This window comes from Lactuca saligna, chromosome 5 (assembly GCF_052625555.1).
Source record: "Lactuca saligna cultivar CGN05327 chromosome 5, ASM5262555v1, whole genome shotgun sequence".
NCBI lineage: Eukaryota > Viridiplantae > Streptophyta > Magnoliopsida > Asterales > Asteraceae > Lactuca > Lactuca saligna.
In genome coordinates this window covers 65,030,335-65,102,423 of record NC_136421.1, presented here as the reverse complement: position 1 = coordinate 65,102,423, position 72,089 = coordinate 65,030,335, and the positions used below count along the sequence as shown (strand labels likewise).

The window sequence follows — 72,089 nt, the reverse complement described above, 5'->3', positions numbered from 1 at the left end:
TTTTCGGCAATTTCTGAGCCTTCATCATTGAATGATACTTTTAATCCGATACCAACCACCAGTTGTGATTCCCTGATGAGATTGTGTTGGAGCCCTTCAACATACACAACCTTCCTTATGGAGAACTCGCCATTGGTGATCATTCTGTAGCCTTTGATAGTTCCAAAAGAGTTGTTACCATATTTTACAATACCACCATCTTTGAGAGAACAAAACTCTCTTAGTTCCTCCTTCCTTCTTGTCATGTGACGCGAGCAGCCACTATCAATATACCATTCTTCGTCAAACTGCTCGTCACGAATAACCTACAAAATATTAAGCAGATTTAGGAACCCAAAGTTTCTTGGGTCCTTGTGAGCCTTTTACAGGACAAGGAATAGTAAGAGAAATATCAACCATATAAGTACATTTAATCAAAGTTGTTTCATCTTTTCTTTTAATAGTAAAAACTTTAATTTTAGTTGATTTAGGAGGACTGGGGTTTTTGGCTGAGGAACTGGAATTTAGAGAATCGGATTTAGAAGAGACATTAGATTCCTGGTTTTGTTGATCAGACTTGCAAGCAGGAGGACCGAAATTGTAATTTCGTTTTCCATTGGATGAGGGACCGAAACTCTCCTTTCGGTTGTTGTAGGATGAGGGACCGAAACTCTCCTTTCGGTTGCAGGTGGATGATGGACCGAAACTGCCCTTTCGGTTGTTTTCAGTTGTTGGACCGAAACCACCCTTTCAGTTCTAGTTGGTCGAAGGACTGAAACCATCCTTTCGGTTCTTGTCGGTTGAAGGACCAAACCCATCCTTTCGGTTTGTTGGTTGAAGGACCGAACCCATCCTTTCGGTTCCTTGATTCTTCTTGTGGTTTTTGCTTCCTTTCAATCCTTACAAAATTAGGTTTTTGAGAATTCCAAAACTGTTTTCTTTCTGAGAGATTCTTCTTATATCTCAGATTTCTTTGATGCTTACGATCAGCCACCTATTTTGGATTTCTGTGAATGTTGTCCTTTCGTTTTGAAGCATGTGCACATCATGCGCTTTTTGCTGAAGAAGTATCACTAGTGGTTTGCATAGATTCGTCCAAAGGAGTTTTAGCTCCGCTTGTGCTCGGCACATCATACTTTGTAGGCTTATTTAGTGGTTCAGGTGTGTATCTACCTTTTACCCTCCATGAGGTTTTCTAAGAAAGACCCTTCGTCTCGTCTGCGTTGTCGATTGGGGCCGACCAGAAAAATTCATCACATCCACCAACATTATCTTCTTCTATCATAGCAGTTAACTCTGCAGTTTGTTGTGGAGTGATTCCCGGCACTATGTATACTTGGTTTGGAGTGGTTTGAACCTTTTGGTACACAACAGCTTTAGCTTTGAGAACCTTGGACTTCTCAGTAGAGGAACGAGCAAACTCAACAGAGTTTTCAGAAATTAGGTTCTTATGGGACTTGGGTTTGTTTTTGGCTAATTCAGAATAGTCTACAAAATCTTCTATAGAAATTTCACTCATGTCATCATCCTCAGTAAGTTCAGATGTATTTTCAACATCAATTTTGTTTTCTGAACTTAAATTGGCATTCAAGGAGTCAAATTTTTGTATAGTTTCGGCTCTCAATTTCAATCTATCATTTTCATCTAACAGATTTTTGAGCATGTCCTTGTGGTCCTTGGACTTTATGTAGGATTCATCCTCCTTTAATTCAAGTAAAGGCAAAATCATACGATGTATCTTCTTCCCTATTTCACAATCAAGATGCAACTGGGTGATGTTAAAATAGAGTCTCTTAGCAATTAAACAAAAAACATTTCTCTGTTTAAGAAGTTTAAGATTGTCTCTCTGTAAATAAATAGAATCATCTTTAGATCTAATTAACTCCTTTTCCTTCTGCTCGATCCACATTCTTCGTTCCTCACTCTTTGAAGAAATCCTGCTAATTTGATCAGTTAGGTTAGAGTTTGTGACACGGGTTTGGGTGAGACTGCTACTTATGCTAGAGAATTTGGACTTTAAATTATTTAATTCCTTTTCATAATTATTAGCAGGTATTTTTAGAGAAGCAAGAATATCTTGTACCTTTTTTATCAACTCATCACATTCATTGATCTGAGCATTAACAGGCTTGGTAGTAAAACATATGTCAGCTCGCTCTCTTTCTTCGTCAACTCCCCCATCAGTTGTGTATCCTCTCATTTGTGACACCCCTCGGTCACCACAAAACATCTTCCTGTTGCCAGTTCTGCTTTTTCCATCATAGCTTTTCTGTGAGTAGGCTTCCTTACTTCGTCATCCTTAGAATCTGTGGGCCAGACCTCCACACCGCCGAATTCATCACAGTTATTTGTACCCTACACAATCAAAGCATTCATGGTAGAGGTATTAACAGTAGACTTTCTTTTCTTTATTTCCTCCAATCTTCTTAGGAGGCTCGCTTCTTCATCTTCTTCGTTTGTCTTTTCTTCTTTCTTTCTCAGCATACAATCTTTAGCAAAATGATTTTTGCCTCCACAGTAATGACAGTCGAATCCTGAGTCTCCTCTAACTTTAGCTTCCTTCTTTGACTCTTTTGACTTTGATCCCATCTTCGGTTCCTCATTGATCCTTTCGGCGCTATAACTTCCCTTCCAGTTTCGGTTCTTGTTGGCTGGTAATTTCTTCTTAATGAATTTTCTGGGATTTGACACCATCATGGCGTATTCTTCGCCGCTTAGATCAAAATCAGCAAGATCTAATTCCTCTTCTTCTTCAACCAAACTCTTTCCTTATGATACAATAGCTAAAGAACCCAGACCCGAGACCACATTCGTTTCCTTTGATAAAGAATTCTCATGGGATTTTAAAATACCCAGCAGTTTTGCCAGAGAGTAAGACTTGAACTGTTCATGAGCCTTTAATGTTGACACAACAACCATCCATTCAGATACGAGGCCGTTCATGAAAGTGACCTTTTGTTCAATTACCTTTCTTTCAATTCCATGCTTTATCATCTTACTTAAAAGATGATTGAAGCGATCGAAAGTTTGAACAAGTTTTTCTTCAGGCTTCTGCTTAAAGTCCCCAAACTCAGATAATAAGAGAGTTTGGATACAGTGTTCCAGATCTTCATCTGTGGAATATAATTCCTTCAATCTATCCTAGATCTCCTTAGCTGTAGCACAAGAACTAACCAAACGAAATGTATTCGATTGTAAAGCAAACCTTATCATCCGTAGAGCTTTGATATTTCACTGAAACTTCTCTTTTTCATCCTGAGGAATGTCTTTAACGTCATTAACAATCTGATTGTATTCTTTCTATGTTTTAACAATCTTTGACGTGCTTGAGTGAGCGAATGGGCCTAAAGTGATTGCTTCCCAGATTAGATATCCATTGTCCTCCGATCCAATCACGTAGTTTTCAAAGTGATGCGTCCAAACTTCATAGTCTTGCGTATACAAGATTGGTATTCTTGTTGTAGAACCTATGCTGTTGGAAATATTGATCGGATTGGTTTGTGAATTGTCCATGGACATTGTAAATACTTTTGATCAATAACCTGTAAAAGATCAGACTTGTAATATTTCGTTAGGGTTGGATTAACAATTAATGAGATACGTCAATAAAGAGTGACGACTCAATAAATATCAATCAATGCGGAATTAAAACCCTATGAACTTCTTCGACAGAAGAGGTGTGTATGGATTACACAGTCTCCTGCTCTGATACCAATTGATGAGTTCAAAAACTCTTAGATCGATTAGATCTTTCACAAGTATGATAAAAGTAATCAAACAGTTTAAGATCAATATGAGAAAGAACACAAAACAGAATCAAACTTATGCTTATGATTCAAAACAAAGTCACGCCTCAACAGAGCTCGATGAAGAACTTCCGTTGTAGAGGCGAGCTAGGGTTTACAGTAGATATGAAATAAAAACAATGAAAGCAATAATCTCTAAGTCTGCATGCATGCAGCTTATATACTAAACCCTAATACAAAATTATGCACGGCTGGACAGGCCCAATACCGGCATTCAAACTAGGCTATGGACCGAGCCCATGACGCAACCCAATAGACTCAACACCTAGGGGATACGTTAACATTATCCAATATGTTCTTACATGTTCATTAATGAATACACATATTCAGTAATGAAAAAATATGTTGAACAATGAACATGTATGAATGTAATGAACACACATGTTCAACAATGAACATGTATCAAAATAAACAATCTTTACACCATCTAGTGTTGGTTTTAAAGTTAAACCGAAGATTTTGAAATGAATCATTGGAGTCTACCTAGAGTATGAATGCAGGTTCGAGTTTTCTTGGACACGAAATAATTGAAACAAAAAAAATAATTTAGGTACTCTTACGTTTGATTATCCAATAAGTTATGCTATAAGTTTTACACCAAAATTCTGTTAATCAATAGAAATCATTCATAAGTGTTTTACTTTTAAAGATTAAAGAATCTATGAGAAGGGATGAAAAGGGTAAAAAGTACCATATTGTTGTTGAATTTGGTGGCAAAAGGATTGAGAAGAAGGGAGGAATGGGATAGAAGGTTGCATCTTGAGTTTATGTTGGATTGTAGCAACACCACTCATCATGGAGAATCCGATGAAGATGAAGAAGCCAATCATCATTCCTGGAACCCCCTCTTCCTCTCGTGACATCCCTCCCCATCAGTTGTCAACCACTGATGGTATACAACCACTGTCGATCCTCTGTGTCGACACAATTGATCCTCTATGTGACTTCCTACTAGACCTAAGATCACCATTTTAACTCTATAAACCACTCCCAGCGTCCCCTTCATCGTGGATCTGTAGACCAAACTCATAAAATTGAAACCATAGGGCCAATTACTACAAGCCTTCACCAAATAAAAGTCAAAGTTTAACCCTGTTGCGATCCAACTCCATCAAGCAACTACCTCTGGAAACATTTCATTTAGAAAAATTATCAATATAAAATAAGGGCGACGGTGAAACTTAAGGTGTTCGATTGAAGATTTTTGGCAGGGATGATACTGAGGGATGCGATTAACAAAGGATGTTTGTAACATCCCAAAAGCACCTCATATAAAAATCATAAGCAGTGTATCTCAAAATATTATAACAACTGTAAAGTATATCAGAGTATAAACATCCCAAGATGAGAAAATGGTGTGTGCACTGCAATCTTCCCGAGCTCCTCTCTTGAAAACTGAGTACCTGAAACCAAAACTGAAACTGTAAGCACGAAGCTTAGTAAGCTCCCCCAAACTACCACATACCATACAATAACACATAAAGCCCATATTGGGCCTCACCCACTGCATCAGACCGAAATCCGGAAACTGCATCGGACTGAATTCTAGAAACTAACTGAGCATAACATAGCATAGCATAAACATATCAACTAGCATAAGCACATATACTGCATACTACATCGGACCGAAGTCCGGAACACATAACACAAAACATGCTTGAATCACAAAGACATCAAGCAATCTAACTACTGCATCGGACAGAGGTCCGGAACTACTGCTAACTAAACACGGGCCGACATTGTGGCTGTAGACCCGTTCCTACTGGAAGGAAAACTCACCTCACACTACTGAAGTCTCGCTGACCAATACCATAGCTGCTAGAAGACAGATTCCCGATCTATCAATATCAAAATAACACCCAATTAATAATTGGGCTCCACCACATAACTATAAATACATACTTTGGGTAATTACAACATTACCCCTAGCTTGGCTTACCTAAGCCCAAAGCCTAGTCCATAGGCCCAAAGTCAACTAGGGATCAAATCCCAACATATGCCCTAATTTTCCAAATTAGGCCCAAACCTCTACATGGACTTCCCTTAAGGTCCAATTCTTTAGTCCAGTCCATCATATCTCATTCTAAGAGCCCAATGTCATACAACCCTCTAGGCCCAAACTATGGCTCATCTATGGCCCAGTTTTCCAAACTGGGCCCAATCCTTCATTAGGGCCTTACCCTAAAGCCCAATAAATATTCTAGTCCATAATCATTCTTGGATGGCCTAATATAGGCCCAATTACCAATTACCCAATTGAAATGCCCAACTCAAGGCCCATTTGACATTAGCGTTTCACATAAAATGACAATTAGGGTTAAGTGTTTCTCACTTAACCCATTAAGGGCTTAACCCACTAAGGACTTAACTCATTAAGTCCATTATTGCTTAGATTAATTTCTGCCATTGATTATTATTTAATATTTTACTTATTAAATAATTCTCGTGTGTGTGTCCGATAATTTCTCAAATATTAGGATTTTTTCAATTAGCCCATCAAGGACTTAGTCCATTAAGTCCTTTACTCTACCAGATAAATGGCATGGAATAGTTTGGACTTAACTCACAATCCAATCCCAATGGCCCAAAAGTGGGTCCAATAAGTCCAAGGCCCAAATACTTACAATTAGGGTTTTCCACCGAAACATGGCCTAATAGGCCCAAAATTAATCTTTAAGCCCATTAGGGTTTTGGCTAGGTCCATTACGATTTTGCTTGTGGGGCACCACCACCACTACCACCTCGGGTAGTGGTGGTCAATGGCGGCTCATGGCGGCAGCCACCACCTTACGGTGGTGGTTACTATTATTTTTATTATTCATTGATAATTACAGTTACAAATCTTTAATCCAAAATTACACACACACACACACACACACTAATACACACACACACAACCACCCTAGTGGCGGTCGGCGGTGGCTGGTGGCGGCCTTGACTTTTTCCGGCCAAGAAACTACCCACACAACACGCACTTACACAAAAAAACACAGCCACACATAAGTCTTGCCCGGAACAAAAACACCTCCACCCTCTTGGTGCCGACAAGAGTTGTCTTATGACAACGGCCACCACCTCGCGGTGGTGGCGGCGGTTCCTTGTTTCCCAGCCGAGTAAACACCACACATACTTGCAAATACAATCTGGAGACCGAAGCATTCCCTAAGTCAGCCACTACAAATGATATGCGAGGAACGGAACCCAAAAACGATGGCCAAGACCCACCGTCGATCTCAGCCAACGTTCACGACATCAGGCCACCAAAAGAACGAAGAAGAAGGTGTAGATGGAAGGAGATGGTCCAACCGAGAGCTCCCTGTTTCTCATGAATCACGTTGTGACGACGTCGGCGGTATTCCTCAGTCTCAACAAACCTCCGATGCACACGACATCTCCGATAATGAGGATATTATGGCGTTTTGCGGCGAAGGAGCGGCGAAAACAGGCCCCTACTGGTCGGAACAGCGAACAGAGAGGGCGGTGGCAGCAGTCTTCACGCATGGCGGCTGGACTAGGCTTTTAACGACGGCGGCTGGGGAGAATGAGAAGGAGGTGCGTCGGATATGGGAGGCATAAGGTGAAGGTGGTGGTTGCATCAATGATCCATCAGGTTAGGGTTTCCAGCATAAAAGGATACATATATACCCGCCCATATGACAGCTTTACCATAATTACAAGTATGGTCCTTCCCCATGGGAGCTTGTCATTTTTAACCCATTATTTACCCTTTTACCCCTGATTCTATGATTTCCTTTCATAATAAATCCCTAACTTACCAATAAACCCTTAAGCCTTCAAATATTTTCAATTTAAGTCCCGAACGAACACTTTTAACCCTTGACTTTTAAAAATTCTTCACCAATTTGCCCAGGACTTACCTTTATTAATTTATTTAAATAAATGGGGCGTTACAACTCTCCCCCACTTGAATTATATTTCGTCCTCAAAATCACTCCTTACCATTTCTTACACTCTAACTACTCAAGTAGCATGACCACAATCCTAGGCACACCCTAGCCTTCCCAGGGCAACCAAAACTATCCCTCGCAGGGTTCTAGAACCCGAAGATGAGCAAATTTCTTGCATTACAGTCACATTACTCACTCTAAAATATGTAGTCTTGAGATGGACTGAATCCCTAACAGATCACTCTTACTGGGTCATTATTGCCAAATCCAGTTCTCTTATCTCTCAGCTGCCTACTCACCTCTTGATAACTCAAGGCTCCCAGTAGAAAATAGAATCACAAATCCATTATCCCTGTGATTCACTTATACTTGGCCAAAGTTCGGATAATCCTACTGTAAGTGACTTCGTATACCCCAATCTATCTATGACTCTAACAATACATGAAATTCCCAAATACCATTACCGCTTAAGACACTGACCGTCTGGAGCATTGAAATTTATGAAACACTTACTGCTTGAACACTAATCTTCCTGAAACACGAAACTGCCTGAAATACTAAATTGCCTGAAACATGAAACTGCCTGAAATACTGAACTATCTAAAACATGGAACTGCCTGAAACAGCATGTTGCTACATGGCTGCTTTCCAACATCTATCGAGACCTTCCTGGTCTCAATTCATTCGTCAGCCATCCGAAATACCAGTTTCCAGCCTGACCACGGAGCCAAATGACTCCCTACTTAGTCGCCTCACACAACTTGTGAATGAAATCCTTCTCTGAAACTACAACTACTAGTTATCTTTTCATTGTGTTCCTAGCAGTCTTTTGATCTAATTGATCGATTCCACCCATCGAATCCTGAGGTTACCATCCAACAGCTAACCACGATTGCTACATGACCAATTGTATCCCTATACAACAAGCAACCTTTAGCAATTCATTGCTTCCTCGATCTCGAAAATGCAGTGGCGTCCCTACAGTCCTATCACTGGCTCAACTAGATCTAATCCATCCAGATAATTCTGAAATCCAATCCTTGGATTTCCATATCCTTACTGCTACACTCGAACTGGTAGGTACTACTATTACTTCCGGGTCCTAACAATGCGCTCATGCTATCTACCACCCAAGTGAATGCTATGGCTACACCCACAGACTTACAACAATCTATCACTATCTGGCTGCTAGTGAATTCTACGGCTACACCAGCAGACGTACAACACTCTGATACTATCTCATTCGATGATTGTTAATCCGAACACATCCTACATCGAGCATACACACGACCTAACGTCCAAAACTGGACCCATGTCCTGGCTGGAATCCCCAAACTAATTCCCTAAGGCCTGTTGGCAAACATTCTGAGAACATGATCTCATCATTGGCAAGATTTTCCGATCTTCTATCTCACACTATCCTCAAATCATATAGCTGCTTGGGCTTTCTTCCTTCCTGACAAGGATGCGAAACTATTCCATCTTCATAACTGCTCTTGCTTCGGAATCCTTGGGTGATTCTCCCCCACTTTGATTCAGCTAATGCCCTACAACGCCCAAAACTAGAAAAATTCTGAATTCTTCCTACCCTCCCATGACCAATCTGCTAGAACTCACGCTTATCCTTGCTAGGGTTTCAACACCAGCTAATCCAAATGATCACACAACTTCTAAAAATCTGAATAAATCTCCGGGAATAACCCACTAGACCCAGGAAGCTCCAAATCTCAGTTGGAGATCTCGGAATCTCCCACTACATCACGACCTCTATCTTGGCCGGAACGACTAGAATACCCTTCTGATTGACAAGGTGCCCAAGAAATTGCACCTCGCGCAACCAGAACTCGCATTTGGAGTACCTTGCATAAAGTCTCTCCCTCCTTAAAGTCCCTAGCACCTCCCTCAGGTGCTTCTCGCACTGCTCCTCAGTCTTGGAATAAACCAAGATGACATTGTACTTTCCCAATCCCGTAATTTAGGAAATGCTCTATCACTATTCGCTAATGCTTCTCGGTATGCAATTGACATATGACATCTCTTGCAAATATAATTTAGACAAAAATGAAGGATAACCCAGAGTCACACTTACTCAACCACTGGAACGAAAGACTCTATCGTGCAGTTTCCCGCACGTGTTGTACTAAATCTAACCTTGCTGGTCTCTCAAAAGTTGATCCAAAATCTAGGGTCCCCTCCCGAGACCCCCTCAATATAAGCAACTGATTTGATTCCCTCTTACCAATGTGCTCTAGGTCCATATCTCATTATCAACCTCAAGAAGTCATATCATTCAGGGTCTTGCACCCCGATATACTCATGATCTCCCTGCTATCATTCTACAATATGTTCTGATAACTTACCTTCTTCGCTTCCTCATCTGCTGCATAATGGGGTACCATATAATCTCTTTCTCGAGACTTGGTAGTGATCTCTGCCACAGTCTCAGTCGTCTGGTGGAGATCTAACAACTCTTGCGCCAACTGCTGCGCCTCAAACTCCTGGGCACACTCTGCCCAGAATCTAGTCTAAAATTCATCCCACGACGTAGCATCAACCGCATCATTACTCAACTTACTACCAACCTTTTCCTATCAATCTCGTGCTCTATCCCTCAAGAGACAGGAAGTAAGTCATATCCTATCTCATTTTGAGACAACGTTTGGTATGAAAAGTGTTGGTGACATCTGCCAACCATCTGCTGCTAACACTAGGGTCCTTAACCCCCATGACAATCTGAAGCCTCACAAACTCTGAATTCCCGAAACATCAATGTACGGTTCTCTATCATGACTGCTATCTCAGTGCATAATGCACTCGGCCTCTTATCACAAATCTCTATAATGCCCCCCTTGATCACACTGAGGATCACAGGAGTCTGGTCAATGATATTATGCATAATTCTCAGAAGGAATGAACGACTGATCATCAATCTGCCCGGCTCCAGAGTTCGAGCCTGATCCTTCGTCGACACCAGAACTACCATCTGGTCTACCACGTAGCGTCACTATATTGGTAATATACCATCTCTAGCATCACAATACTTATCAAAAATCGAGGGATCTCACACACTACAAGTTCCCTAGTCTTATCTCAGCCCTCCTTGATTCGAGTATAGATCCTCTGCTTTCAGTAGTACGGGCCCATACTACCTTCCACATCTATCCATACTTTCCTCAAGTACTACCTTGACTCTACTGGGTCCCTTCCACCACTACTGCTGATCTCTGCTACTTCCACCCTAGGCTTGCCCTAGGGAAATCCCTGACTCAATCAAATCCAGTCCTCAACTGCTGAAGGCCTCTTTATAATGCCAATTATTCATCACCTGAATACCATCACATGTGATGAGGCTCAGATAATCCTTCGAGTACAAGACTCGTCCCTACAACGGTTGGACTCGGACAAGAGCTGTGCAATAGAGCCAAATCCAACACTATGAGATTATTCAACCCTGCTCACATGTGATGTGACGTATTTGTTGGATTAATGTCTAAGTCCATAACTATAATTGGTAATACTTGACCCGACCTGGCATGGTCCATTTGGGTTGCATGGCATCATGCATTTGGATAGACTATAACGAGAGAAATAACACTTCAGGATTATTTAATATATTATAAGTTCTAATATATTAATAGGATTATTTAATTAGTATTGATCAAGAATTAATTTAGAATTAATTAAGTGATCAAAAGAAGAGTAATTAAATATATGGGTTGATTATGTAAATCATCCATACTTGTATAGTGGGCTAATGCTCAATGGATTATCAAGTTGGGCTAAAACCCATAGGATGCTCCATGGTGTATTTGAACCCATGGATCCAAGGAAATGCAAAGCCATGACAATTAAGGGTTTACCCTAATTGTAACACTATATAAAGATCATATTCTTGGGAAAATCGGTGACTATGAGTGAGTGATAGGGCTAGCCGATTTTCATGAAGGGTGGTGTTTCTCTCTAAGTTATTACAAGTGTATTTGGTGTTGTGTGAACCATTTGAGGTGTCACACTTGAGGCACTAGGAACTCAAGCTTCATGAAGACATTCTACCTCAAAGAGGTATGTATTCTATCTTGTTATATTCATTGTTTTGTATTCTAGATTAGGATAGTACCTTGGAAGTTCATATTTGCATGTATAATAGAGAAAACATAGATCCAAGGTATTTGTGGTTGCATGTACACTTAAGAGTGTTAGAATGCGAAAAACCCAACAGTGGTATCAGAGCCTAGGCTTGTTTTGTTGTTATACTTGCAAAACTGCTTAAAAAATCGAAGTTGTTGCTGTCTGATCATTAGACTCAGCGAGTCCGTCAAGAGACTCGGCGAGTCCATGCCTAAAAAGTGATCAAATCGATCCAACTCGCCGAGTTGGTTCATGCACTCGACGAGTTGCACCCCCAAACAACATAAATTCGCCTTTTTTTGCCAGGAATTGGACTAGGAACATTACCCTAAGATGTTTTTGGACTTATAAACTTGATTTTGATGTGGTAATGTTCATGTTAATCCAATTTCAAAGATAATTGTCAATAGATTCATGTTTTGTATTGGTTTAAAGTTTAGACTAATTACATGAAAAAGCTTGATTTGAATTATCTTGTTTTTATGAGTTGCTTAGATTAATAGAAAAGTTAATTGATTATGTGTTTGATCCATTTTAATCTAAGAGTTGATGCTAAAATGTGTTTTTGTAACTTGTCCTCAAGTTATATTAAAAGACACATTTAAGATTCATTAAACTCATAAAATTTGGCAATGGTTACAAAAAATGAAGAGTCTTGTCATCATTAATTGTATTTATGACTCCATAACTTGTGTGTAACCTTAATAATTCCATAAGTTATAAAATAAAGAAAAGTTACATTCTTTTATTAAGTTTAAAGTCTTCCATAACTTGTCTTCAAGTTATGGAACTTGAAGAGTTTTTAATTAAAACTACTTTAAAAACATAAGTTATGGAATTAATTAGTTTTGAATATTTTCAAAACTTGCCCTCAAGTTTTGGAATTTAAAAAAGTTTTCTCTTATGAATACTTTAATTCCAAGTTAAGCCCTTAGAATTTTAAAAGTTAAAAATTCAACCCTTATACTATTATAATATTATAAGTTAATAATAATATATATGTATAAGAGCAAGTCAGTCTTACCGTTAGTAGGCCTCATTCACGAAACCGGTCTATAAGGGGGGGATAAGGTTGTTACCTATAAAATGGCAACTTAATGGGTGTCCACTCTCACCCACCGCTTCCTTGACTGGTGGAGGGTCATTAGCCGAACGGGTAGGACAAGGAGTAGAATTCTCCTTTCATTAAAAGTATTAATGATAAATACTAAGTAAATAAACCATTTATAAATACCCAATCTTAGTTACTTAGGAAAATGTGAATAATGTGCTAATTCATGAAATTACACTTTGCACTTTGTTTAAGTCGGTTAGTGGAGCATGTGTGGTTAACCAGCACACTAACTCATATTTAAAAAGGTAGGAAAAGGGTAACTTAATGTTTATCATAGTATCGATGGAGTGTGTGTGGTTAACCGGCACATCGATTGAGGGGTAAACACTTAAGGGTACCAAGTAATTTACATGGTTACTTCACACCTTGTTTTGTGATCCTCGGCATCCCAGTCACAAAACCTGATGGGCACACTCAAGATTGAAACATGCCATTGAACAGTTCAATGAATCTCAAAAGAATCTAGGAGTTTCAAAACCAATTAAAACCTAATAATACATTTCGTTTATCTTGGTGGAAATAGGTGAATCGTCATTCACCTACCTTCAAATATTTTATGGCTTGGGTTACGGCATCCCTCTTCCAAGTTATAAAATAGTTTGTAGGGTCCTAGCCTTAATATCTCATATTGGGTGTTATATTAAGGACTTTTAATCAACAATCTTGAATATCTCCCAAAAGATGTCTTGTTTAGACATCTATGATCTTTCCAAATCTCTTGAAACAAGCTTTCTTAAATGAAGATGATGTCCCATGGAAATCATACTTCTTTCACCTCCTCCAATTATTCTCCCTCACCCACAAGTTCTTGAAAAGTTTAAGGTCAGTCAAGCCCTATTAGCAAGTAAAGGTCTATGTGTGATCACATATTGGAGATGTAGTCACATATTAACAAGCCGGGAGAGTTGGGTGTCAAAGTCTTGAGAAAGATGGTGGTTCAATCACTTTCTAAGTCACTTTGTGAGCTCCTTTTGGACTCCTGTGAAACAGACTATGACAAGACCCTTAATGATCCTATCTATTTGCTAAGATCAACTTCCTAAAACTTTATGGACATTGACAATAATGACATTGGATATCCCGTAAAGCTCTCTCTTCCCAATGGAATGGGATCGGCCATAGTCAACTCAGTTGACCAAATGGTAAAGAGAGAGGCTAAGTCCAAGATAGTCCCATTATCAAGGGTCCATTGCCAAAGAAAGGGGAATTAGTTGCGAAGCTGCCAAATTTACCTAAGGATGTTAAAGTCAATAAGTTTGACTCTACTTCAGGTAAAGTCCACTATCTAACACTGCTAAGTTTCTATTCTGAGATTCTTGATACATGATGTGACTGGATCACATGTTGATGTTTTAAGAATCAAAGAAAAGTAAAGAAACTTAAAGAAAGAGTATGTTGAATCTGATCGCGAAGATGGATTTCTATCGCTTAATTGAGATTGGATTCTTGAGCTACTCTTAGGAGTTATGATAGATTGCTAGGAAACAAGTAATAACATTGTTTTCATTTCAAGTTACATTGTAAGGAAAAGTTTTTTCTGCATTTTAAAATAAATAAAAGTTTGTTTTACTTTATTTTTATCTCCTTACAATGGCATTCATGAAAACTTGATGTTTGTATGTTTATAGCAATATTAGAAATATGAATTTGATTCGTTCACTTGTGGTAGTGTCTAAATTTACCAAATAAGGAAAGATTCTCATCACCCAAGTCTATATTAGACCGGAACTTGGAATCATGCAAGTTGTATAGCATGAGGAATGAGAACTTTCAAGTTTTGGAAAATTAAGACTAATTACTTGTTCACATGGATGTGTGAGTCAAGTAAAGGACTAAGGGGCCGAGTACACATTCGTGTGCACTAATTAAGTCCACCACAAAAGATTGATAAGACTATTCATCATAGTTGACTAAAGCTCAGTAAATATGGTTATACTTACAAGATTAAGTGTAATTCTGAGACATTGGAAAAGGTTCCAATGTATGACAGAGCGAATAAGAAGAATCAATCTAGGTAGAAGGATAAAAGTTTCTCAAATCTGAAAAGATGGGAGAGTACTTTAGTATCAGTTTTTATGATCATCTTAATGATTTAGAGACCTTATCACAATTCATCCTCTAAGTGCCTTCTTATAGCTAAGAAGAGGAGCTATGAATTGTTGAAGTGGTTAAATCAAGAAGATGATTCATACTTAGTTCCAAAAACAATTCTTAGAGTCATACTCCAAGATTGTAACTTGAGTGACATGTCTTAAAGAAGGTTTAAAACGCTTGTCAAATGTAAGAGTAAAAGTTTTCTACTCTTGTACGTTTGAAATTGGTAAGTTGTGATGTTTTGGATAAAACAAAGACCAACTTAGGCCAATTTTGTGAAGTGTTTGTCTTGATTAGAATCCACACTATCTCTTGAATATTTGACAAGAAAGTCTTATATGTCAAGAGGATAGTAGGAGTCTTAAAGGTCTTGAAAGTCTCAAGAACTAATCAAGAATAGAACATGAAGTTCTTCACTAGCACACGACTTGAGGTTTATAACCTATCGTGTTGACATATTCTATGCCCATTCTAGTTAAAGTTGGCTTTGCATATGAGTTCTTAGAATTCTCAATTGGTTGCATAACAACTTGGAAGCAATGGCAGGCCCTTGAGCTGCCAGATGGTAAGAAATTAAGATTGAGTTCAGTCCGTATGAGTTTGGATTTGTCATTATCCTTGTCTTGTGACTATGGTTTTGACAATTCACATGGATACGAACACATACACCATTAAATCTAAGTGTCATAAGGTTTCTCTCTGAATCATGAAAATGATGGTGAGGAAACACTTTCACTAAGTAGATTTTAGTTAGATAGCAATTGTGATATTTGCAATCTCAAGTCGTTAGTGGAGTGTGTGTCGTTTATCGGCACACTAACTTGGACTTGTGAGAAGTGGCAAAAAGGTCTAACCATTATGATTACGGCATCCCTCTTCATAATTGTTTAGACACACCTATGAGCTATCTAAGGGAAGGTGTATGATTTTGATAAAATTTTATCAAAACAATCTAGTATCAGAAATCTGAACTTTGGTAAGAAAGTCAATAAAGTATTGATTTCTAGAAGTCGAGCTTTCTGAGTATATGTCAAAGCTAGTGGGAGAATAAGTGTTATGCTAATAATCATCATGTTAGTGGGAGCATGATAATTATGATAAGTATTGCAAGTTAGCAATGTTAATTATAGAAAACAAAAAGTTTCAATTGGGAAAAAGTTGTTTTGCTATAATTAAGGGAGAGGAAATTATACTTCATCTCAAATCTATAAGCTTAGATCGTGAGGTTTTAATCATTTAGTCAAGGATATATATATATATATATATATATATATATATATATATATATATATATATATATATATATATATATATATATGAATTTCATGTTGGAATGGCTCAACATAAGGAAATTTTGTATATGGGTCCATTATTTGCGTTCTAAAATTCGATTATGATTACGACATCCCTTTTCATAATCTAAATTATGAGAACTTGGAAAATTGAAATGGAAATAGTATAGCAAAAGACTGGTTTAGCCTTTATGTGAGACATCATGAATCGTATCCCATATGCTTCAGATTTAGGATCGATTACATGTGCTATATTCATCCTTTCTTAAGTTTTCCAAATGCTTGGGGCATTATGAAGGGAAACGGTTTAGAACTGGATATGACTAAAATGATTGAACAATTGTCGAGGATAATCTAAGGTTTACCAAAGATTGGTTGCTCAAGGACAGTTGGAAGTATAGTAATAATTTTGGAAGGACCATATTGACATAATCTGTAAGGAGGCAAATCTTGTTCAGAAGTGACAGTCAAAATGAAATATGGAAATGTTTCAAAGTTACAAATTATTCAATCTGTGTAAGATTAGGAAACTTAATGCAAGAAGGATGTTTCCAAGGAGTTGATCTCCTTTGGAATACTCTATAATGATTGTTGCCAAGTCTTTGTGAATTTGTGCACAATCATTACAAGAGGATCGATGCATATAAGTTTAGAATCTAACATATTGTAGTAAATGGCATGAATTTGGAATTCTTGCATTTGCAGTAAGGAATTGGGACGGTGAAAAGAGGATCATTGGAGTTATGTTCAATTGATCTATTTCACAAAGTAAAGATCATAGACAAACATAGTATGCATACTTGGTGTGTGGCATGACTAGTGTTTAGAAATACATAGTGTACATGCTTGGAGCAAGGGACAACTATTGTTTGAATTCAAGAATAAAGTTGATAGCTGAAACAGTATACAATGAATAATGTGTAATCATATGGTGATAAATAAAAGGTGTTTTATTTATATTCATAAGTTCTAAGACCATATTAGATTCGATTATTATTGTGTTTCACTTTGCATGTTTTGACTTCCAGAATAACTAGGTCATTGTTCTGATTGACTAAGTTATTCAAACCATCCAAAATCAGTCATATGTTGGAAGTAGATATGAATTAAGATTGTCATGGGTTGGCTTGTAGAGGTCTAAGATGTTGGACAAAGGGCTACAACACTCATGAGTGTTCATAAGTTCTGAGTATTGGATTCAACCTGCGCTCATTGGCATCACTTCATGGATTTTTATCACGAGTGATCATGAGACGATAATATCTTATATTCTTCAAACCTAGAGATATGAGTTGTTACTATGAGTTGATAGTACATTGATTGCATGAAAACGCATTGGTAACTCGATGTTATAAAACGTGTCTTTGTGTATGATTCAACAAGTAGTAGAATAAGCCATATGAGTCGAAGTTTATCCATTCCTTTTACCTTCTGGATAAAAGCGATATCTGTGGGCCCCTCGATGATTTGATGATGACAAATGGAAGTGCTCGGCCAGGACTGATTTGATTTGTTCAATTAGTCAGTCGTCATAAATCGGAAATCGGGAAACAACAGATGGATAAAGAGAATGATTTACAATCCATGTCTCAGTCCATATGATATCTAGAATGGAGGAATATATGATCCCTTATCTAATGGACAAGTCATTGGCAAAGGTCAGAGTTCATCTACAAGGTTAGAGTTCGACAGAAGCTTTTGAGAGCTACGATTGGCAGTCGGTTCTTGAAGTCATACGCAATAATAGTTTTAGACTTATCTAAGTGGGAGATTGTTGGATTAATGTCTAAGTCCATAACTATAATTGGTAAGACATGACCCGACTCGGCATGGTCCATTTGGGTTGCATGACATCATGCATTTGGATAGACTATAATGAGAGAAATAACACTTAAGGATTATTTAATATATTATAAGTTCAAATATATTAGTAGGATTATTTAATTATTATTGATCAAGAATTAATTTAGAATTAATTAAGTGATCAAAAGAAGACTAATTAAATATATGGGTTGATTGTGTAAATCATTCATACTTGTATAGTGGGCTAATGCTCCATGGATTATCAAGTTGGGCTAAAACCCATAGGATGCTCCATGGTGTATTTGAACCCATGGATCCAAGGAAATGGAAAGCCATGACAATTAAGGGTTTACCCTAATTGTAACACTATATAAAGATCATATTCTTGGGGAAATCGGTGACTATGATTGAGTGATAGGGCTAGTCGATTTTCATGAAGTGTGATGTTTCTCTCTAAGTTATTCCAAGTGTATTTGGTGTTGTGTGAACCATTTGAGGTGTCACACTTGAGGCACTAGGCACTCAAGCTTCATGAAGACATTCTACATCAAAGAGGTATGTATTCTATCTTGTTATATTCATTGTTTTGTATGCTAGATTAGGATAATACCTTGGAAGTTCATATTTGCATGTATAATAGAGAAAACATAGATCCAAGGTATTTAGGGTTGCATGTACACTTAGGAGTGTTAGAATGAGAAAAACCTAACAGTATTCACCTAATGGCTAACTCCCCACTCAGAGTCCCACAAAGCACAAAACAAGCATCATTCGGACACATGGCACTACTCAAGCAATTCTATCCTCATAATGAGAAACTGTACTAGCATACAATGCTAAGCTCATACTATTAGGCATAACCTAAACAGGCTATCCTACTGTTGTCTACTCAATACTAGCATGTATTTCTCATAAAGCTGAAACACATATAGCAGACACATAAGGCATCCTCCTAGATCCTTATTCCTATTCTAGCATGTTGTTCTACTGAAACTAATAATCATAACATAAACTTGTATGGGTAATTCGGGACTACTTACTTGAGCTCGGCTGATTGCGTGCACCACACCCTTTTCTTTTTTTAAAATTTCTTATCGCTTTTTCTAAAACACTTTTCTTTATACTTTTTCTAAAATTGTTTTTTTTTCTCAAAATCCTTTTGTAAACATAGTTTTTCTCTTGAAAATTTATACCACTTCCTTAGTTTGAGTTCAGACTCACCCGGAAGAGTGCCCGAATCCCTCAAACCAAGGCTCTGATACCAATTTGTAACATCCTAAAAACACATTCTGAAAATTTCATTTAATTTAATAATAAAAACCATAGTCGATACACCTCATATAAAAATCATAAGCAATGTATCTCAAAATATTATAACTACTGTAAAAGTATATCAAAGTATAAACATCCCAGGATGAACAAATAGTGTGTGCACTACAATCTTCCCGAGCTCCTCTCTTGAAAACTGAGTACCTGAAACCAAAATTGAAACTGTAAGCACGAAGCTTAGTGAGCTTCCCCAAACTACCACATACCATATAATAACATATAAAGCACATACTGGGCCTTGCCCACTGCATCGGACCGAAATCCGGAACTTGCATCGGACCGAAGTCCGGAACTAACCAGGGCCTTGCCCTCTGCATCGTACCGAAGTCCGGAAACTGCATCGGACCGAAGTCTGAAACTGACTGGGACCTTGTCCCCTGCATCGGACCGAAGTTCAGAATTAACTGCATCGGACCGAAATCCAGAACTAACTGTGACCTTGTCCCCTGCATCGGACCGAAGTCCAGAAACTGACTGAGCATAACATAGCATAGCATAAACATATCAACTAGCATAAGCACATATACTACATATTGTATCAGACCGAAGTCCGGAACACATAACACAAAACATGCTTGAATCACAAAGACATCAAGCAATCTAACTACTGCATCGGACTGAGGTCCGGGACTACTGCTAACTAAACACGGGTCAACATTGTGGCCGTAGACCCATTCCTACTGGAAGGAAAACTCACCTCACACTGCTGAAGTCCCGTTGACCAAAACCATAGCTGCTGGATGACAGATTCCCGATCTGTCAATATCAAAATAACATCCAATTAATAATTGGGCTCCACCACATAATTATAAATACATACTTTGGGTAATTACAACATTACTCCTAGCTTGGCTTACCTAAGCCCAAAGCCTAATCCATAGGCCCAAAGTCAACTAGGGGTCAAAGCCCAACATATGGCCTAATTCTCCAAATTAGGCCCAAACCTCTACATGGACTTCCCTTAAGGTCCAATTATTCAATCCAGTCCATCATATCTCATTCTAAGGGCCCAATATCATACAACCCTCTAGGCCTAAACTATGGCTAATCTATGGCCCAATTTTCCAAATTGGGCCCAATCCTTCATTAGGGCCTTACCCTAAAGCTCAACTAAATATTCTAGTCCATAATCACTCTTGTCTCTTGGATGGCCTAATATTGGCCCAATTACCAATTACCCAATTGAAATGCCCAACTCAAGGCCCATTTGACATTAGCGTTTCACATAAAATGACAATTAGGGTTAAGTGTTTCTCACTTAACCCATTGAGGGCTTAACCCACTAAGGACTTAATTCATTAAGTCCATTATTACTTAGATTAATTTCTACCCATGATTATTATTTAATATTTTACTTATAAAATAATTCTCGTTTGTGTGTCCGATAATTTCTCAAATATTAGGATTTTCTCAATTAGCCCATCAAGGACTTAGTCCATTAAGTCCTTTACTCTACTAGATAAATGGCATGGAATAGTTTGGACTTAATTCACAATCCAATCCCAATGGCCTAAAAGTTGGTCCCATAAGTCCAAGGCCCAAATACTTACAATTAGGGTTTTCCACCCAAACTTGACCCAATAGACCCAAAATTAATCTTTAAGCCCATTGGGGTTTTGGGTAGGTCCATTAGGGTTTTGCTTGTGGGGCACCACCACCACTACCACCTCGTGTAGTGGTGGTCAATGGCGGCTCACGGTGGCAGACACCATCTTACGGTGGTGGTTACTATTATTTTTATTATTCATTGATAATTACAGTTACAAAGCTTTAATCCAAAATTACACACACACTAACTAACACACACAACCACCCTAGTGGCGGCCGGCGGTGGCTGGTGGCGACGTTGACTTTTTACAGCCAAGAAACTATCCACACAACATGCACTTACACAAAAAGACACAGCCACACATAAGTCTTGCCCGGAACAGAAGCACCTCCACCCTCTTGGTAGCGACAAGAGTGGTCTTGTGACAACAACCACCACCTCGCGGTGGTGGCGGCGGTTCCTTGTTTCCCAGCCGAGTAAACACCACACATACTTGCAAATACAATTTGGAGACCGAAGCATTCCCTAACTCAGCCACTACAAATGGCATGCGAGGAACGGAACCCAAAAACGATGGCCAAGACCCATCGTTGATCTCAACCAACGTTTACGACATCAGGCCACCAAAAGAACGAAGAAGAAGGTGTAGATGGAAGGAGATGGTCCACCGAGAGCTCCCCGTTGCTCATGAATCACGTTGTGACGACGTCGCCAGTATTCCTCAGTCTCAGCAAACCTCCGATGCACACGACGTCTCCGATAATGAGGATATTATGGCGTTCTGCAGCGAAGGAGCGGCGAAAACGGGCCCCTGCTGGTTGGAACAACAAACGGAGAGGGTGGTGGTGGCAGTCTTCACGCATGGCGGCTGGACTAGGCTTTTAACGATGACGGCTGGGGAGAATAAGAAGGAGGTGCGTTGGAGATAGGAGGCATAAGGTGAAGGTGGCGGCTGCATCAATGATCCATCGGGTTAGGGTTTCCAGCACAAAAGGATACATATATACCTGCCCATATGACAAATTTACCATAATTACAAGTATGGTCCTTCCCCATGGGATCTTGTCATTTTTAATCCATTGTTTACCCTTTTACCCTGATTCTTTGATTTCCTTTCATAATGAATCCCTAACTTACCAATAAACCCTTAAGCCTTCAAATATTTTAAATTTAAGTCCCAAACGAACACTTTTAACCCTTGACTTTTAAAAATTCTTCACCAATTTTCCCGGGTGCTTACCTTTATTAATTTATTTAAATAAGTGGGGCGTTACAATGTTCTTATTGCTTTCTTCTTGGAACGAAAATTGATATATGGGTGTTAATCCCTTGATTTAAGAAAAATTAGTACCTTAGAATTTAATCCCGTGGTAATTTAGTTTTTTGGAATTTAATCCCTTGTTAATGCAAAATTTATGTTAAACCGTTTTTATATGTGATTCTATAGGTGAAGATGTACAATTTTATCATACACCACTTTAATCAAATTCATTGATTTCTAAATCTAAAGGCTAATAAGTTAGTTCTATGGTTCTATAAATTTAGGTTGGTTCTACAATGATCCTTCTTATATATATATATATATATATATATATATATATATATATATATATATATATATATATATATATATATATATATATATAGGTTCGTGTGTTCTTCACAATGATCCTCCATCTATTCTGCAATGACCTGATAGTACCCTGCCAAACCTAGGAAGTCCGAATCTCAGATGGAGACCTCGGAACCTCCCACTGCATCACGGCCTCGATCTTGGTCGGATCTACTAGAATACCCTTCTGGTTGAAGAGGTAACCAAGGAACTGCACCTCGCGCAACCAGAACTCGCACTTGGAGAACTTCGCAAAAAGTCTCTCCCTCCTTAGCGTCTTTAGCACCTCTCTCAGGTGCTCCTCGTGCTACTCCTCAGTCTTGGAGTAAACCAAGATGTCGTCAATGAATACTATCATAGACCGATCCAACATCGGCATGCATATGCGGTTCATGAGATCCATGAACGTGGTTGGAGAGTTGGTGAGCCCAAACGGCATCACCACAAACTCATAATGACCATAACGGGTCCTAAAACCTGTCTTCTGAACATCCTCACCCCTGACCTGCATCTGATGATAACCGGAGCGTAGATCAATCTTGGAAAACCAAGATGCTCTCTGAAGTTGATCGGACAAGTCATCTATCCTCGGGAGTGGGTAACGGTTCTTCACCATTACCTTGTTTAACTCCCAATAATCTATGCACATATGGTGCGACCCATCCTTCTTCTTCACAAACAGGATCGGGGCTCCCCACGGTGAACTACTCGGTCTGATGAAACCGTTGTCTAGCAGCTCCTGCAGCTGCGTAGACAACTCCTGCATCTCTGGAGGAGCTAACTGATACGGTGCCTTGGCTATCGGAGCCGCACCAGGAAACCATATCAATCCTAAACTCAACCTGTCTTTCTGGAGGTATCCTAGGAAAATCCTTTGGGAATACGTCCGGGTAGTCTCGTACTACCGATACATCGTCAACTGTCTCCTTGCCCTTCTCCCGGGTATCTAAAACATAGGCGACGAACCCCACACAACCCTGCTGAAAGTAGCGCCTCGTTTTCGCTGTTGAACAGAGAATCGGTCCGTACTGTGGCCTCTCGCCCTGAATCACTAACTCTCCCCCACTGGGAGTGCGGACCCTCACTAATTGCAGTTCACAATCAATCACTGCCCCATTGGGGCTCATCCAATCCATGCCTACTATAACCTTGTTCCCTCGAAGAGGAATAGGAACCAGGTCTACCAAAAACTGCTCATCAAATAACCGAAGCGAACACCCCTTATGCACTCTCGTGATCCTGATGGTCCTATCATCAGCTATCTCGACCTCAAGTGGACAATCTAGCTCCCCCAGAGCTCTGCTAAACCTCTTGCTAAGAGCAAGCGAAACAAATGATCGGGTAGCCCCTGAATCAAACAACATTGTAGCTGAAAATGCCGTTCACTAAGAACGACCCTATACAAAACATATAACCATAAGAAACAATCCATAACAATAAAAATATAAAAGGAAGATACATACCCGTCACCACATCAGGAGTCGCTCGTGCCTCCTCTGCTGTCATCTTAAAAGCTCTACTCTTCGCCACTGGTGCCTCACTTCGGCCCTGACGGCCGTCTGTAATCCTCAATGGTACAGGGGCAGGTGCTACCACTTCCCTACTGCTGTTGTTGTCAAACTCGGACATTGGGACTTTTTATGTCCCATCTGATTGTAATGGAAGCAAATCAAATCAGATGTTGCGGTAACTATGGGAGTAGCTGTACAACCTCTACTCATATGCCCCGTCCGGCCGCACTTGTAGCAACAGGGACTCCCTGCCTTGCACACCCCATCGTGCAATCTCCCACACTTGCCATACCGACTGTGGCTTTGCTGTCCTCTAGATATATGATCTGATACCTTGGGTTTTTTTCTCGAACTCCCTGTGCCAGATGCTGCCTCTAGCTTCCTCTTCTTATCCATATCTAAATCAATCTCTCTCTCTATCTCTCTCTCTCTCACGAGCCCTAGCAATCATGTCATCCAGCGTTTTACAGGTGGACCGACTCACAAATGGCGGATATCACTCTGCAACATCTCATGATAATGGGCCTTCTTCATTTCCTCATCAACTGCATACTGAGGAACGAGAAGAGCCCTATCCCTGAACTTGGTAGTAATCTCTACCACAATCTCTGTAGTCTGGGTGAGATCCTGAAACTCCCTAGCTAACTGCTACACCTCGATAACCGGTGCAAACTCGGCTCTGAACCTGGTAGTAAAATAAGCCCAAGTCATCGCATCAAGTGTTGCGTCATCCCCAATGACATGCCTGATCTCCTCCCACCAATCTCGTGCCCTATCCTTCAGAAGACAGGATGCTAATCAGACCTTCCCCCCCCCCCCCCCCCAGGACAACTGCTGGTGCGGAATGCGTTGGCGACATCTGCCAACCACCTAGTACTCGCAATGGGGTCTCACGCCCCATGGTAGTCTGGAGCTCCCTAAGCTCTGAACTCCATGAAAGTGAGTGTGCGTGACCCCATCATGGTCGCCACCTCAGCACGGAATGTGCTCAACCTCTCATACATCAACTCCAAAATACCCTCCTTGATCGAACCAAATATCACAGGAATCTGCTCGAGTATGATATGGGTAATCTCTAAAGAGAAAAACTCCCTCGTCTGCTCATCCAATTGCTCGGCTCCCGAGCCTGATCCTGATCCCTCACCGATACCTGAACTGTCGCCTGCTGGTCTAGGGCGTAAAATAACCACTCTGAAAACACATCAATTCAAATTTCAGAAACACTGATATATCTCGAGGGATCGCTACTACTACAGGTTTCCTGGCCTCGCCTCGGCCTTCCTTGATTCAAGTACAGATCCTATGCTTTCAGTAGTACGGGCCCATACTACCTTCCACATCTATCCGTACTTTCCTCAAGAACTGTCTTGACTCCACCAAGTCACTATTAATGCTACTGTTCTTTGCTACTCTCATCCTAGGATTACCCTAAGGGAAATCTCTTACTCAAACCAATCCTCAGCTGCTGAAAGTCTCCTTATAATGCCAATTAGCCATTACTTGAATACCATCACATGTGACGAGGCTCAGATAATCCTTCGAGTAAAAGACTCGTCCCCATAGCGGTTAGACTCAAACAAGAGTTGCGCAGTAGGGCCAAATCCAACACTCTGAGATTATTCAACCCTGATCACATGTGACATGACGTATTCACCTAAAAACTAACTCCCATCACTCAGAGTTCCACCAAGAACAAAGAAACTACTCAAGCAATTCTATCCTCATAACGAGAAATTGTACTAGCATACAACGCTAAGCTCATACTATCAAGCATAACCTAAACAGGCTTTCCTACTACTGTCTACTCAATACTAGCATGCAATTCTCATAAAGCTGAAACATATATAGCAGGCACATAAGACATCATCCCTAGATCCTTAGTCCTATTCTAACATGCTGTTCTACTGAAACTGATAATCATAACATAAACTTGTATGGGTAATTTGGGAGTCTTACTTGAGCTCGATTGATCGCATACACCACACCTTTTCTCTTTCTCAAAACTCTTTTCCTTTAAGTTTCTTTTTCAAAAATTCTTTTGAAAACATTTTTCATTTTGAAAACCTTTTACCATTTCCTTAGTTTGAGTTCAGACACACTCGAAGGTATGCCTGAATCCCTCAAACCAAGGCTCTGATACCAACTTGAAACAACCCAAAGTACGATCCAATTTTTTTTTTAATATTATTAAAAATCAAATCATCGCGTATCATACATAATAAAAACCATGGAATGAGTAGATCAAATGTCATAGTAACTGTGTCAAGACAAAACAGTATCAATCATAACAATATCCGAAATAAACTCCTAGGATAAAACTGAAGTTGTAGTGTGAGCGATGCCATCATCCCGAGCTCTTCCTCTTGCTATCGGAAGTACCTGAAACCAAAACTGAAAACTGTAAGCACGAAGCTTAGTGAGCTCCCCCAAACTACCACATACCATACAATAACACATAAACAACTATTGGGCCTTGCCCACTTCATCGGAATGGAGTCCGGAAACTGCATCGGACCGAAGTCTGGAACTAACCATGGCCTTGCCATTTGCATCGGACCGAAGTCCGGAAACTGCATCGGACCGAAGTCCGGAACTGACTGGGACCTTGTCCCCTGCATCGGGCTGAAGTTCGGAACTAACTGCATCAGACCGAAGTCCGGAACTGACTAGGAGCTTGTTCCCTACATCAGACGGAAGTCCGGAAACTGACTGAGCATAACATAGCATAGCATAAACATATCAACTAGCATAAACAAATATACTGCATACTGCATCGGACCGAAGTCCGGAACACATAACACAAGACATGCTTGAATCACAAAGACATCAAGCACACTGAACTACTGCATCGAACCAAAGTTCGGAACTACTGCTAACTATACGGGCCGACATTGTGGCCATAGACCCGTTCCTACTGGAAGGAAAACTCACCTCGAAACTCTGACTGTTGAGATGCTAAATCCGAAACTAGATGACTGCTGCTCCAGAACTCCCCAGCTACAATTCCCATAAACACTAAATCAGATACCGATAACTGAACTGAGGGTAAAATGACTATTTTACCCCTAGTCAAAGTCAATCTTCCTGTTGACCGGGCTCGCCGAGTTGGGTCGTCAACTCATCGAGTCTCTATACTCTCTTCTTATCCACTACTCGCTACTACTCGTCGAGTTTAGCAAAGACTCGATGAGTTCTTCTTCGATAATGACATCCAGTTTAACTTCATCCAACTCGCCGAGTTGTATAAACAACTCGTCGAATCCATCCTCATCTCATGAACACGTTTAGTCTGTGACTCGCCGAGTTGTATGAACAACTCGTTGAGTCTGTTCTTGAGGCAAGAAGATTTCTTTGGACTCGCTGAGTCTGGGCGTAAACTCGTCGAGTCCCTGCATTACTGAGTTCGTGTCCCATTTCACTGAGTCCACATCCTACTCACTGATTCCACTTGTAATCTCTCAAAGGGATAAATCTGGGGACTCGCAACTCGACTCGTCGAGTCCGATGAACAACTCGTCGAGTCGCTTGCATGACATAACTATATCGTTGATTTTTATCGATTCCAAGGTATTTAATTCATAGATCTGGGTTCCTAGAGTGGGTTTTACATGTAAAGTTTCCAACTTTACGTGCATGCATGATCAAATGAGGATTAAAAGCCCTAAATAAGCCAAAAGTGTAGATCTAGGGCTTGCATGAACGTTTGGCCTAATAAAGCTGGTGAATCTGAGCTTCTGGAGCTCAAACACAACAAGATCTGATGTTCTTCTATCTCTACATTCCCCCACTCACTAGTAGCTCTAGAAATGGCCTAAAAAGTGATCAGATTAAGATTTTATGGAGATTCAATTGAGGGAACAACAAAGGTTCGAGTTTTAATACCTATATATGCTCTGAATTGACCCCTAAAAGCCTGGATCTTCTTCTTCTCCTTTGGATCCTCCTTCCTTCTCCTTCTAAAACTTCAAAAAGCACAAAACACTCAAGGTTGCTTAGAGAATTGCTAGGGTTTCGTATGGGACTCTTTGTGGGTGAGGGAGGCCGGTCTTGGGGCACATAAGATGTTTAAATAGGGCGCAAACCCTTGAGATTAGGGCTTCATCCAGAAAAACGGACTCGTTGAGTCCCAACATATGGACTCGTCGAGTAGCCAACTTAAATCGCGTGCAAATCCCGACTCTACTCTACGAGTCGGGCTACAGACTCGTCGAGTACCCCATAAGAAAAGAAAATACTTAATTTAAATTACATACCAGAAATGGGGCTTTATAGCAGGGCCTACAACCTGTCTGAACCGCTCATCGGGCCTTCAGCCTGACTGGACCGTCTCACAGGGCCTACAGTCTATCCGGACTGCCCCGGACATCTTGGCCTTATCACAAATCAGGACCGCCTCAACCCAACCAACGATAACATGTTGACATATACATAATAGATAAACATATAACCAGTCCACAAACAACATGTAGATCTACAGATCACTACCACATGCTAACATCCTATATATCAGGATACATATCTAACAGATCTCTACAACATCATAACATACTATCATATAACAGGATATTCAATCCAATGGGTCGACCTTTGCACCTTTGACCCACAAGTACAATGAGGAAAACTCACCTCTCAATATGAATAATAGTTGATGAGGTCCCGACTCCGAATCTCAGCTCTAACCATCACCCACCCATCCAAATGATCAATTCTCAAATACAATCCAAAATACCCAAAATACATCTACATCAAAATTAGGTAAAAGTCAAAATTCCCAAAAAGTCAACTGAGTCAACCCAACTGAGTACGCCCGACGTACCCAACTGTACGCCCAATGTGCGCGTTGGTTGACCAGGCACGGGCCTGTTGACCATAAAGTTTCCAACTTTATGGTCTTGCATGGCCATTAAGTGCCCAATACCAAAGATCTTAACCTTTTAATCCATTAAGACCATGCATGAGAAGAAACTAGTGTCCAAGATTACATTTTTATGACTTTAGAGGCTCCCAAACCTCTTAAAGGACAACTAAAATGGATTAGAGTAACCCCTACTCATAATACCGAGCTTATGGGACTAAAAGAACATAAAATCAATCCTAAAACAAGATCTAAGTAGAACTTCACCAAGTTCAGAACTTTATACCTCAAAGAGATGCCAAATAATGGTGTGATTATGGATCTAAGGTGCTTCACTCCTCCAAGATGGTCTCTGTTTCCTTCCTTTTTCTTCAAAGACACAAAACACACACACTCAAGCAAAAAAATGCTCACAATGTAGATTAGGGTTTGCAAAAACATTTTGAAATGATGGAGGTTGATGAAAGGAACTAAGTTTGAGAGTTAATGAAGAATAAATAGGGTTCAAACCCTAAATATTAGGGTTTAGGACTTCACCTCGTATGCCCAACGTACACAGATGTATGCCTAACTTACGTGGCTCCACCCCACGATTCTAAAAATGGTAATATTAGCCCCTTTCCATCCACAAATCTTACATTTTAAGGACCAAAATGTAATAAATCTTAATATAAGGGTCAAAAGTGAAAGTACATCAAAACAAGATGTTACAATTTTTTATTAAGCACTAACAAAAATTAAAGAAACATAAAAAACGAAAAATATATACCATATAAGGCCTTAAAAATCAAACATTTAACTGAAAATTTATGATACTTTAAAATAAATATTTTTAAAATAATGTTATTTAGTGGCTCTACACGTAAGAGACTTTCGACTAGAGACATTCTTGTTCCTTTGATTATGTACCACGTTTGTTCGATTACGGGGGAGACTATTGACCATTTGTTTGTCAATTGTTTGGTAGGTGCCTTGCATAAGATTGCTACTCGGTGGAGTGTTCATATCCCTACAGTTTTAGGGATTCATTCGATTATTTCTTAGATTAATTCCACTCGTTTGATTAGGGGTTAAAGAAAGACATTTGATGCAGTTGTGGCTACTATTTTTTGGATCGTCTTTAATTTTGAGAATTCTATTATGTTCACCTCAGCTAATCCTTAGAACTCTTTCATATTTTATGAAATTGTGGATAGATTTTTTTTTTTTCAAATAGATGGAAAAAAGTTAGTTTTTTTTAGTTTCATAGCTTTTATTTTTGCCGGAGGTCTTCGAAAAAAAGATTTGGACGAATAAAAAAACTTCGTTTCAAAAAACTCTAAATAGTTGCATTCCTAGTAGAGTTGCCATTTTTCAATAATCAAAAAATATATACATATATTATTATTTTTAATAAACTCAAAGATTAATTTAATTAATACTTTTAATAATACAAAGATAAGAAGGTTTATAAAATAATATCCAACATAATATTGTTTCTAACCGAAGGATTTCTAAATTCTATCTTCTTTTCAAATCAAACAACAAATACTTTTTGGATTTTAGATTCAAATCCCTGAAAACCCTTAAATAATAAATAGCGATTAACCAAGATTTAAACCTAACACTGATCTTATAAAACTAACTCGTTGAAATAATTTGCATTTCTGAATCGTGATCTTATCACATCCATTAAGTGCGGAAACCTAGGTTGCGTGCGTCAATACCCATACCCACTACCGCTTTCTTTATGTTTGAGCATTTTCTACTTTTGATCCTCAACCAACTCCAGTTTTCTTGATTCGGGGGCCAAATTCCTCCGGCGATTAGATTTGTGGCTTGATGGGGCGCCACGAAGACGAAAGATTGCTCTTAGAAGGCAGACTTGTAGAGGTAATACTCATTATATCTTTTATTGATCAATTCAGTTTCTTCATGTTTACTCAGAACAATCAAACATCTTTAAGTTTTTCGAGGTAAATTTGTATTGGGGTTTTCGGAGTTTGGTGCGAGCAATTCGGCGCTATTACCTTTTGCTGCTTCGTTTTCATCATTTGAGCTTGATTTTATCAAAAGATTTGTTGATTGCTAAGTCATGAACTTTGGATTGCTAGTAATTTTAAACTAATTTGTATGATCCGTTTTGTTTCCATAACTTAATCTGACTAGTTTCTTGATTATCATGGATTTTATCATTTCTGCAATAAGCTTTAACTGACTAGTTTTTGATAGAAAGGCTTATTATCGGCTATCTGTAATCTAATTTGAAAACAAAAACAAACGTCTTTATTCTTGGGTACAGATGAGTAGGCATCGAGTAAACATAATGAATAACAGATCAGTGTGGAAGATAAGTCCCTGTAAGATTAATATATACACACACACATACATATAAAAAAGCCTCTTTTTTCTTGACTTTTTCTATTAAGTCATTGTTTCTACAATAAGTCAAGTCATGTCTAAAAGAGAGCTCCCTATTCTTATGTTAGCTTCAATTTTCTGAATTTGGAAAGATCCCATCTTAATTGATTAGATCTTAAATCAGACATTTCCCTTTAAGTCCTACTTTCTTACAAGATTTCCCTCATATATATATTCTCAAATATATTCTTAAACATCATTTAAATCTTAACCTCTATAATTTTTTGATTTTAGAATGATGACAGCTTATACACTGGAGATGGTTCAGTTGATGTAAAAGGAAGGCCTGTTTTAAAAAGCAATACAGGCAATTGGAGAGCATGCCCTTTTATTCTTGGTATTTCATTTTGTGTTTTTTTATTTTATTTTATTTATCATTTTCATGCATTATGAAATATTAATAATAATACATATGTGAGTTGACTCAGGCAATGAGTGTTGTGAGAGGCTTGCATATTATGGAATATCTACAAATCTTGTGAGCTACCTCACTAAAAAGCTGCATGAAGGAAATGCTGAAGCTGCTAGAAATGTTACCACGTGGCAAGGCACATGCTATCTTACTCCCCTCATTGGTGCTGTGTTGGCGGATGCTTATTGGGGGAGATATTGGACTATTGCTGTCTTTTCAACTATTTACTTCATTGTAATCACATCCTCTTTTTAAACTTTTCACTTTCAATACACGATAGGATTAATGTCAATGGGACAAAAATTGTAACTTTTTTGTGTCACACAAAAAAGTGGGACATGGGTTTGCTCTCGATTTCTTGTTTGTGCAAAAGACATGAATGCCCTTGTTATCCTTATCATGACAAATATCCCTATTAAGCTTGGAAAGGTTTTTTAGGGGTATTTTTTTATAATGAGGATGAGGAGGGCATTCACATCTTTTGCACAAACGATAGATTGAGAGCGAGTTCATGTTCCACTTGTTTTAGTTGGCCAAATTTTAATTTTCAAAATTTGTCCCATCGACATTTTTGCTTGTCCAAATTCAATGCATGTCAAACACAGTACAATGATGTAGATAAGGAGGGCATTCACGTCTTTTGTCCCATTGATATCAACCCTAGTTTCAATCTAATGTATGTCAAATGCACTACTTTTTCTTGTATGAATAGGTTGCACTCATTAGGACAAAAATTGCACACCCAAAAACTATAAAGTATAACATGGACTTGCTCTCAATCTCTTTTGTGTGAAAAAGACGTGAATGCCCTCTCCATCTTCATTATAACAAGCTTTAATTGCAAAAATAGCAACCTACTTTTAGTAGTTTGTTCATTATAGAATCCTACTTTTTTTCTTCTATTACAACATTGTATCTTCAAAAACGTATCCAATATATAATAATACCATCATTATACAAACCAATTTCCACTTTTATGATTGGATAAAAAAATTGTAATGTATATTGTTTTAAAAGTACAATGTTGTTATATAACAAAACGAAAGTAGGATGCTATGATAAATAAATAAACAAATAAATGGAAGTAAGTCGCTATTTCTCACATGCTAACACAAACAAAACTTTATTTTGTTTCCTATCTTCCCCAAGGGAATGTGCACATTAACACTATCCGCATCAATCCCATCTTTAAAGCCCATTGAATGCGTAGGCCCCACATGTCCTCCTGCCACACCAAGTCAATACCTATTTTTCTTCTCGGGACTTTACCTAATTGCCCTTGGGACTGGAGGGATCAAACCCTGTGTCTCATCATTTGGAGCAGACCAATTTGATGACACGGATCCCAAAGAAAGGGTAACAAAGGGATCTTTCTTCAATTGGTTTTATTTCTCAATAAACATTGGGGCATTGATCTCAAGCTCTTTGATAGTTTGGATTCAAGACAATAAAGGGTGGGGCCTAGGGTTTGGGATTCCGGCTTTGTTCATGGGTGTTGCTATTGTAAGTTTCTTTTTGGGGACCCCACTTTATCGATTTCAAAAACCGGGTGGGAGTCCAATTACACGAATGGGTCAAGTTTTGGTTGCTTCGTTTAGGAAATGGAGCTTGCCCGTTCCCATTGATAGCTCGCTTTTGTATGAAACTCCCGATAAAGTGTCCGCGATTAAAGGGAGTAGGAAAATTGGTCATACCGATGAATTGAAGTAAGTCCTTTTTTTTTTACTCAAAAACTTAGTTTGGTTGTGAAATTTTTTCCAGTTTTCCATGAAAATTTTCAAATGAAAATAAAATTTTTGAAAACCATTTGGTTTATTAAATTTTCAAAAGAAATGAAAATTTTCTGTAAATTAGAAAAGTGATTTTTATAGTTTTCCAAAGTTTTCTAAATTTCTAAAATGGAAAATGAAAACTCCATGGGTTTCAACTAACATATCTTCTAAAATTTTTATTGAAAACCGAAAATGAAAACTAAACTCTATTTTCTGAAAACATTTTCTTGAAAAATGAAAACAATTTTCCACAACCAAACGCACTGCGTTTGGTTGTGAAATATTTCTTTTATCTTCTAAAAAACATTTTAAAAAAATAGAGTTGAGCTTTCATTCTTAGTTTCCAATGAAAATTTTAGCAAACGCGTTTGGTTGGAACCAATGGAGTTTTCATTATCTGTTTTAGAAATTCAGAAAACTTTGAAAAACTGTAAAAACCACTTTTCTAATCCACACAATTCGGAAAACAGAAAATTTCCATTTTCTTGCAAAAGTTTTGAAAACTGAACCAACAAAACTCGTTTTCAAAATTTTCCACAACCAAACACACTCTTTAACGTCTTTCATCCTTATATTTTTTTCACATGTTCTAATTATAATATTTTCATAAGGTTCCTCGATAAAGCCGCAATTCTCACACCACACGAAACCACAACCGGAAACTACTCAAACCCATGGAGACTATGCACCGTAACACAAGTCGAAGAACTCAAAATCCTAATCCGAATGTTTCCAATTTGGGCAACCGGAATCGTCTTCTCAGCCGTATACGCCCAAATGTCAACAATGTTCGTCGAACAAGGCATGATGATGGACACCAAAGTCTTCTCCTTCACAATCCCCGCAGCTTCTCTCTCCACTTTCGATGTCATAAGCGTCATCTTCTGGGTGCCCGTCTATGACCGCATCCTCGTGCCCGCTGCCCGAAAAATCACCGGGCAGGGCCGCGGCTTCACCGAGCTTCAACGGATGGGGATCGGCCTCTTCCTTTCCATTCTCTGCATGTCCGCCGCCGCTTTGGTTGAAATAAAGCGCCTCGATATCGCCGCCTCCCTCGGGTTAATTGACGAAAATACCCCTGTCCCGATGAATATCCTTTGGCAAATCCCGCAGTATTTCCTCCTAGGGGCGGCGGAGGTTTTCACGTTTATTGGGCAGCTTGAGTTTTTCTATGATCAGTCGCCGGATGCGATGAGGAGTTTGTGTAGCGCGCTTTCTTTGTTGACCACTTCGTTGGGGAATTATTTGAGTTCGTTTATTTTGACCGTGGTCACGGTGTTGACTACGCGAAACGGGCGGGCGGGTTGGATACCGGATAACTTGAATGAAGGGCATTTGGATCGGTTTTTTTGGCTTTTGGCGGGGCTTAGTTTTTTCAATATGGTGGTTTATATCTTTTGTGCCAAGATGTATAAGTCGAAGAAAGCGGCTTCTTAGGTTTGGTTTAGGTGCTTTTATACAAAAAACATTTTCGTTTTCATTTTGTATAAAACAATGATATGTTTCTGGTACTTTTTACATCCAAGTTGAATTTTATCAAAACCAAAGTTGTTAGAAACAGTGTATTCGCAAATCAAGGTATTTCACAACATCTTTTGATCATAATCGTACATTACCTTGAGTCACTTTGATGCATAAGGTAAAAACTTTCAATATTGTTTCTGAATCGATAAATACGACAGACGTAGAAAGTGCAAGGATGAAAAACCCGTAGTTTGTCCCGGACCGTTTTTTTTTCTTCATGTTTTTATGAAAAAATGTAAAAGTTTTGACTGCAAGGATCAGAAGTTTCAAAACGGTTAAAGAATTAAAGGGGTATGAATTAGTAAATTTTTAGAAATGAGATCAAAATTGTTAAACCGTTAAAGTTTTGTGGTCGAACTTTAAATATTAAAAGGTTTTTAAAAAGTATAAAAATATTGATTGCAAGGACCAAAAATATCAAAATAGGTAAAGAATGAGGAGCAAAGTGCAGGATCATTTTTGCCAAAAAAATATCCACTTTACTATTCCTAAGCTTCATCCCTATTCTAATTCTAATATTCTAATTCTAATAAATGAATAGTTTTAACCTCCATTTGCCAAGTGTCATTCTCATACAACACCCTCATTAATATTATGTCATTTGTTATGTACATATATTAGGCAACACACTTCAAAATTCAAATTTACATTTTCTAATTATATGTTAATTATTAAGTTATTATAACTTTAAAAAATTTGATATATCTCTTAATTAATAATTAATAACTTATTTAAAATTATTTAATTAAAATAATTGATTAATAATTATTAAATTTTATTATGAATGTTTAATTAATTTTGTAATCGTGGATACCACGGGTTATATATATATATATATATATATATATATATATATATATATATATATATATATATATATATATATATATATATATATATATATATACCTTAATAAGCATTTAGCATGTTTTGCTGAATTTTAAGAGGTATAAATCTTTACTACATATTTACAATCATTTTATGCATTGAAAAATATATGGTAAATATTTGACAAAGTCAAGAAAGCTCTTATTGCCTCTTATAATGCTTTATTGTTTTGACTTGACTCATTATCTTATCCCAACATTTCCTCGTATCTCGGTAGTTCTATTCATTGTTCATACAAATACACAATCATATAGATGCTCCTCGTCACTCCCTCTTCACATTGATCTGGCATGGCTCTCTCTAGAAACCCTACCCGTCGACCTTTATCTCCCATCTTCGGATCTTCCCATGGTAGAATTTTGATAACCTTAGCGTGCCTCCTTCAAGTCTCCGCCATCATCACTAAACCCCACCATCTTTGCTTCAGCCGCCCACTGCCACCACACCACCATCACTTCACATATTTTCCCTCCTTCAAGTCCCTTGCTTTGATTTTGAATTTGTTTTCCTCATTTTTAGCCAGATGAATCGGTAAACACCAACTACACTTCATATAACCAACTACACTTTATATAGCGTCTCCATATAAAGTCTCATCTCTTACTGTTCGGTCACAAGCGCACACCAGAAACCACCCAAATCCGCCAACACCACCGAATTTGATGCTGAACAACACCACCATTTAGCGTCATCATAGTCACCATTGTCACTCACGAACACCACCTAAACAGACTCTCTACCTTCTCTTATTACTATCATTTTCTTTGTACTCTGTCGATACCAGAAACCATAAAGAGCATATTTCGGTGAACCTCATAATTGTTGAAATCTATGAAATGATTTAATTTAGTATTAAAAAATTGAAGAGGAAGAAGGAAGACATCAATGGTTCCAAAAAAGTGGCATTCATCTCAGTGTGATGAAAGATGAAGAATTTAGTCAAACCACCACTACCATTACCACCGTTCACAACCAACAAAACCCGAAGATGAAGAGATCGGTCAAAGAGAGTTTCTTACGCTAAGGACTTCGACTTTTTATGGTAAATTGGGCAAGATTAGGTTGTTTCTCTTTTTTTTTGCTTGATGGTAGATGCTTTGATATTTTGTTATTTTGTACTGTGAAAAATTTGTACATAGATGAAATGTTGTATATTTAGACCTTGAATCCTATATTTTCGTTATGCTTCAGGTAGATATGAGATTAGGGGTTTCAATTTTTTTTCCCATGAATCTTCTCTTTGCAGGGGTTTCACTTTTTCTTAAATTTGTAATTAGGGCTTGCAGAACACCAATAATGTGTTTCATTTAAATGGTAGTAGGTTGGTTTACGCAATGGTCCTTTTATGATTAGGGCTAAGGTTTATGGGTTAATGGTTTCAGTATGTGGGAGATGAGGGCAATGGTCCTTTTATGATTAGGGCTAAGGTTTATGGGTTAATGGTTTCAGTATGTGGGAGATGAGGGTTAGAATTTGAGCCGAATCATATATTTTGGGTTCAACCTCCTTTCTCTCATAATTTTGAATGTTTTTTTTTTTTATTTGAACCTCTTTATAAAATTCAAGGTTTTATATTTTGAGTTCTTTTTAAGATCCATGGGTGAAAGGGAGTCAAAGTAAGAAGGGATTTATCATCTTGACTGCTTTTGTAAAGCATCCAAACTATGTTTCAGATATATATTTAATTTGTGTGAGTTAGCTTTATGAGCTTTGGTACATAAATTACATGATTATTGTCCTTGCTGAAATCAAGTTATATCTACCCGTTTATTGGGCTCACTTGCAATAACCCATTTTAGTGATTCCATATTCTCTTTTTGTTCTAATTACAAATACAATTGCCGATTTTTTATGCTTTTAAATTTTTTTTGGTGAGTTACCTAACATATTTAAGTAGAAAAGATTGTTTCAAGTTATGACAATTATGCAAAAAAATTAACGCAAGTCTTCCGACCTTAAATCATATTATTGTATTAAGCATATCTTAACATATTTTTCTCCTCGGCTAAGTTTTAAAGGGTTGTTTTATATCTACACATATGTCGTATGTTTGATCCGTTATCTTTACTATTAAAAAACTTACGTAATCAAACTATAGTTTCTCAATAACTTAAATTTACTTTTAATTTTTTATAATTAATTTAGTTTAACGTTATGTTGAAGTCGATAATTAATTATTTATGGTAATTATATTAAAAAGCACAAGCTTTTTTCTATTTATGGTAATATATTTCAAGATTAAACATTTTATCATTTTTATGGTAATAATTGACTAGTTGTTTTATACTAAACTATATGATACCATAGGACTAGGGACCAAAGTTGTAACATTTTATTATCCTTTAGTTAAAATTTCTAATATTTGCAAAATTGAACAATTTTTTGAAAATTTATATCGAAGTTAAAGGGTAAGAGAAATTACAAATTTTGTTATCGTATATAATTTGTTTTAACTTTTCAAGTGCAAAATGATGATTATTAAAAAATTGAAAGTTAGGTTGTGTGACAACCCGATATTTCAACTACATGTAAACGACCTAAAAATTCAAATATTGTAACCACGTTAGTTGTAATAAAATTTACTTCGAAAATAAAATATCCAAAAATCACTAATTAAATTACCTTTTATGATAGATATCACTAAACCGTGATCGTACGTAAAAAGAACGCTCAAATCCGACTTCGTATAAGAAAGTTAGGAATTTTTCACGTTCGGCTTAACGGCAGATGGCTAAAAACTCGAATCACAGATCGAACGACTTTTGACCGGAATGACCTAAACGAGAATCGAAGGTCTCAACAATGGTATTTCAGCGGTAAAAAGTCTTGCAAAAACCGACGTCAGATAAAGAAGTTATCAATTTCTAAAGAAATTTTCTTACCGCGACCTTTAAAAAATAAATAATAAAAATAATTTCGGAATTTGCCGATGAAATCTAAAAGAAAGTTGTAGAGTATGGTCTCACCTTCGCGGGGATATAAAGAACATCGAAAACGGAGTTCGTATGAAGAAGATACGATTTTTTGAAGTTTATTAAATAATTTATATATAAATTTATTTAAAAATTCTTGGTATTATCCGAAGGGGAGTCACCAGATAGGGCCGAGTTACGCCCCGCGTAACCCCGTACGCCCAGCGTACGCGAGGCCTTGGCCTCGGTTCGTCCACGTCGCCCCTATGCGAGCTATCCCGACCCGTCCCATCCGAAGCCGAGGCAGTTGAGGACTCGGTCAAGCATGACCCATGAGTACGCCCCACGTACCGAGGCCTCTCAGCCCCCTATAAATAGAGATGCGAGGGTTCCGGGAAAAACACCCCGTTTCTCTCATTTCTCTCACGATCTTGCCTCGTTTTCCGTGCCCGCACTACCCCGAAGCCCCGATCACTTTGCTCAAGTCCCGAAGGTCATTTGTGCCCCCGAGATTCCCGAGAATACCGAGGAAATCCACTTTCACGAGCCGAAATTCTGTCCGGTTTTCATCCCGCAACCTCCGATCTTACAAGTGAGTTCATACCCCTATAATTCACACTTTTAAATGTTTCATGAGTACTTTTACATGCTTTTAAGGGGGGGAATACAAGTAAAACACTCGATTATTATCGTGTGTTATATAAACTTTCACTATACGCGTTTTATCAAAGGAATCACACGTGATTTAAACTATTATAAGGAAACTTTCATATGCAAATTATACCACGACAACATTTTATCTTTTGAAATGAGAAACGATTTATGTATTTATATAAATCAGATACTTGCTTATACTACATTTCTGTGTGTCGGTTTTGGCACTACAAAAACTACACTTTTCATAACAAGTGAACATTTTCACTAAGGGTTTATTATACAAACAAAACACACTTTTAGGAAACTATAATAGGTATAGTTTTACGAGAATACTACGAACTTTTACATACATGGAAATACTATTTCAAGAAGCTACTTTCATATACAATAACGAACGAACGTTTTTACACGTAAATTTGTTTTATACTAAGTTTGTGAGACATTAACTTCACGTACGTTCGAGTACACATTTCAAGTCCTGTATTATATACCAAAATCCCTTGGAGGGGGAGCATGGTGTTTGTGTATAGATCTATACGGGCTTGACAACCCGCGCCCTGACTGTTAGCTACAGTCCACCATTTGGGGTGACAAACGTCAGAACATTCCAACGCCTGAAGAACGTTGTGTATAGGCATTCCTTGTCAATAGCATGGTTATAAAACTCACATGGAGTATTAAAAACACAATGATTTAAGGGGTTTTTAAGACATATTGGAATTTTTATACGTACATACATTTACTAAAAACAAGCATTTGTCCTGCAAGAAGGCTACATATATACTAGTAGAAAATATAGGATTTTCTACGAACATGCAAACAAAGAACAAAAACATTGTAATTAAATACTTATGAGACTCACCAACTTAAATGCTGATCTGCTCTTTCAAAACTACTTGTATGTCACAGGGATTCAGTAATTACAAGTAACAAACGGATTTTGGAGAAAGGACGCTGCGACGCCAGTTTAATTTCATATTTTGACATCATAATGTAATTGATTTTGAACATGTACACTTTTAAACAATGTAGACTTTCATTTATATATATGATGGTTGTATTGCTTTCTTTACTATGTATTCATTTGTTACGTTACCACATGAAGTCATCCGCCCCCGAACGTTTCCGCCGTTCCGGTTTGGGGGTTTGACAGATTGGTATCAGAGCAATGTTTATAGTGAACTAAGTATATCGAACCTCATAAGATATACAAACTAAAAATGCTTAGGGACTCAAAGTCTCTGACAAAAGTTTTCATACCTAAAATCCTCATTTCATATAAATAGATTATTTTAGGTTATGAAAATCCAAAATACATGCATACAACAAATTTTTTGATGAGAACTATACAAATGTATTAAGACAAGTTGGACACTACGATTAGTTCTCGAGATATGTAATCAAATTTGGGACGAATATAGCCTGATCAACTATGTTTATCCGAAATTAGACTAACGTATGTCGAGGAATGATGGTAGTGAGTAACAAGTCAAAACTTAACAAAATAGACACTAGTATCTAATGTACAATTTAAATACTATAGGAGTATTTGGTGCATACATTAGATTAATTAGTATTACATGTCTCAAGTTTTGTTCAAATCTTATAACCCTATTCTCGTATAGTCAAATGGCTGGATTTCACCCGCATGGAGACCCCTACTACCCAAACCAAGGCAACGGAGGATGGATTGAGGAGGATCCGGAAGAGGACGATGAGCCTATCGAGTTGGATGGAGGAGACGACTCGGGTACAGACTCGGAACTAGAGATAATCAATCCTCCAGCCATTAGGAGGAACTTCCAAGGACCGACTCCCGTTTGGGGAAGTCACCTCCTCGACTGGAGCCAACAACAAGGGATACGCTCTCCCTACGGTATGTGTCGAGACTTCTACAACATCAGGGACGGAGGTTCAGCCGACCGAGCACTTCCGGCGATGGTAGGAAAACCGGCCAACCAGTCCTACCAATCGGGGGTTCAAGCAAACCGAATCCGAGAGGTCAACGTGGAAGTACAAGTCCACACGGCCGATATCCGCCGCCTGGATATGTTGCAGAATGACATCCACCTCCGCACCGAAGCATTCCAAGCACAAACAAATGCAGCCCTCACAGAGTTGATGGAACAACAAGCCGCCTTCGATAGGCGTCTTATGGAGTCGAAGCAATCGGATGCGAAATCGAGCTCCAAGCGCAACACACGTCGCAAGTAGTACTTGCGAAAACCTCAAATTTTGTTATAAGATAGGACTTCGGCTAAAAGTTTTTACTTCCTTCAATTTCTTGTAATCGGAGACCCTTTTAAGGGTCAAATTTTTGTGATCGTTGTATCATCTATCATATTAATATAATTCACACGCTATTACTACTACGTTGAGTATCGCGTTCAATCTTTAAAATATTATGGAAAAACCATACGCTTGTTCATATGTTCGGATTTACGAATAACCTTCACTCTTCTATCTGTGAGACTCATACTATCATCTGTTATTGAACTATAGCAATTTAGTTCATGAGACACATTCATTATTCATTTATTCTTATCCATATCATCATCTTTTAAACGTATAGTTAAAGATGCCGCCACGCAGGAATCCCAGGCGTAACCCTAACAACGAAACACCGATACCACCACCACCTCCACCTCCTCAATTTGATGCTGTCATGTTCCAGGCAGCAGTCACTGCAGCTGTGGCAGCTGCCATGTCACAGATCAATACACCTATTACTACGGGTTCAGGAATTGGCATACATCCTTCCAACCATGGCGATAGTCATGGACAACCCCAGGAGTGCACCTATAAAGACTTCGAATGCTAAGCCGCAGATGTTTAATGGAACGGGTGGTGTGATGGTTTTAAGGCAGTGGATTGAAAGAACAGAATCAGTATTTGAAATTTGCTCCTGCCCCGAGCACAGCAAAGTCAAGTTTGCAACTTACACGTTTACTGATAGGGCTTTAACATGGTGGAATGGCCACGTTAAGGTACTTACCCTGATAGTGGCAAACTCGATAAGCTGGGAGAGCTTGAAAATCATGTTGATGAGGGAGTACTGTCCACGAGGAGAGATTCAAAAACTTGAGCATGAACTCTGGACCCTGGGAATGATTGGTACCGACATAGCAACTTATACCAATAGATTCTATGAGCTGGCAATCCTTTGCCTAGATATGATTGCTCCCGAGAGCAAGAAAATAGAGCGATACATTTGGGGACTGTCGCCCCAAATTCAGTCAAGCGTGTTAGCTTCAAAACCTGACACTTTTGAAAGTGCCAAGGAGCTGGCACAATCGCTTATTGGTTATGGAAATCATCAACAGTCAACAAATTATGCACCAGAACCACACAAGGGAAACAACAATAACAACAACAACAATAACAATAGAGGGTAGAATAAGGGAAAGGGTGGATCTTCCCAAGAATCCTTGAAGAAACAACAACTGGTTGCCGTAAACACTGCGATGGTACCTACTACCGTTCCTACAAATCTCTACCCAACAAAGCCTTATGTGGGCAACCTCCCAAAGTGCACCAAGTGCAATTACCACCACCACGGACCGTGTCGGGAAATGCAGTGCTCCAACTGCAACAGAAAGGGGCACACTGTCCGTTTCTGCAAGGCCCCCGCAAAACCGATCACTCAAGTTCTTGGTGTTGGTGTAGGCCAAGCGTGTTATGGTTGTGGCGAGGTGGGCCACTACAAAAGAAACTGCCCAAAGGCAGCAAATACCGGCAGAGTGGGACGAGTACTAGCTATTGGTCACGAGGAAGCTGTAGCTGATCATACAGTAGTTGCTGGTACGTTTCTTCTCGATAATTCATATGCATGCATCCTATTCAATAGCGGAGCAGAGAGAAGCTTTGTGAGCCAAAACTTTATTCACTTACTTAAACGTAAACCTAGCATGTTAGAAGAATCATTCACTGTAGAAATGGCAAATGGGAAAACGGAAAACACTAATTGCATATACATGGGTTGTACATTAATTTTAGACCGTCACTCTTTCCCAATCAACCTTATGCAAGTCCAAATAAAAAGTTTCGACGTTATAGTTGGCATGGATTGGTTAAGTCCTTTTTGCGCCGACATCATGTGCTTTGAAAAATCCATTCGTCTAAATCTCCCTAACCATGAAACATTAGTGATCTACGACGACAAATCAAGTACAAACCTTCGCATCATTTCGTGCATCCAAGCTCGAAAGTGTCTGCGGAAGGATTATCAGGCATTTCTTGCACACATCGTCAATAAAACTCGGGAGGTAAAGGATATAAACAGCATCCCAGAGGTAAGAGATTTCCCCGATATCTTCCCAGAAGAACTACTGGGATTACCACCACAACACCAAGTTGAGTTCAGAATCGACTTAATTCCAGGGGCTACCCCTGTAGCAAAATCGCCCTATCGTCCGGCACCAGCAGAGATGCAAGAACTTTCCAGTCAGCTTAATGAACTTCACCAAAAAGGATTCATCAGACCAAGTTTCTCACCTTGGGGAGCACCGGTCTTGTTTGTAAAGAAGAAATACGGATCGTTCTGGATGTGCATCGACTACCGAGAGCTGAGCAAACTCACTGTCAAGAATCGTTACCCTCTACCCCGCATTGACGACCTATTTGATCAACTTCAAGGAGCGAGCTACTTCTCAAAGATAGATCTACAATCCGGATATCACCAATTACAAGTACTAGAAGAAGACGTTCCCAAGACAGCCTTCCAAACCCGTTATGGACACTACAAATTTGTAGTAATGCCGTTCGGATTAACCAACGCACCAGCAGTATTCATGGATCTAATGAATAGAGTGTGCCGTCCTTACTTGGATCAATTTGTCATCGTATTCATCGATGATATACTTATCTACTCCCGAAGTAAGGAAGAACATAGTCAACACCTACGGAGGGTCTTAGAAACACTACGATCAGAGAAACTCTATGCGAAGTTCTCTAAATGTGAATTTTGGATTCGAAGAGTCGAATTTTTGGGCCACGTTATTAGCAAAAAAGGAATACATGTGGACCCCTCCAAAATTAAGGCCATTAAGAACTGGTCGGCACCAAGGACACCTACTGAGATTCGTCAATTTCTAGGTCTAGCTAGCTACTATCGCCGATTCATAAAGAACTTCTCTAGCATCGCGAAACCTCTTACTACATTAACCCAGAAAGGTGTGGTCTTTGACTGGGAAGCAAAACAAGAGAAGGCGTTCCAAACTCTGAAACAAGCCTTATGCACCGCACCGCACCAATACTATCCCTCCCCGAAGGGATAGAAGATTTTGTAGTGTATTGCGATGCATCGAATCAAGGGCTCGGTTGTGTTCTTATGCAACGAGGGAAGGTTATTGCTTATGCCTCCCGTCAGCTTAAGACACACGAAGTAAACTATACGACACATGATCTTGAGTTGGGAGAAGTGGTATTTGCTTTAAAGATCTGGAGACACTACCTGTACGGAACGAAGAGTAATATTTACACCGACCACCAAGAGCCTTCAACATATTTTCGATCAGAAGGAGCTCAACATGCGACAACGACGATGGGTCGAGTTACTCAATGATTACGAATGCGAGATTCGTTATCATCCTGGTAAGGCCAATGTAGTAGCTGACGCCCTCAATCGAAAAGAATACACTGGTCGGAGAGTCAAATCTCTGAATATGACCATCCATTCCCACTTATCCACACAAATTAAAGAGGCTCAACTGGAAGCTTTACATCCCGAGCATGTGACGGGTGAATCCCTGAGAGGAATGGAAAAGAATCTAGGAATCAAGGGTGACGGAGCCTATTATCTCATGGACCGTATCTGGACACCAAGACATGGTGGTTTCAGGGATGTGGTCATGACTGAAGCGCACAACACAAGGTATTCCGTTCACCCAGGTTTAGATAAAATGTATTTGGATTTTAAGAAACTGTACTGGTGGCCTAACATGAAAGCATAGATTGCTACCTTTGTAAGTAAATGTCTTACTTGTGCTAAGGTTAAGGTCGAGTACCAGAAACCTTCAGGATTACTACAACAACCAGAGATACCGGAATGGAAATGGGAACGGATCACTATGGATTTCATAACCAAGTTGCCCAAGACAACGGGTGGACTTGATACCATATGGGTCATCGTCGACAGATTAACCAAATCCGTGCATTTTCTGCCAATCAAGGAGACTGACAAGATGGAGAGGCTTACAAGAACTTACATAAGGGAAATAGTACGATTGCATGGGGTTCCGATGTCCATTATCTCCGATAGACATAGTAGATTTACATCAAGGTTCTAGCAGTCACTACAAAGTTCCCTAGGGACTAGATTAGACATGAGTACAGCCTACCATCCACAAACAGACGGGCAAAGTGAGAGAACGATACAAACTTTGGAAGATATGCTGAGAGCCTGTGTGATTGACTTTGGAAAGGCATGGGATATCCACTTACCTCTTGTTGAATTTTCATACAACAATAGTTATCATACGAGCATAAAGGTTGCTCCATTTGAAGCCCTCTATGGCCGCAAGTGCAGATCCCCTCTGTGCTGGACCGAAGTTGGCGACACACAACTAGCTAAAGGACGAGATACTAAAAACACTCTCACCGGTCTGGAAATCATACGAGAAACGACAGAGAAGATCGTTCAGATCCGTGAACGGTTGAAAGCATCTAGAGACCGACAGAAAAGCTACGCTGACCAACGGAGAAAACCTTTAGAATTCCAAGTAGGAGACCGTGTTCTATTGAAAGTCTCGCCATGGAAAGGCTTGATACGCTTTGGAAAGCGTGGAAAGCTAAACCCAAGGTATATAGGGCCTTTCGAGATTCTCGCCAGAATCGGCCCTGTAGCTTACAAACTTAATCTACCACGTTAACTTAGTAACATACACCCAACCTTCCACTTATCGAATTTGAAAAAGTGTCTGTCCGATGAGACTCTTGTTATCCCACTCGACGAGATCGAGATCAACGAGAGCCTCAACTTCGTGGAAGAACCGGTAGAAATCATGGACCGAGAGGTCAAACAAACGAAACAAAGTCGCATACCCATCGTGAAAGTCCGCTGGAATGCCAAGCGAGGACCTAAATTCACATGGGAACGCGAGGATTAGATGAAACAAAAGTACCCGCATCTTTTTCTCTGATTCACTTGTATCTTTCTTGCTTTAAATTTCGGGACGAAATTCCCTCTAACAGGGGGATGATGTGACAACCCGATATTTCAACTACATGTAAACAACCTAACCACGTTAGTTGTAATAAAATTAACTTCGAAAATAAAATATCCAAAAATACTAATTAAATTACCTATTATGTTAGAAGTCATTAAACCGTGATCGTACGTAAAAAGAACGCTCAAATCCGACTTCGTATAAGAAAGTTAGGAATTTTTCACGTTCGGCTTAACGGCAGATGGCTAAAAACTCGAATCACAGATCGAGCGACTTTTGACCGGAATGACCTAAACGAGAATCGAAGGTCTCAACAATGGTATTTCAGCGGTAAAAAGTCTTGCAAAAACCGACGTCAGATAAAGAAGTTATCAATTTCTAAAGAAATTTTCTTACCGCGACCTTTAAAAAATAAATAATAAAAATAATTTCGGAATTTGCCGATGAAATCTAAAAGAAAGTTGTAGAGTATGGTCTCACCTTCGCGGGGATATAAAGAACGTCGAAAACGGAGTTCGTATGAAGAAGATACGAATTTTTGAAGTTTATTAAATAATTTATATATAAATTTATTTAAAAATTCTTGGTATTATCCGAAGGGGAGTCACCAGATAGGGCCGAGTTACGCCCCGCGTAACCCCGTACGCCCAGCGTACGCGAGGCCTTGGCCTCGGTTCGTCCACATCGCCCCTATACGAGCTACCCTGACCCGTCCCATCCAAAGCCGAGGCAGTCAAGGACTCGGTCACGCATGACGCACGAGTATGCCCCGCGTACGCTCGTACGCCCCGCGTACCGAGGCCTCTCAGCCCCCTATAAATAGAGATGCGAGGGTTCCGGGAAAAACACCCCGTTTCTCTCATTTCTCTCACGATCTTGCCTCGTTTTCCGTGCCCGCACTACCCCGAAGCCCCAATCACTTTGCTCGAGTCCCGAAGGTCGTTTGTGCCCCCGAGATTCCCGAGAATCCCGAGGAAATCCACTTTCGCGAGCCGAAATTCTATCCGGTTTTCATCCCGCAACCTCCAATCTTACAAGTGAGTTCATACCCCTATAATTCACACTTTTAAATGTTTTATGAGTACTTTTACATGCTTTTAGGGGGGGGGGGGGGAATACAAGTAAAACACTCGATTATTATCGTGTGTTATGTAAACTTTCACTATACGTGTTTTATCAAAGGAATCACACGTGATTTAAAACTATTATAAGGAAACTTTCATATGCAAATTATACCACGACAACATTTTATCTTTTGAAATGAGAAACGATTTATGTATTTATATAAATCAGATACTTGCTTATACTACATTTCTGTGTGTCGGTTTTGGCACTACAAAAACTACACTTTTCATAACAAGTGAACATTTTCACTAAGGGTTTATTATACAAACGAAACACACTTTTAGGAAACTATAATAGGTATAGTTTTACGAGAATACTACGAACTTTTACATACATGGAAATACTATTTCAAGAAGCTACTTTCATATACAATAACGAACGAATGTTTTTACACGTAAATCTGTTTTATACTAAGTTTGTGAGACATTAACTTCACGTACGTTCGAGTACACATTTCAAGTCCTGTATTATATACCAGAATCCCTTGGAAGGGGAGCATGGTGTTTGTGTATAGATCTATACGGGCTTGACAACCCGCGCCCTGACTGTTAGCTACAGTCCACCATTTGGGGTGACAAACGTCAGAACATTCCAACGCCTGAAGAACGTTGTGTATAGGCATTCCTTGTCAATAGCATGGTTATAAAACTCACATGGAGTATTAAAAACACAATGATTTACGGGGTTTTTCAGACATATTGGAATTTTTATACGTACATACATTTACTAAAAACAAGCACTTGTCCTGAAAGAAGGCTACATATATACTAGTAGAAAATATAGGATTTTCTACGAACATGCAAACAAAGAACAACATTTCATTTCATACAAACATTATAATTAAATACTTATGAAACTCACCAGCTTAAATGCTGATCTACTCTTTCAAAACTACTTGTATGTCACAGGGATTCAGTAATTACAGGTAACAAACAGATTTTGGAGAAGGGATGCTGCGGCGCCAGTTTAATTTCATATTTTGACATCATAATGTAATTGATTTTGAACATGTACACTTTTAAACAATGTAAACTTTCAATTATATATATGATGGTTGTATTGCTTTCTTTACTATGTATTCATTTGTTACGTTACCACATGAAGTCATCCGCCCCTGAACGTTTCCTTCGTTCCGGTTTGAGGGTGTGACAGGTTGTTCAGTTAGACAACCTCCAGACCAAAATCATCAATAACCAAAAAAAACAAGATATAATATAAGTTATTAAAAAAATTACGATGCTATTAAAAAGAGAAGCAAATTATGTTTTACAATAATTATTTGCATATTCTTTCTTGTAGTAAAAAAAATATCTAAACTTTAAATCCAAAACCTTAAACAAATATGAAACATGAAACACTATACATGAAGAAACCATTCAGTTAAACATTACATCTTTTTTATTATATGACATATTTCTAAAACAAAATTATTTTTCGAAAATAGTTAATATTTCAAAGAAAACTATCTAATGCCCACCAAAGAGAAACTATCTTCCGAAATGACATATTAGCTGAACATAAAGTATTCACTGCCCCCAGATAGATTCCACACCTGTTGCATAAAGCTCAGTGACAAACAATTATAAATATAAGTATTTATCTCCCATAATCGATTTTTTCTCATGACCAATTTTATGTAACATTATCCAGTGGAATATCTTGTACCACTACAAAAGTATCAGTGAAGTTTGGTGAACAATTGAATTCGCACCCGTCGCTTGGCACAGGTAAACGGTTACTATATATATAGGCTTAAGTTATTTTGTTTTTACTAAGTATTGTGTGCCAGAATGCACAGATCTGGACCAACGGATGAAATTAATCAATGGACGTGATTTGAGAGTGTACGATATTACAATGGGGTAACATCTACCATATAATCACACAATTTTTAGCAAAAGGTTATTTTGGACAATTCACTACATTTATAAAAGGAAATTTTCGGATTTTTAGGGATGATTAATTCTCCTAATTTAAAAAAATCTGATTTTTTTAATTAATTCATTTTCAATTTTTTCCGATTTTATTCTGTCAGAATATTTTTTGTTAGAATGATGCTCTTTCAGAATTTTATTCTAATAGAATATTATTGAAGAAAAACAAAATTCTTGAATCAGATGTTGAAAAATAACAAATATTCTAATATATTCTTATACATACAAACTTAAATACAAATTCATATATATTCTTACAGATTAAAAGTCTTATACATTTTAATATAGTTATAAATATTCTAAAAGAATATCAACAAAAATGAATAACATTCTAAAAAATAATAACATTCTGCTAGAATACTCTCGTTTTCCATGTTTTCTTCATTTTCCACATCAATGGCAGCCCCTTCAAAACCTAAATAATAATAATAAAAAAAACATAATCAACTTTAAAATAGTATAACTTTCAGTATATTCTAACAGAATAAAGCTATAATTCTAACAGAATATCTTAGACATTAAAGACTTTTAATTTATTCTAACAGAATTACTCGAGTCACCTGATCAAGTATTCCCCGAGTCACCTGATCCAAATTATCGACTTAATCTAATTACAATGACTACATTATAGCTAACACAAAGGACAGTACTTTGGAAAAATGTCAGCTTATTACAAGCTAGAATGTGGTAAATATGACAGTTCAAAGATCACAAATGTTTCTGAACAAAGAGTGCTAAAAATACAGCTGTAACATCGCATGTTCGAAGGACTATAACTCAACCAATATTAATCAAATTTAAATGACTTCTGAACCTAACTTGTAGCTAACACAAAGGAGAATATGCATAAACAAATTTCATGTCATTCCAAGCTAGTATAAGAGAGATATGATAGTTTAAATATTACAAAAAAAATTGGCTGAAATATTTGATTCAAACATTTTAACAAACATTTGGTGGGCAAATCAGATGCACAAATCTTTATACTCCATTTGATGAAACATACAACATGTGTAATTAATAAACACATGAATGTGACTAAATTTACAATAAAAGAGTGTATACCTTCAAATACTAACAAGTAATTTGTATTATCAAGAGTATGAAATTACTTCAAAGAAATCAAATAAATCATCATGTTTATGGAATCAAATAAATCATCATTTTCACTAATCATAAGAAAAGTGAAAATCAGTTCTTGAAAGCATATGTCAGCATTGTTTTCCATGGTGGCTCTGTTTCTTGGATTGTGTTTCAAAAAATGGAAATGGAAAGGGAGCGAGAGATGAGATAGGACTGAGGAGACAAAACAGATAATAGAGTGCATACCTGGAAGCCGACTATCTCCAAATTGAATCTTGGAAGCAGATAAGTACTCGTATGCCATCCTCTTTTAAAAAAAATGCTTCGATGGAGGATGCGGGAACATGGTATACAGATGAATGAAAAACAAAAAAGCCCTAATTTTTAGCTTCAATTTGCAGGGAGTTCGACAGCCTCTTGTCCACTATGAATTGATGGAGCACCTTATTCTCAACGAGGGTGAGCAGGAAACATAAACGGGTGGTGAAGGATAGTTGGTGAAGACGATAGTTGAGAAGGTAACTATCTCGTGGTTGTACATTTCGGCTATGGTGGGTGAAGAAGATAATTGTATTGGAGTTTGATGAATACTCTCATATAGAATTAGGGTTATCAAGATGAAGGAACCATGATTTAAGGGATCAAATACGTGATATTCTATTATTTCCTTAATTATAGGATTCCAATTAAATTATTTCCTTAATTAAAAGTACAAAAAGTCTAAAATACCCTTTAATGATTTATTTAGTTATTTATTATTTCTTGAATTCTCATTGCTGCATTTAGGCACACAGTAGTTGCTAGAAACATTTGAACCTAGCTCTCTCTCTCTCTCTCTCTCTCTATATATATATATATATATATATATATATATATATATATATATATATTAGTTGAGATACTATCGGAATTTAAAGGTGTTTCCTTTAGAACCATTGGTGATTTTATAATAAAATTGCTTCATGTTGCAAAAGTTGAACTACTGAATAGACATGGTTTATTCCTTTAGAAAGCAAAATAGTTCACGTTTATTACTTAAAAGTTGAATAGTTATGTTTTTTAAGAATTAAGGATTGGTATACGCAACACAATATAGGGTTCATGAATTTAGTGCAAACATTGCATCAATTGTGGGAGAGCATGATCTACAATGATTTTGTAGCCTTTGTCTGTTAAGTGGAGACTATCCCAGAATAAGAATTTTGAGTCATTGGGACATATTGGGCTGAGTCTGTTACAAAGATACGATGTCTCATACAACCCTGTTCCACAACAAGCATTGTCTACATCTTCGAAGCCTGAGAAAAGAAAAAGAAAAAAAAAACAGATGAAAATGTTAATAGGCATCATCTTCCTTAACTTTGTGTCATAAATTTAAAACCAAAACAATATACGAAGATTATGATTATGGCGAAACTCTATGGATGTGAGTGAGCTTTTAAGAACTTTTAGCTTTTAAGAAAAAACTTGCTATTATTTTATGCAAAAAAAGTTTTCAATCTAAAAATTACTTCATATAGCTTTTGAGAACTTTTAGTTCTTAGCTATTGAGAATAAATGTCAACCCGTAGAAGAATATAAACTAAGATGTTATTGTTGGTTAATTAGTTACCTCTTCATTAGAGACAAATCCCAATAAAATTTTGAGAAATATGAATTTTAGAAGTATCATAACCAATTATTTCGGTATTGTACTACAAGGTGGAATCTAGTGCATAATACCATATTGGAGATGGTTTTGAATGATTTCTCGTGAGAGATTGAAGTAATCAACATAGCAAATCGTGGAATGTGGTAGACTGCTTCGAAGATATTCGAGCTGACTTTTTAGCATTTTGTTGAATGTTTCTGCATCTTCATTGAACATGTTGACACAATTTCTACGTATTCCTCCAAATACATTTCTCATTAGTGGAAAACAACCAATATAGGGTGTACCGAAGACAATTAACTTCCTTGCTCCCAATTTGTATAATTCCTTAAACAAATTTTTGGAAATATTCACATATAAATTAAAAGATATAACAACAGAATTATTATTTCTATAGGTAAAATCTGTTTATAATGAATTGAACTCAACATAATTGAATAGATTTCCATCATTTCATTTTCCATAAACTTTGCCACTTTTTTTTGCTACACTCTAGTGATACTATTTAAAGAATAAAATCATTTGCTTGTTATTCATTTAACAATAAAATTTGTTTATTTATATATATTCATCAAACACCAATATGTCATCCTATTATGGTTGAGTTTAATTCGTTTAATGTAAACTAAATATTCTACTTTATTTAATCATTCCATTAAACTATGCATTACGGACGATCTTATGTTTTTTGAAATGAGAAATTAACATACTATGATTATAGTATGTACAACTTTGTCAAATTCTTTATAGAAAGCGATGAAATCTTTCAATATATTTTCTAGCAAGCTAATTAGCTGATGCAAAATTTTAAACCCTAAATTAAAGGAAAAACTAGTAATCATATTTGAGCATGTTCTACAAACTAAACTAAGATAATTATACGCATGGGATTACCTCAAAAAACATTCTAGCATTGTTTGCCAACAAATTAGCATAATCAGTCGCATTATACTGCAATCTTCTAACTGGAACAAGGCCATAACTTATACTCCAATCATTGGAGCTTGATGATACCAAATACACACCATTCTTGATTATATGCTTTGCTGCTTCTTCTCCAACAATTCTATTAAGCTTCAAAATGTAATCTTTGAACATCTCCAGTTGAATCGATAATGGCATGACATTCTAAATGTCATACGCCCATAAAAAATGAACAAAATACACACAAACATACATGAATGTTATTTAGTTCGACTATTAATAAATAAAAAGGCAGACATGAGGAATTATATATCGGCATGCATGCATACTTGTATTTGGGAGGTTACGCCATCATACCCAGAGCCAGCAGAAGCAAAACATACACCCGTAGGAAGATCTTTTTCTCGTATGTAAGGGTCTAAATATGCTGGAAGGTAGTCCTTCACTCCTAGTTTCTTAACTATAAATTTAGCATCAAAAGATAGCAAATTTTTAGTAAAGGAAATGATTCGAATGTACAACATGTGTAGATATATAATAATGATAATAATAATCTGATGATAAGATTCTTGAGGTTGAACTCTTTCGTTCTATATTAATTACCTATGTAGTCGCTAATAGTTCTATCATTGGTGAATCTTCCTGATGATACTCCTCCCATAAAATCCTTTCCATATGGGGGGAAGTTAGCTTTGATCAATGTATTTAGAAAGTTATTGTTCCCGCTATCAAAGAAGGAATCACCGAATGCCCAGACTGCTTCTACCGAGTCATGTTTTGGTATGTTTACCATTGCATTACTGAAAAATAAACAAAGAGAAACATAGAAACAAAACTGAACTGACTTATAAACTGAAAGTATCATTCTACAAATAATAAAGAAACTTAGAACAAGGTCAATGGATATATAGAGATGTTATATATTATGCCAAGTATTTTGACTGATTGATTATGAACGGTTGTAAATGGAAACATTCACCCCATTATAAAGAGATGAAAGGGTCTATTGTTAAGAGTAATCAAGTTTTTAATATTAATCGTGTGTATTTGTAGTTGATGTTTTCAATCGAATGATCCTTTTGGGCAAAGGGTACGTGGAGTGGTGGTGAGCATTTGTAATTCTCCCATTTATAGTTGCCTTTATCCTTTTTTCTTTCACCTCCTAAGCCATGAGAGAAATATCACAAACGTGAAGTTTGTATACAACATTCGTAATGGAATGAAAGAACACCAAGCACGTATTCTTAATTTCTTAGAATGTTTATAAAATTTCATCGGTAATTAGTTATTACTATCTAAAGACATAGGAAGGTTTTCTTAGTTTCTTTCTAACGTAATATGTATTTATAAATTTTAAGTGGGTACTTTTTTTAATTTATAAACGTGAAATGTAATATTTATTAATATAACTCTAGTTTTAATAATCTTTAAAAATTTAATAAATTTTGTTTTTTAGAACGGCTGAAATGAAAATAAAAAATGAGGATCTAGCAAGAAACTAGAGAAAAAAAGGTTCAATTCACAAATAAAATCGTATATCGCTAATTTATGATACAAATTTGCAACGAATGAGCTTGTTTTCCAATTTAGCAACGAGATAGTGTGCTAAAACGTCGAAAATTAGCAAGGGATAAAAGAGAATAGTGACATTTTGGTGGTTGTCACTACATAATTTAGCAAGAAATGAGTTAGTTCTTTTGTCTTTTAAAAAATGATATTTTTTTCGGTTCATTTTGTGTTTTATTTAAAATCCAACTGAAATAACCAAGTCATCTCTCTCTCTCTCTCTCTCTCTCTCTCTCCCCCTATCACACCCCCGAATCGGGACGGCGGAAATGTTCGGGGACAGATGACTTCATGTACAGTATCGTAACAATTGAATATGAATGATAGATAGCAACCAAACATCATACATTACAATATATCAACATTCATTGTTTTACAAATTGTACTTGTTTATCAATTATACAAAAATAACATAAAGGATGATTGCTCGAAAGGTAATAAAATAATCCAGATCCAATGTTCGAGTACCTGTTCACTAAGTCCCTGAATACAAGTCGTTTTGAAAAGCGTCAACATAGAATGTTGGTGAGTTCATAAGCATGTTTGTAGGAAAAACTTTGTAATATTGTCTCTTATAATAAATTGTAAAACTCCAGAAAATCCAATATTTCTATAAAAAGTAGTTTTTGAGTCTCGTTTCAAAACCGTGTATAATTGCATGCAGGTCCTTTATTATCCTTTGTTTGTATTTGAAAAAATGTATCCCTAGAAAATCTTATATTTTCTGTATATAAAAGTGTTGTGGTCTTAAAACCCTAAGACCCGAGTGATGAAATCAGTTTACAAAGTATACGAACATAGTTTGGTGTTTTGTAAGAGCTAGTAGAGTGTAAATTCTTCATAAATTCAAATAATGTTGTTATTCTCTATGTGTCTTTTCCATGTAGAGTAATAATGAATGTATCCAAAAAATCCAATATTTTCTTAATAAAGAACTGTAGTCTTAAACCCTAAGACCATGATGAAAATGAGTAGTGTACAGACATTAGTATATATTTTCATTTATTTTAATAAAACTAACAAGTAAAGCTTCCCGTAAACCAAAATAGTGTTGTTAATCTCTATGTGAGTCGCTATAAGCCTATAACCATACTAATGACGAGAGTGCCTGACTTGACGTTTTTCAGTGTTGGTTACTTTAAGATACTTGTCACCCTAGACTGGCCTAGTCTAGCTGTAGCGAACAACTCATGTGTGGGGGTGTCAACCCCGTATAGATCTATACACAATTGCCTTGCTCTCCCTCCAGGAGACTCTAGTTATAACTAACAGGACTTATCGCATACGCTAGGTAGGTACGACTAAAGGAGAGTCTCACAAGAGCCTTAACAGATTTACGTAAACTATGACTTCTCTTTCTTGTAAAATGACTTGAGTCTATCTAGTGTAATTGAAAATATTTATATAATCAAGTATATAAGCACATGCAAGTTATCATGTCTGGGTGTTTTCAAAAGGTTACAACCTTTAAACTTACATCTAAACACAAGTATAAGCACTTTTAGTATGTTAAAACAATTTTATGGTTTTTGACTTTTTTGTCCTTATTTTTAGAAAAATTATAGAAAAATCATCATAAGTCGAAATTTGGATCCATAAACTCTGGGAGTTTGGAAATTGAGTCTACTTTGTTCACAAATTTTCTCATAGTTTTTAACAGCCACGAACTAGTGTGAAAATGTTTATCTTCACAGGTTGGTCTGAATTTATTCTGGAAATGATAGGCAGTTTTGTAAAAATCACCAAAAGTTGTATAAAAATCATATGAACGCGTGAGAGTAGTAATTAGAACGGTATAAACCTGAACTATTTGCATGTAAAACAGTTTTGAAAAATATTACATTCAAGGTGGTCAAAACAGTCCGTAAATGGACTATAACTTTTCTATGGAAGGCTGGGGATTAAGTTTATGTTATACATGTTTGCACACAAGACTCACTTTTGCTACTTTTGGAGTGTATAACCCCATATTTATAGTTTTCAAGAAATATATATGTTAACAACACTTATCTTATGATTTTTATGAAGATCTATGTGATAAACTTCATGTTCAAGTAAAAACCCAAAAGTTAAACACACAACACAATGGTCCATGCAATTATCCAATGGTTAACCGAAACTTTGATTTGTATCCCCCTAAAGAGTACGAAAACATGAAAAATAGTGGGGTATGAAGCTTACTGGGCCTTTTTCGGTTTTAAAGATGAAGAGGAAGAAGGTTTTCGGCCCTAGCTTGCTTCCTTGAGTAGATTTGTGAAGTTTTGGTGTTCTAAGAGCATAATCACAAAAATGAAGTGATTTGAGGATGGATTTTTAGTGAAATCTTGGAATAAAGTAATATAGTTTACAAAACTTACCTAGTTTGTGTAGCTTGAAGAAAACCTTCTTGAATAACACATACAAACTCACGATTTTTAGAGGGATGGATGAGAGGAAAATTGAAGTTTTGAGAGGAAATAAGAAGTGAGTAGGAGTTTGAAATGATTTGTGGGGTGGGAGGATGGCCTTCGGCCGATTAAGAGGGAGAAGGGGGGGGGGAGATTAGTGTGTAATGCTTGTTGGTTAATACATGTGTGCCGAGATGTATGAGGTGTATTCACATAGATATATGATGTATAATATGGAAGTGGCACCCCATAAGTCAACCCCCCTTTCATTTGTTTTTTTTTTATTAAAAATCTAATCAATTATGGGGGGGGGGGGGGGGGGAGAAAGAAAGAAATTTGGGGCTTGGTTTTGAAGGATAACCGAGAACCCCTAGGCCCATTAGTGTTTTTGAGTTTTTGGTTTAGGCGAGAGAGAGCCCAATAAAGATTTTTGATCCATTAGGGCCCATATATGTGTTTTCGACCCAATAAGGTTAATTGGAAAAGTTTTCGGCCCAATAGGGGCCCAATAGTGATTTCCGGCCTTACGAAGCCCAATTAGAGGGTTTTCGGCCCAACATAATACCTAATGGAGGTATTTCACCCACTATGGTCTAAGGAAGATGTTCACGACCCAATAAGAGTCTTACAGTCCATAAGGATCATGTTGAGGGTTTCTTGGCCCATTAAGGCCCAATAGGAGAGTCTTGGCCCAAATAGAGACTTGGACCGAGAAGCTTGGGCTAAGGTCCAAATTTGAGTGATCATAGCTTATTAGGTTAGGTTTGGGGATTAAACGAGGAAGTTTCGACTTGAATTACAATTTTGGATGTATAAACTTGTATAACATTGAAATTTGGCTTATACCATACGTAGTGTCACTTAGTTACACAAATAAACTATTTGTCCATGGATAGAAATTTCTAGCCCTAAAATGCTAGTTGTGACACTCCTTCCCTCCCTCTCTTTCTCACACACACATACACAGACGCATACACACAGAGAGAAGTGACATCCAATTGGACGCATTGGATGTTGCCACTAATACTGCAAAAAAGTATGATCTAACTTTATGTAAATTTATGTTTTAGCTCTTTGATTGATCAATGAAATAGGGTACAAGAAAATAGCTTAAGTATTCAACAAAATAAAAAAACTTATAAAGAATGGTATTGTATCTCAAAGATATACACCTATATAGAGATACAAAATCACTTGACCAATCATACATAGATGCTTAAGTTATACATGCATGATAAATACATCTACCCAATCACACTAACATACACACCATGTTATGAGCACTAAGATATGCCTACGCTATAAATAAATACGAAGGAACATAATATGCTCTACGAACTACTTCAAATTCAAAGCACAAACCTTCACTTCGGAAATAATATTCATAACTTCAGACTGTTTCAACAATAACCTCATATAGTCCAGACAATTTCACTATGTGGAAGGTGAAGATGAGGGATTTTATGGTTCAATAGGGTTGCACAGCATATTTGGAAGGAGAAGCATAACTACCAAAATGTTGGATTAGTGTCTAAGTCCATAACTATTTTGGTATGTACTTGACCCGATTATGAGCATGGTCCTTTTGGGTTGCCTTCACCATACAAACTTGTAGGAAGAATTAAGGAGAGATGAGATTAATTATGATTTATTAATATATTATAAGAATAATATATTAAAGGAGAAATCATATTGTTTAATTAATATTAGTCAAGAATTATTTGATAATTAATTTTTGTGGCTAAAAGACATTAATTAAATAAAGGGGACTAGAACTGTCAATTGTGTGATAGTTGAATATTGGGCTAATGGACTCCATAGAGGATGGAGTGGACGAATTCTATGGGGAAACCCATAAGAAATCTTCCATGGCCTCTAAGGAGGGAGTCCATGGACTGCTTAGAGCCTAAGCAATCAAATTAGGGTTTCCTAAGTTTAAAACCCTAATAGCGTCACATATTTAAGGACCCCTAGGGCACCAAAAACGTGGCCAACTGATTCCTTAGGGTTTCTAGACGTTTTTGGGTGCCTATTCTCTTCTCCTCCTTCATCCTTATTGCTAGTGGTGTTTGTGACTCCATTAGAAGTGCAACACTTGAGGCATTAACCTTTCTGAAGCCAATTACAAGGCGGAATAGATTGTTATTGCTACATAACAATCAAAGGGATTTTCTAAACCCTAATTCGGTTTATAATATGTTAGATCTAGGGTTTATAGCTTTGGATTATTCAATTGCATGATCATTAAACAACCTAGATCCGGAGCATTAGGGTTTGCATGTACACCGTAGGAATGATGTAGTGCTCAAAACCCATCAGTGGTATCAGAGCCTAGAGTTGTTTGTTAATGAATTGGATGCTTATTTGATTGGATATTAACTGAAAATCGAAATATTTGAGTTTTTAGGGCTGGACTTGCCGAGTCCATGACTGAACTCGCCGAGTCCATGACTGAACTCGCTGAGTCCATGACTGAACTCGCCGAGTCCACTGGGTAATCGACGAGTCCAGTGCTGACTCGACGAGTTAGCGAGTCTGCCAGCTGATTTTCATGATTTTCTTGCTGTTTTGGCTTAGGATTATTCCAAAAATGTTTTTAATTGATAAAATCCGAATTTTATTGATTTTGGGTGAATATCCTTACCAAAATAGAAGATAATTACCAGTTAATCAAATATTTGTTGCCTTTTAAGATAATGTTTAATTATTTAAGTTATTTGGTGAATTATCTTGCAAGAAATTAGATTAGGTCATAATTAGATAATTACCAATTAATTGTTAATTGCCTTATTTGAATTGTTGATCTAGAATGTTCTTGATAAAGTTTGAAAAAGTTTCAACTCACACCCTTAAGGTTTTATAGTTTTAAATTTGAACTTAATAGTTTTAAGTTTTGAAATTCAAATAGTTAAACCATAATGTTTTGAAAAGTTTCAAAACATGCCCTCAAGTTTTGGAATTTAAAATTTGATTAAAAGTTTAATTTAGAAATATTAAATTCTACAACCCAAGTATTTTTGAAAAGTTCAAATTACATCCTTATGGTCTTATTAAGTTAATTAAATGTATAATTAAAAGAGAGTTAATAATTCCATAAAGTTTTGGTTTACCTTCAACTAAATTAAAAGTATAATTTATTAAGTTAGACCACCTAGAATTTTAAAAGTATAAAATACACCCTTATACTATATGTAACATTCAAAGTCTTATATTATAAATATGTATGAGTAAAAAGTCAGTCTTACCGATAGTAGGTCTCATTCACAAAGCTGGCCTATAAGGGGTGTTTAAGGAAATTGCCTATAAAATGGCGATTGAATGGGTATCCACTCTTACCCTCCGTACTCTTGACTAGTGGAGGGTCGTTAGCCAAACGGATAGGATATGACGAAACAAGTCCCGAAGTCCCGGTATCATCCCAACACCCGAAACAAGTCCGAGAGCTCCAAAGTTCCTAGGAAAATTATATTTTCTAGCCGAAACTCTGGCCGCGTGAAGCCCGATTTTTTTTAGAAAACTTCCCAGTTTCATCGAAGAATATTACTTTTAGAGCCGAAGTAATGCCCAATTATCGTCTTAACAAGTGAGTGTATAGTCACTTTTATTTTACACATAAATATGAAATATTTTCTATAAAATATGTGCTATGTGTAATTATATTGTTTGTTTATTTGAGATAAGTGTTGAATGAATGTTTTATAGAGGTTTTAAATTGTATATGTATTTTTATCTACAAAAATGTTGGGTAAAACATGGATAGATAGATGATATGTTATGAAATAAAATGATGAGAGGCCTCGGTATTATTGTGATCCAGTCATCTAGCGGAGTATAGATGGCGACCACAGACTTTTCTAGATAGTCATGTGGAATTCTAACAGGCTCGCAACCTGTAAGTGTTAATGAAATTGGGTGTTCATTTGTTGTACTCCATTCCTCACATGGTTGCTTTCTTTGACATAAATTGCTGAGGAACCCTTAAAGTAGTGTTGTCACCTCGATGAAAATCCTTAGACTAGGTACCTTGTGATAGGTGTTTAGGGACATAAAGTGATGATAACGGGAATGGATAATCAGGTTTATTGGTAACTGATAAATTTATTGTTGGGTGATGAAATTAATAAATTTTTTTATTCATGAAATTAATAAATTTATTTATTTGTGGGTTGAAAACCCTATATGCTCACCAGGCTCGTAAGCCTGACTCACTCAGCATTTTGTATTACAGGTAGTGGACCCCGAGCTTAGTTTGGAGGTTCAAGAGGGATTTTTGAATTATAAGTCGATAGTTGTAAATATCTGTTGTAAGGCTTATAATTTACTGTTTATGCTTTTGGTCTGTTTCAGAACATGACATCCCAAGGTTTTTGATATAGAATGAAAATATTTATTTCTTTAAGAAATGTTTGGTTAAATTTTTATTATATTCTATTTTGGGAACAAATTCCGCAACATCCTTTGGAAATTTACTCTGATTTTATTTTAAAAGCATAAACTAAATCGGTCTTTTCTGGCTGAGAAAATTGGGGATGTCACAACTTGAGTCCAATTGGTTTCACCCCACAGGCTTGTTCACAAGAGTCCAAGTATTATTTTTGTTTATCGACTTGCTTTTCGCATCCATGGCCTTGACCCACTCTGGTTCTTTTTTCGCTTCTTCAACCGATAGCGGCTCGTCATTGGTTGTTAGAAGGAGTTCTTAGAGATTATCAAGATCAAGCTCATAATCTTGAAATCATCTTGGAGGTACTCTTGTTATTGAGGGTCTTTGATTTGCAGCTCCTTGTTGAACATTATTATTTACCGGACTTGGTTGTTTAATATCTTGTACTTCCGCTTCGTCTCCAATCTCATGATCCGATTCAATTGGTTCAATTGGATCATAGTTTACATAGTCTCCTTGATTGTTTTTCACATTGTCTCTTGGATAAACCCATGGTATTTGTCACACCCCAAAACCGAGAACGGCGGAAACGTTCTGGGGCGGAGGACATCATGTAATGTATCACAACTATGTAAAGTAGCAACCAAGCAACAACATCATCCATTGCATTAATGGTATAATTGTAATTACAAGTGTGTTCTTTCATAATGTACAACAATAAAATGAACAATCAGAAAATAAGATGAGTCTGGACTGCTCCGTCTTCACAAAGCTTGGTCGTCGTATGTAACGACCCAATTTTTACGTCTGAAAATTTCATTTTAAAATATTACTTTAGAAAACATTAATAAATAAAAACATTGTTTGATCACACCATAACACAACGTAAACCATGTTTTAACAGTCAAACCATACATCCCATCAAAATATCAGAGTACAATCCCAGTGAATCTCATAAATGCGGAAACCCGAGTGTGTGCATAATGTGTCGCTACCGCGCCGGCTCCTTCCCCTTCGGTGAAGAGGTACCTGAAAACAAAATTGTAAAACGTAAGCACAAAGCTTAGTGAGTTTCCCCACTGTACCACATACCACATAATCACATAACATACATAAATTTGTCAGGCATATCTGGGTGCCCGACCTACCCCTTCGGTCCTCCCGACCAGATACTGCCTAGCATATCTGGGTGCTGGCCTCTCCTTCGGTCCTTTCGACCAGATATTGCCTAGCATATCTGGGTGCTGGCCTCCCCTTCGGTCCTTTCGACTGGATACTGCCTAGCATATCTGGGTGCTGGCCTCCCCTTCGGTCCTTTCGACCGGATACTGGGGACTATTTCACCCCCTACTACTACCACATAACACATATATCACATAGTCTAGCAACCCTAGATGAATATCACAAAGACAATCATCTAATCACACATCTCCTACTGGTGGGCCGACATTGTGGCCTTAGACCCACCACTACTGGAAGGCAACTCACCTCAAAGTAGCTGCTGAACTGATAGGAAACTAAATGACTGCTGTTGCTTCGGAAATCCTCCGGCTGCAATTCCCACAACATACTCAGTCAAACACTGCTAACTGTCCTTTGGGTAAAATGACCATTTTACCCCTGGTCTAGCTCTAAGTCAAAGTCAGAGTAAACTTTCAGTTGACCCGACTCGCCGAGTTGGCTCTCCAACTCGTCAAGTCCCTATCAGACGATTGTCCTGAGTCCCTGTTTCTACTCGTCGAGTTAGGCTATGACTCGACGAGTTCATCTTCTAAACTGACATTCAACCCCTTCATCCTACTCGCCGAGTTGTATGAACAACTCGTTGAGTTCATCTTTATCCGAAGAACACTTATGCTAAGACTCGTCGAGTTGTATGAACAACTTACCGAGTCTGTTCTTGATCTATGAAGATTGCCTTGGACTCGCCGAGTCAGGGCATTGACTCGCCGAGTCCTAACATGGGTGAGTTCAGCTTCCAACTCACCGAGTCACCCCCTGTGACTCACGGCTCAAACTCGATACATCATAAAGGGACCAATTTGGTGACTCGCGACCAGACTCGTCGAGTCACATATACGACTCGCCGAGTCGCCGCCATGCATCCACCAAATACACTGATTTGCTCGATTCCAGTCCATGCCATTCACAGATCTGGGCTTCTAGGACACACATCACACATAAAGTTTCCAACTTTACGTGTAGATATTCACCAATATGGATTTTAGGGCTCAAAGTGCACCAAAAGAGGTAGATCTAGGGCTTTCATGCAATATGACCCCATAAAGGCATTAGATCCAAGCTCCAGGGACTAAATCATGCCTAGATCTAAAGGCTAACAACTTATTACAACCCACAAAGCACAAACAAGCTTGGGGAAAAGCTCAAGAAGGACTTCTATGAAGCTAAAAGAGATTACAAGCTTGAAAATAGAGGGGAAACGAGCTATACCTCAAGGAAAACGTTGAGATGATACAGAGATGCCTGGCCTCCTTCCCCTCTTCTTGATCTACTCTTATTTCTCCTCAAAATCTTCAAGAAGACACCAAAACACTTCAATTTCTCAAGGAAATAAGGGTATAAACGATGTTGGGAGCTTTGGGGGTGAGTGGGGGCGAGTTTGGGGCGGAAATGAGGGTTTAAATAGGGTGCAAACCCTTGAAATTTAGGGTTTCATCCAGCGGCGGTGACTCGCTGAGTCCAGGATATGGACTCGCCGAGTCGCCAACTTAAACGTGTCCTGGGTCTCGTCCCTACTCGGCGAGTCGGACCTATGACTCATCGAGTCCAAGGCTAAAATGGGGAAATACCCAAATAAGATTTACATACCGGGAACCAGGTGCTACAAATCTGCCCCACTTATTTTAGACTTCATCCTCGAAGTCTGCTGCTCGATCCTGAAACAGCTCGGGGTAATGCTCCATCATCTCGTCCATCGGCTCCCAAGTCCATTCCGAACCGTTGCGGTGCTGCCACTGCACCTTCACTAGTTCTACCCTCTTGTTCCTCAAAGCCTTCGACTTCCTGTCGAGTATTGCGACTGGGCGCTCAATGTAATTCAACCTGTCATCAACCTGAATATCCTCCAATGGTACTACCGCTGAATCGTCCACTAGGCACTTCCGCAGTTGCGAAACATGGAAAGTGTTGTGGATCTGACTGAGCTCGGCTGGCAGATCCAGCCTATGCGCCACCTTGCCCACCCGGGCTACAACCCTGAACGGCCCGATGAATCTTGGGCCCAACTTGCCCTGCTTCCTGAATCGAATGACGCCTTTCCAAGGTGACACTTTCAGGAGAACCATATCCCCGACTTGGAACTCCAAGTCGGATCGACGCTTGTCGGCGTAACTTTTCTACCGACTCTGAGCAGTCTGAAGTCTGCTCCGAACCTGCTGGATCCTCTCGGTCGTCTCTAGCACCACCTCGGTTCTTCCCATGACTCTCTGGCCAACTTCACCCGAGCATATCGGGGTTCTACACCTCCGCCCGTACAACATCTCGAATGGTGGTCGATCAATACTCGCGTGGTAGCTGTTGTTGTATGAGAACTTAGCCAAGGGAAGATAGGTATCCCAGCTACCACCGAAATCTAACACACACGCCCGCAACATGTCCTCCAATGTCTGGATGGTCCGTTCACTCTGACCGTCTGTCTGCGAGTGAAAGGCAGTGCTAAAATGCAATCGAGTGCCCAACTCGTCATGAAACTTCTTCCAAAATCTGGAAGTGAAACGTACATCCCTATCCGAGATCACCTATACCGGCACCCCGTGCCGCGCCACGATCTCCCTGATATAGATATCAGCCAATTTCTCGGCCGATATGCTCTCCTGAATCAGAATAAAGTGAGCACTCTTGGTCAGTCGGTCCACGATGACCCAAATCGAATCCACCCCACGCACGGTCCTGGGAAGCTTTGTAATAAAATCCATGGTGATATCTTCCTATTTCCTCAGTGGAATGTCCAACGGCTGCATCTTACCATGCGGCCTCTGATGTTCGGCCTTGACCTTCCTGCAGGTCAAACACCGCTCAACGTACCACGCCACATCCCGCTTCATGCAGGGCCACCAATAGTTCAGACGGAGATCCCTATACATCTTCGTCGCCCCGGGATGAATAGAGAATCGGGACTTGTGCGCCTCATCCATCAAAATCTGGCGGACGCCCCCGTGATACGGCATCCACACCCTATGGTGTAGTGTCAATAGACCCCGACTATCATAATCAAAGGAGGATACCTGACCCACCACGCGCTCGCTCTTCCGATGCTCCTCCTTGATAGCCTCCTGTTGAGCCTCCCAAATTCGCTCCAATAGGGGAGTCACTACGGTCATCCTCATGCATACGTCCCTGATCGGCGCCGCCTTGCGGCTAAGCGCATCGGCCACCACGTTGGCCTTCCCCGGGTGGTAAAGGATCTCGCAATCATAATCCTTCACCACATCCAACCACCGACGCTACCTCATGTTCAGATTCGGCTGGTCCATGAGATACCTCAGACTCTTGTGGTCCATGTAGATGGTACAACGAACCCCGTAGAGATAATGTCGCCAAATCTTGAGGGCGAAGACCACGACCCCCAACTCCGAATCGTGCGTCGGGTAGTTCGCCTCGTGGGGCTTGAGCTGCCTCGAAGCGTACGCAATGACATGCCCCCTCTGCATCAGAACTGCGCCCAACCCTGAAATGGACGCATCACAATAAACCACAAAATCCTCTACACCCTCAGGCAGGGCTAGGATCGGCGCCTCACACAATTTCTGTCTCAGCATCTCAAATGTAGCCTGCTGCTCGGGTCCCCACCGAAAGACCACGACTTTCTTCGTCAGTCGTGTCAGGGGTACGACTATCTTGGAGAAATCCTGGATAAATCTCCGATAGTAGCCCGCTAATCCCAAGAAACTCCGAATCTCGGATGGAGACCTCGGAACCTCCCATCTCATCACGGCCTCAACCTTGGCCGAATCGACCAGAATCCCGTTCTGGTTGACGAGGTGACCAAGAAACTGCACCTCGCGCAGCAAGAACTCTCACTTGGAGAACTTGGCATACAAGCTCTCCCTCATCAGGGTCTCCAACACCTCCCTCAGATGCTCCTCATGCTCCTCCTGGGTCTTGGAATAAACCAAGATGTCATCGATAAAGACTATCACAGACCGATCCAGCATCGGTCTGCAAACGCGGTTCATGAGATCCATGAACGCGGCAGGAGCATTGGTGAGCCCAAACGGCATCACCACAAACTCATAGTGGCCATAACGTGTCCGAAATGCGGTCTTCTGCGTATCCTCCTCCCTAACCCTCATCTGATGATAACCCAAACGCAAGTCAATCTTGGAGAACCAAGATGCTCCCTGAAGCTGGTCAAAGAGGTCATCAATCCTCGGGAGTGGGTAACGGTTCTTCACCGTCACCTTATTCAACTCCCGGTAATCTATACACATCCGATGCGACCCATCCTTCTTCTTCACAAATAGAATCGGGGCTCCCCAAGGCGAACTGCTCGGACGAATAAATCCTTTGTCCAGCAGCTCCTGCAGCTGCGTGGACAACTCCTGCATCTCGGGAGGAGCCAACCGATACGGTGCTTTGGCTATCGGAGCCGCACCGGGAATAAGGTCAATCCTGAACTCCACCTGTCACTCCGGAGGTATCCCAGGTAGTTCCTCCGGGAAAACATCTGCAAAGTCTCGAACCACCGGGACCTCGCTCACGGTCGCCTTACCCGCCTCCCGGGTATCCATCACATACGCGACATATCCCGTGCATCCCTGCTGAAGATAGCCTATCCCTCGCTGCTGAACATACAGTGGGTCCACACCGCGGCCGTTCTCCATGAATCACTAACTCTCCCCCGCTTAGGGTCCTGACTCGCACTAGCTGCTGCGCGCAGTCTATCACCGCCCCATTAGGGCTCAACCAATCCATGCCAATAATCACCTTGTTCCCACGCAATGGAATGGGAACCAAGTCTACCAGGTAACGCTCCTCAAACAGTCGCAGAACGCAATCTCGAAACACCATCGATGCTCGCACCAATCGATCGTCAGCAATCTCTACCTCTAACGGGCATTCTAACTCACCTGAAGTCTCATGAAACCTCTTGCTAAGCTCAAGAGAAACGAATGATCGGGATGCACCCGAGTCGAACAATACCTGAACTGGGATGCCGTTCACATGGAACGATCCTAATACATATATATACACACGGAGCACATATCAATATCATAACATCATAAAGCAAAAGATAGAAGGAAAGAATCATAACCGTCACCACATCGTGCGCGGCGCGTGCCTCCTCGGTAGTCAGCTGAAATGCTCGGCTCCTCACCACCGGAGCCTCTGCTTTGCCCTGTCGGCCATCCGTGATCCGCAGGGTCGCTGGAGCTGGCGCCTTCACCGGCGCTGAAACTGACAACAGGGGGCAATTGGCCTTCTTGTGGCCCCTCTGGTTGCAGTGGAAACACAGCAACTCCGATGTCTGAATAACTGCTGCAGGAGCAGTACAATCCTTGCTGATGTGCCCAAACTTGCCGCACTTGTAGCAGCCTGAGGATCCCATCCTGCACGCCCCTTCGTGTGCCTTGTCGCATTTCCGGCAGCGTCCCCGTCCCTGTTGGCCTTTCGGCCCCATCTCTAATCCCTTGGGCTTCTTTCCCGAAGCCCCTCCTGTCTGTCCCTCATCTAGTTTCCATTTCCAGATGTGCTCCAAATCTATCTCCCTCTCCCTCGCCCTGGCGATCATAGAGTCCAAGGTAGGGCAAGCCGAAAAGCTAACATGCTCCAGGAATGTCGGCTCGAAGCATATCGTGATAATGAGTCCTTCTCATATCCTCGTCACCAGCATACTGGGGCACCAATAAAGCCCTCTCCCGGAACTTGGTGGTGATCTCCGCCACAGTCTCCATCGTCTGTCTCATATCCAGAAACTCCCTGGCCAGCTGCTGAAGCTCGACAGCCGGTGCAAACTCTGCCCTGAACCTGGTCACAAAGTCTGACCAGGTCATAGCCTCGATAGCTGAGGCTCCCAACGAGTCGCTCACTGACTCCCACCAATCCTGGGCTCGGTCCCGTAAACACCTCGCTGCGTATCTCACCTTCGACCCCTCGGGGCAGAAACTAGTCAACTGTGCAGACTCGATGTCTGCAATCCATCGCCTGGCAGCAATGGGGTCCTTCACCCCATGGAAATCCGGCGCACCACTTCCCCTGAAGTCCTTGAAGGACAGTGTGCGTGACCCCGACTGGCCAGACGCCAAATCGCTCCTAAATGCCCGCAGGCGATCCTCCATCAACTCCACGATCCCTTCCTTGATCGACCCGAAGATAATGGGAGTCGACTCAAGGATGCCCCTGGTGATCTCTGACACGATGAACTCGCGTAGTCCCTCATCTATCGGCTTGGAACCTGATCCCGAACCTGACTCCTCTCTAGAACCGCCATCCACCGGCCTCGATCGAAGTACCACCATTCTGCAATACATCACAATAATCATTAGATATACTGGTGCTCCCTGAGGGATCATAGCTACTTACAAGTTCCCTGGTCTTGTCTTGGCCTTCCTTGGTTCGGGTACGGATCCTATGCTTTCAGTAGTACAGGCCCATACTACCTTCCACATCTATCCGTACCTTCTTCAAGGACTGCCTCGACTCCACCAGATCCCTTACACTAAGGCTAGTTACTACTATACTCATCCCAGGCTCGCCCTAGGGAAATCTCTGGCTTTACTCGATTCAATCCTTAGCTGCTGCAGGCCTCCTTGTAATCCCAATTAGCCATCACCCGAACACCATCACATGTGACGAGACTCAGATAATCCTTCGAGTACCCGACTCGTCACTACAACGGTTGGACTCAAACAAGAGCTGCGCAGTAGGATCAAATCCGGTACTCTAAGATTATTCAACTCTGATCACATGTGGTGTGACGTATTCGCCTAATGGCTAATTCCCATTATTCGGAGTCCCACGTAGCACGAAGCAAGCAGCATTCGGACAAGAGAAACGACTTCAAACAATTCCGCCCTCATAGGGAGGAACTGAACTAGCACACCGTGTTAGCTTATACTACCAGGCAAACCCTAACAGGCTACCCTACCGCTGTCTACACTATACAAGCATGCAATTCACACATAGGTGGAACACATAAGGCAGGCACATAAGGCATCATTCCTAGATCCTCAGTCCTATTCTAGCATGCAGTTCTACAAAAGCTGATAAACATAACATAAACTGGTATGAGTACTTTGGGGAATACTTACTTGAGCTCGGCCGTTCGCGCACATCACACACACTTTTGTTCTTTCTTAAACTCTTTTCTCATTGTTCGAAATCATTTAAAAAAAATTCTTTTAATCCCTAGATTTGAGTTCAGACACCCCCGAAGGTGAGTCTGAATCCCTCAAACCAGGGCTCTGATACCAACTTGTAACGACCCAATTTTTACATCTGAAAATTTCGTTTTAAAATATTACTTTAGAAAACATTAATAAATAAAAACATTGTTTGATCACACCATAACACAACGTAAACCATGTTTTAACAGTCAAACCATACATCCCATCAAAATATCAGAGTACAATACCAGTGAATCTCATAAATGCGGAAACCCGAGTGTGTGCATAATGTGCCGCTACCACGCCGGCTCCTTCCCCTTCGGTGAAGAGGTACCTGAAAACAAAACTGTAAAACGTAAGTACAAAGCTTAGTGAGTTCCCCCACTGTACCACATACCACATAATCACATAACATACATAAATTTGTCAGGCATATCTGGGTGCCCGACCTACCCCCTTCGGTCCTCCCGACCGGATACTGCCTAGCATATCTGGGTGCTGGCCTCCCCTTCGGTCCTTTCGACCGGAAACTGCCTAGCATATCTGGGTGCTGGCCTCCCCTTCGGTCCTTTCGACCGGATACTGCCTAGCATATCTGGGTGCTGGCCTCCCCTTCGGTCCTTTCGACCGGATACTGCCTAGCATTTCTGGGTGCTGGCCTCCCCTTCGGTCCTTTCGACCGGATACTGGGGACTATTTCACCCCTACTACTACCACATAACACATATATCACATAGTCTAGCAACCCTATATGAATATCACAAAGACAATCATCTAATCACACATCTCCTACTGGTGGGCCGGCATTGTGGCCTTAGACCCACCGCTACTGGAAGGTAACTCACCTCAAAGTAGCTGCTGAACTGATCGGAAACTAACTGACTGTTGCTGCTCCGAAAATCCTCCAGCTGCAATTCCCACAACATACTCAGTCAAACACTGCTAACTGTCCTTTGGGTAAAATGACCATTTTACCCCTGGTCTAGCTCTAAGTCAAAGTCAGAGTCAACTTTCAGTTGACCCGACTCGCCGAGTTGGCTCTCCAACTCGTCGAGTCCCTATCAGACGATTGTCCTGAGTCCCTGTTTCTACTCGTCGAGTTAGGCTATGACTCGACGAGTTCATCTTCTAAACTGACATTCAACCCCTTCATCCTACTTGCCGAGTTGTATGAACAACTCGTCGAGTTCATCTTCATCCGAAGAACACTTATGCTAAGACTCACCGAGTTGTATGAACAACTCGCCGAGTCTGTTCTTGATCTATGAAGATTACCTTGGACTCGCCGAGTCAGGGCATTGACTCGCCGAGTCCTAACATGGGTGAGTTCAGCTTCCAACTCACCGAGTCACCCCTGTGACTCACGGCTCAAACTCGATACATCATAAAGGGACCAATTCGGTGACTCGCGACCAGACTCACCGAGTCACATATACGACTCGCCGAGTCGCCGCCATGCATCCACCAAATACACCGATTTGCTCGATTCCAGTCCATGCCATTCACAGATCTGGGCTTCTAGGACACACATCACACGTAAAGTTTCCAACTTTACATGTAGATATTCACCAATATGGATTTTAGGGCTCAAAGTGCACCAAAAGAGGTAGATCTAGGGCTTTCATGCAATATGACCCCATAAAGGCATTAGATCCAAGCTCCAGGGACTAAATCATGCCTAGATCTAAAGGCTCACAACTTATTACAACCCACAAAGCACAAACAAGCTTGGGGAAAATCTCAAGAAGGACTTCTATGAAGCTAAAAGAGATTACAAGCTTGAAAACAGAGGGGAAACGAGCTATACCTCAAGGAAAACGTTGAGATGACACAGAGATGCCTGACCTCCTTCTCCTCTTCTTGATCTACTCTTCTTTCTCCTCAAAATCTTCAAGAACACACCAAAACACTTCAATTTCTCAAGGAAATAAGGGTATAAACGATGTTGGGAGCTTTGGGGGCGAGTGGGGGCGAGTTTG

General features: G+C 39.1%; 3 protein-coding genes across 3 annotated transcripts in view; 1 reads left to right on the top strand and 2 right to left on the bottom strand.

Moving 5' to 3' along the window:
• The window catches only part of LOC145045374 (uncharacterized), a 4,093-nt gene extending 3,848 nt beyond the window's left edge, over positions 1–245 (bottom strand). The window contains exon 1 of the mRNA XM_078993714.1: positions 1–245. This exon is cut by the window's left edge and continues 74 nt beyond it. Within this exon, the coding sequence (XP_078849840.1) occupies positions 1–245 (245 nt within the window).
• Positions 246–30,541: 30,296 nt separating this feature from the next.
• On the top strand, positions 30,542–35,122 carry PTR2 (peptide transporter 2). Its single transcript, XM_078996388.1, has 5 exons — positions 30,542–30,852; positions 31,615–31,717; positions 31,809–32,026; positions 32,942–33,498; positions 34,176–35,122. Exons 1-5 carry the CDS (start codon positions 30,802–30,804, stop codon positions 34,999–35,001), a joined length of 1,755 nt encoding a protein of 584 aa, XP_078852514.1. The 5' UTR covers positions 30,542–30,801; the 3' UTR covers positions 35,002–35,122.
• A 1,222-nt stretch (positions 35,123–36,344) lies between these two features.
• On the bottom strand, positions 36,345–54,221 carry LOC145045373 (GDSL esterase/lipase At1g59030-like). The gene is made up of 8 exons (XM_078993713.1): positions 54,032–54,221; positions 53,758–53,888; positions 53,399–53,632; positions 52,576–52,831; positions 51,972–52,151; positions 50,117–50,185; positions 36,581–36,641; positions 36,345–36,462 (listed from the first exon to the last, which is right to left on the bottom strand). The coding sequence occupies exons 1-8, from the start codon at positions 54,219–54,221 to the stop codon at positions 36,345–36,347; spliced, it is 1,239 nt and encodes a 412-aa protein (XP_078849839.1).
• Positions 54,222–72,089: the final 17,868 nt, after the last annotated feature.

Excerpts from the sequence above, each read along its gene's own strand:
- PTR2 (XM_078996388.1), top strand. The coding sequence starts at position 30,802 with ATGGGGCGCCACGAAGACGAAAGATTGCTCTTAGAAGGCAGACTTGTA. Across the intron at positions 30,853-31,614 it reads TAGAAGGCAGACTTGTAGAG|AATGATGACAGCTTATACAC; the intron begins GTAATACTCATT and ends TTTTGATTTTAG. Across the intron at positions 32,027-32,941 it reads TTTCAACTATTTACTTCATT|GGAATGTGCACATTAACACT; the intron begins GTAATCACATCC and ends ATCTTCCCCAAG.
- LOC145045373 (XM_078993713.1), bottom strand. The coding sequence starts at position 54,221 with ATGGTAAACATACCAAAACATGACTCGGTAGAAGCAGTCTGGGCATTC. Across the intron at positions 53,889-54,031 it reads AACTATTAGCGACTACATAG|TTAAGAAACTAGGAGTGAAG; the intron begins GTAATTAATATA and ends CTAAATTTATAG. Across the intron at positions 36,463-36,580 it reads TGTGCGCTTGTGACCGAACA|CAAGGGACTTGAAGGAGGGA; the intron begins GTAAGAGATGAG and ends TCAAAATCAAAG.